The sequence below is a fragment of the Astatotilapia calliptera genome, chromosome 8 (genome assembly GCF_964374335.1).
Source record: "Astatotilapia calliptera chromosome 8, fAstCal68.1, whole genome shotgun sequence".
NCBI classification, from domain to species: Eukaryota; Metazoa; Chordata; class Actinopteri; order Cichliformes; family Cichlidae; genus Astatotilapia; species Astatotilapia calliptera.
Window position 1 is genome coordinate 22,871,247 of NC_137429.1, and position 72,089 is coordinate 22,943,335.

Below are 72,089 nucleotides of genomic sequence, written 5' to 3' on the forward strand. Positions count from 1 at the left end.
TCAAATCAATGTGCAGCTGCTGACATAAGGATCCCTTACTTCATTGATGTACTTTTTGCTTTCGTAGAGCAGGTACTTTCTGATAACCATGTGCATATGAATACAAATGGACTTCTAATTTCACCCTGAATTTTACTGTTTATTGTGTATCCAAGATAGGTTTCAAACATAGACTCCATCCATACAAATGATAGATGTGGCATTGGTAATCTCATCCACTGGCTCGTGGACTACTGTGGCTTGTTTAGGAAGATGGATCCATAATTTATTGTCATAGTAAACGGTATGCAAATTATAAACATTGTACTTACTAGAGAAACTAAACAGCCAACTTGAGTGTCGTTTTTTAGGACATCCATTCCACTGCATATTAAAATCCACAGTAGAAAGTGGCTGCTGTTCAGTGATTTGCCTTAAGTGAATACTGAGTGGATGGAGCTGATGGTGTTTCGTCACTCACCTCTTTTCATTCTCTATGTATTCATACACCACTCTGCATTTAATTATAAGTCATTATTAAGCACTGGCTCTCTTCCACAGTGCCTTTTTTCCTGTCACCCACCCCTGCAGCTCATGGCTGCCCCTCCCTGAGCCTGGTTCTGCTGGAGGCATCTTCCTGTTAAAAGAGCATTTTTCCTTCCCACTATTGCCAGGTGCTTGCTCATAGGGGTCATCTGATTTTGGGGATTTATTTGTCCTTTTCTTATAGTAAAGCCTATTTTGTCTATAAAATGCTGGTATACTGCTAATAAAATGATAGTTGTTTCTTAAAGGATTCAGGACAGGTCGAACTCGCTTTATGGCACCAGAAGCTTTCCACTCAGGAGCAGAATCAGAATCTTTACTGGGTTAGAGTGGGATGATATGATCACTGGTCCAACTATGTGAATGACAAAAAGTCAGATTTGTTTAATCAGTTCGTTTTATCAGATTATTAAAAGCCAGATGATATTCCCTGAATCTAAAGTCCCGCTGGTCAGTGTAAAATGAAAACCTGTTCTCTCAAACTAACTTCAGAATGTTTTTTCAGAAACTCCAAAAATGCTGCTGTGCTGAATTAATGCAAAGTCAACAGAAGAGAATAAATGTGTTTTCTCGGCTGTGTGAAGTACCATCACTGTTTGCCTCCCCCGAGGCTTCATGGACCTCATTCTGTATACCATAAAAATGTTATTATGTCTTCAGGCATTAGAGAATGGACTTTTAATATTAGACCACGTGCACCATCTCTACTATAAAATGCTACAGGAAACCTAAAGTAACCTGTAGAAAATTAACATATTTATCTCCTCCAAGTTATTTAGAATTAATTAATATTTAAATGGGTGAGGGACCAGACAAAGAGCGATTCATAAGACCCTTATGAAAAGCACACCGAGGGAACAGTTTACCCTGCCCGGGATAGGGTTACCGGGGCCCCGCCCTGGAGCCAGGCCCGGGGAGGGTGCCCGAAGGCGAGCGTCTGGTGGCCGGGCCTTAGTTCATGGGGCCCGGCCGGGCACAGCCCGAAGAGGAGACATGGGCCCATCCTCCCGCAGGCCCACCACCCGCAGGAGGCGCCATAGGGGTCGGGTGCATTGTGTGCCGGGTGGCGGCCAGGAGCGGAGGCCCTGGAGGACTGACCCCCGGCTGCCAAGACTAGCAATAGGGACATGGAATGTCACCTCTCTGGTGGGGAAGGAGCCTGAGTTAGTGCGTGAGGTTGAGAGGTACCGGCTAGATATAGTCGGGCTCACCTCTACACATGGCTTGGGCTCTGGAACCAGTCTCCTGGAGAGGGGCTGGACTCTGTCTCAGTCTGGAGTTGCCCCTGGTGAGAGGCGGCGGGCTGGGGTGGGTATCCTAATATCCCCTCGGCTTGCTGCCGGTACGTTGGGGTTTTTCCCGGTGGACGAGAGGGTTTGTTCCCTTCGCCTTAGGGTCGGGGAACGGGTCCTGACTGTCATCTGCGCTTATGCGCCAAGTGGCAGTTCAGAGTACCCAGCCTTCTTAGAGTCCCTGAGGGGGGGGGGTGCTGGAGGGTGCTCCACCTGGCTGAGCTGTCAACTGATCACCACCTGGTGGTGAGTTGGATCAGGTGGCGGGGGAAGACGCTGGACAGACCTGGTGCACCTAAACGCGTAGTGAGGGTGTGCTGGGAACGTCTAGCAGAGGCCCCAGTCCGCGAGATCTTCAACGCACACCTCCGGCAGAGCTTCAACAGCATTCCGAGGGAGACTGGGGACATTGAGTCCGAATGGACCATGTTCAGCGTCTCCATTGCCGAAGCTGGTGCATTGAGCTGCGGCCGCAAGGTGGTTGGTGCCTGACGTGGTGGTAATCCCCGAACCAAATGGTGGACACCAGAGGTGAAGGGAGCCACCAGGCTGAAGAGTCCTATCGGGCTTGGTTAGCCTGTGGGACTCCGGAGGCAGCCGACAGGTATCGACAGGCCAAGCGGAATGCGGCTCGGGCAGTGGCTGAAGCAAAAACTCGGGTGTGGGAGGAGTTCGGAGAGGCCATGGAAAAAGACTTTCGGACTGCCTCGAAGAGATTCTGGCAAACCGTCAGACGTCTCAGGAGGGGAAAGCGGTGCTCTACCTGCACTGTGTATAGTGCTGGCGGAGCGCTGCTGACGTCGACTGAGAAAATTGTCAGGCGGTGGAAGGAATACTTCGAGGACCTCCTTAATCCCACTGACACGTCTTCCGAGGAGGAAGCAGAGTCTGGGGATGAGGGGAATGACCCGCCAATTTCCGGGGGCGAGGTCACTGAGGCAGTTAAACAACTCCTTGGTGGCAGAGCCCCTGGTGTTGATGAGGTCCGCCCCGAGTTCCTGAAGGCTCTGGACGTTGTAGGGCTGTCCTGGTTGACATGCCTCTGCAATGTTGCGTGGAGATCAGGGGCAGTACCTGTGGACTGGCAGACCGGGGTGGTGGTCCCCATCTTTAAGAAAGGGGACCGGAGGGTGTGTTCCAACTACAGGGGGATCACACTCCTCAGCCTCCCTGGGAAAGTCTATGCCAGGGTGCTGGAAAGGAGAGTTCGTCCGTTAGTCGAACCTCGGATACAGGAGGAACAATGCGGTTTTCGTCCTGGTCGCGGAACACTGGACCAGCTCTTTATCCTCTCCAGTATACTTGAGGGTGCATGGGAGTTTGCCCAACCAGTCTACATGTGTTTTGTGGACTTGGAGAAGGCATTCGACCGTGTCCCTCGGGGTGTCCTGTGGGAGGTGTTGCGGGAATATGGGGTGTCTGGCCCATTGCTACGGGCCATTCGATCCCTATACAACCGTTGCAAGAGCTTGGTTCGCATTGCCGGCAATAAGTCGGACTCGTTCCTGGTGGGTGATGGGCTCCGCCAGGGCTGCCCTTTGTCTCCGGTTCTGTTCATAATTTTTATGGACAGGATTTCTAGGCGCAGCCAAGTGGCGGAGGGCTTTCGCTTTGGTGGCCTCAGAATCTCATCTCTGATTTTTGCAGATGATGTGGTTCTGTTGGCTTCATCGGGTGAGGGCCTCCAGCTCGCACTGGAACGGTTCGCAGCCGAGTGTGAAGCAGCGGGAATGAGGATCAGCACCTCCAAATCTGAGGCCATGGTTCTCAGCCGGAAAAGGGTGGAGTGCCCACTCCGGGTCGGGGATGAGTTCCTGCTCCAAGTGGAGGAGTTCAAGTATCTCGGGGTCTTGTTCGCGAGTGATGGGAGAAGGGAGCCGGAGATCGACAGACGGATTGGGGCTGCAGCTGTTAGCCCGACGTCCTGGGGCTAATGATTTTTTTCAGACGGGCTACCCTGCCCGTCGGGCTATTGTAGGAAGGAAAAATCTATGTCAATGCTTTTGCATTCTTTCGGAAATGTAGCTGGGTAATTATGTCATTGGCATCGGTGAGCCACTGTCAATATGTGACATATTGAAATTGCGTTTGAATTTGCGCTTGTTTTTTTGCTTTCACTTTGCAATCGCGCGAACTGTGTATAGAGAGCGACAGCCCTGATTGGTGAGTGATGATAATTTGTGCACCAATTCCTCTGACGTTGTCTTATCAATCGTTAGCTTACTATGCAAACATGACAAGTGAAATCTCCCGCAGCAAGCTTAAACATGTGAGAGGTTGATCGTGCAGAGAATCGCTGAGCATTATGTGAGTGCGTGTGTAAAAGCAGCAGGATATATATTGTAGCGGATCAGGGCTGTTCGGGGTTCTGTTTGTACAGTTATGTTTTGTTTATGTTGCCATAGTGACGGGTGACGCCCTCTCGCTGCGACGGTGTGTCCTTCCGGGGTCAGAGGGCGCCCTGTGTGTTGTTGTTGTTGCTGTGCTGTTGCCGCGCTGAGCAGTTAGCTAGCGGCAGTGTTCTTCTGCAGATGTCAATAAACGGCTGTGCTCCCTGGCTAGCTCACGGGAAGCAAGACCAAACGATACTTCCGTCTCCTCCTTGTCTGAGCTCGCCACATTGGTGTCAGAAGTGGGATGATGGTGGCACCCCATGTTCTGACCCGAGTGACTTTCTGGGCGATCGTGGCTCAAGAGTTGGGAGTTCGCCTTGTAATCGGAAGGTTGCCGGTTCGAGCCCCGGCTTGGACAGTCTCGGTTGTTGTGTCCTTGGGCAAGACACTTCACCCGTTTCCTACTGGTGGTGGTCAGAGGGCCCGGTGGCGCCAGTGTCCGGCAGCCTCGCCTCTGTCAGTGCGCCCCAGGGTGGCTGTGGCTACAATGTAGCTTGCCATCACCAGTGTGTGAATGTGTGTGTGAATGGGTGGATGACTGGATATGTAAAGCGCTTTGGGGTCCTTAGGGACTAGTAAAGCGCTATATAAATACAGGCCATTTACCACTTACTTTTACCCCGCCGGTCGTGACCGGCCGGTGCGCCAAAAGAAGGCACCTGGACATTTGCAGGACTTTGTGTGGGGTAATGGGGTCGTCGGGGACGACTGACCCCTTAGGTGGGGGCTATGTAGCGGGTCAGGGCTGTTCGGGGTTCTGTTTGTACAGTTATGTTTTGTTTATGTTGCCATAGTGACGGGTGACGCCCTCTCGCTGCGACGGTGTGTCCTTCCGGGGTCAGAGGGCGCCCTGTGTGGTGGTGTTGTTGTTGTTGTTGTGCTGTTGCCGCGCTGAGCAGTTAGCTAGCGGCAGTGTTCTTCTGCAGATGTCAATAAACGGCTGTGCTCCCTGGCTGGCTCACGGGAAGCAAGACCAAACGATACCTCCGTCTCCTCCTTGTCTGAGCTCGCCACAATATTTTAGTTCTGCTGAGCCAAATAAGACAGGTCAGGGTGAAGAAGTGACAGCCAAAGAAAAACTTACCACAAAACGGAAAAGTTATGACAAATCAGACTATAAGGCAAAAAGAAAGTGCAGCTTTATGGTTTCATGGACAAAAGAATTTCTGTGGCTGCAATATGACAAGCGAAATAACCAGGGCTGCACATAAGTGTATATATATATATATATATATATATATATATATATATATATATATATATATATATATATATATATATATATATTAGGGGTGCAACGATACACAAAATTCACGGTTCGGTTCGGTTCGATACTTTGGTGTCACGGTTCGATATTTTTTCGATACAAAAAAAAATGTTCATGCCTTTTTAATTTGTCATTTATTAAAATTGTAAATATATATTTTAACACAAAAGTACAGTTTTTAAATTTAACCCTAACCCTTGTGCGTGTTGTTTTTTAGCTCGTCATATTGCAGCCACAGAAATTCTTTTGTCCATGAAACCATAAAGCTGCACTTTCTTTTTGCCTTATAGTCTGATTTGTCATAACTTCTCCGTTTTGTGGTAAGCTTTTCTTTGGCTGTCACTTCTTCACCCTGACCTGTCTTATTTGGCGCAGCAGAACTAAAATATATATCTGTCTGTGAAGGTTCTCAATCATCCAGGTCATCGTAGTGAAATATATATCCTGCCGCACTCACATAAGCTCAGCGATTCTCTGCGCGATCAACCTCTCACATGTTTAAGCTGCGGGAGATTTCACTTGTCATGTTTGCATAGTAAGCTAACAATTAATAAGACGATGTCAGAGGAATTGGTGCACAAATTATCATCACTCACAGATCAGTGCTGTCGCTCTCTATACACAGTTCGCGCGATTGCAAAGTGAAAGCAAAAAAACAAGCACAAATTCAAACACGATTTCAATATGTCACATATTGACAGTGGCTCACCCAATGACATAATTACCCAGCTACATTTCTGAAAGAATGCAAAAGCATTGACATATATTTTTCCTTCCTACAATAGCCCGACAGGCAGGGCAGAGATAGCCCCGGGACATCGGGCTAGCGATATTGCGAGCCCTGTATCTGATTGAGGAATCACTCATCTTTGGAAAAGAGAGTTTATTACAGAGAAATGTCTCTTCCCAAAATAAAAGCTATACTATCCGCTTCTTCTGGGCTATATTCTCAGCAGCATATTAAACATATCAGGTCTCCATAAGGAGAATCCTGTGCTAACAGCTGTCTAAATGACTCGGCTAAAGTTTGTAGCATGCATGCTTGTTGTTTTTGTCTTTGCACTAGGATGATGTCGGTGTAAATGTGCAGTCATATTCGTTGTGTTCCCACTAGTGCTTTCAGGTTAATCTCGTTGAAATAACCTTAACGCCACAACACGGCAAATCTCCGTTAACGAGCTACCCTATACAGAGGGGCTAGACGGCCAACACGTTAACGAGCTAACTGCGCTAACACACTAGCTCCCACCCATGTAATTGAGCATTGCATGGCACATCCAACATACTGTTTTACTTTAGTCCATGACTCACTTACCTTCAGGGTCATACGTCACATGAAAACCAAAATAATTCCAAACGCCAGATCTGAATGAGGGTGGGGAGGTCCACTTCTGTCTCGCTAGCTTGCCCTGCGCTCTTCCTTCTGACCATGCTGTCTGTGTTGAGTGCTCAGTGAATCTGCGTTCGACTACTCAAATGCAGTCAAATGCAGATTCACTGAGCGCTCAACACAGACAGCATCGTCAGAAGGAAAGTTGATAAAATCAATTACAAATTTTGTATTGTTCTTTTTTTTTTCTCCCCTTTGGTTTTCTTTCTTTCTCTCCCCCTCTTTCTTTCCCCCTGTCCTATCCCACAGTCATGTCTGTCCCGTTTGCAACTGAAAATAAAATAAATTCATAATTATAATAAAGGTCAATCAAATGGACCAATATGATGATCCACTTAAAATAAATCCTCTTGGCGTCTTTCTTGGCTTCAAGACAACAATTCTGATGGCTATAGATCCAAACGGGACACAAAAAAAAAAAATTGAAAAAAAAAAAAATTGAAAAAAATTGTATTGTTCGATACATATGCGTACCGAACCGAAAGCACTGTATCGAACGGTTCAATATCGATACGAATATCGTTGCACCCCTAATATATATGTATATATATATATATATATATATATATATATATATATATATATATATATATACATATATATATATATATACACAGTATATATATGTATATGATGTGATTTTATTTTATTTTATTAATTTGACTCTGTATTTTCCCTTTGTGCCTCAGAACACCTCTAGCCTGTGTAATACATACCAGAACATATAAGTTGTCTCCAGGAATCTAAAAATGCTGTCTGGATCCTTTAAATTGTAATTTTTATTAACATTATGCTCTGTTAAAGCCTCCTAAACACACACAAAGAAATCCTTTTTTCCCAGCAACTAAGGATGATCCACAACTGTCACCATAAGCAGATAAGCACCAAAAGCATAATCCAAAAGCACAAAACTGTCACCCCGATTCTATTTTTTTTTTTTTTTTTTTTCTAAATGACATCAGAAACAGCAGTATGCGACATTACGTGATGGCAGAGCTTCAGTTCATCCTTTGTCATTTTTTTTTTTTTTTTTTTTAAATAAATAGGACAGGGGGAATGAATGAGAGAGAGAGGGGGAGAGAAAGAAAGAAAACCAAAGGGGAGAAGAGACGGTGAGAAGGGGGGGGAAGAGAGAGAAAAAAAAAACTCCTGGGTCACCTGTATGGAGAAAAAAAAACAAAAACAAACAAACAAAAACAAACAGAGGAGACAGCAAACAACAAAGAGCAACATAATAATAGAGAAAACAAAGCACCATCACAATAAACTAGCTAGTCATAGATATCAGTATTTACTAAGTAATAAACGATATTGTGCAGCACGCAAGATAGACAGCGCACAGTGTGCTTTGAGGCAGCAGCCAAGAAAGCTTTAGTCCGCGTCTGTGAATACCCATGTGTGCATACCTGTGTGGATCAGCATGCTTGCATTCCAAAGGTTTCTCCATGTAATGATCTGCTAGGGAGTGTGGGGGGGCCACAGCCCCGTCCTCCAGGGTGTGAAGCGGGTATGGAGGAGATCAAAACTCCAGACATCCAGAGGCCCCCAGAACACAAGAGACCATGGAAGACCAACAGAGGGGCAGCCGCGCCACTGTCCCAGTAAGAGCTGAGGAGAGTCCCAGATGAGGGCTCGCCCAGCAGCCGCGGAGCAGAAGTCAGGGGGAGTTGCAGTGACGCGCCCGTGAGCTCCGCCGGCCCCCAGCTGCGCCTGAGTGACCGAGCCCTAGGCCGAGAGGCCGGGGGCACCCCACCTCCAAAGGGGCCCGAGCGAGCCCCAGGCCCCGACAAGCGGCCGCCAAGGAGTGAGCCGGTGTGTACCCGGACGCCCACCCCCAGACACAAAGAACCACCAACACATCGACACCTGAGGGAGTCCGCCACCGGCAGGGGAAGTGGTGGTGGGTGGAGATAGGCCTCCAAACCTTGGAGGGCCCCGATTCTATTTTAAATGTAAACAAATAATTCAAGAGACATCTAGACAAGTGCCAGAAGGCCCAGGGAGCTCTTTTAAACAAAGTAAAGTTATAACCAAAGGTAACTCATTGTTGTACATCATCCCCAGCAGGAAGACAGGTGGTGCTCTGGGGATATTCATCTGCAGAACGATCTGAAAGGCTCAGGAATGTACAAGGGGAGCATAAATGTCCCTCGCTGCTATCTGCTACTGCCACTTGATACAAGATTTGTCTTTTAGCAAGATGACAACCCAGAACATAAAACTACAGCTGCATGAACATTACTACTCTGTTAGTATGCATACTTATAAATCTGTCTTGGTGTCCCATTATGTAATAAAACCCTTGTGTTTTCAGTCATGTTTAATGCCCTTCTTTTTTATGTCATAATTCTTCTGCAGATCACAAACATCTGAATCAAATTTTATGTCCATCCAATGGTTCCTGAAATAAAATGTAGAAATATTCTACTTAGATCAAAGGTCTGGATCCTTAAAGCTGTTTTCACCAGCACAACTCAAAAGGCTGAAACACATTCAGGGTGCATCATCATTTCAAAACCCTGCAAATATTCCAGAAAAGGTTTTCATTTTATTTCTCAGAGAAAAGAAAGCAGTGTGCAGAACACACTGGAATTTTTACCTCATTTGAAGGATTCGGCTATAAGGATGCAGATATACTGTAATCAGTCTGGTTGAACTGAAAGGCCAGAGACTCGGCAGACAGGCCTGGATTTATGGATTTAGAAAGCATTGTGTTTGAAACAACTGGCAAGTTGTATAGAGTGTTGCAAGAGTATAACACAGGGATCAGTTTAAAAGTTTATTAGCAAAACTTGGAATGTGCAGAGGTGATCCAAGAGATGAGGTAAGGCTGGGGAGTCAGGTGAGCAATGAGCTGAGGCAAAGAGGAGCTAAGCTGTGTGGTGCATGATACAGTACAGGGAAATACAAAATTAGGAGCTCAGAAGCACAACTGGTAAACTAGACAGACCCCGAGCATTTCTACTGCACTGACCGACAGAGGAAAATGGAGGAGCTTGGGCAGGAGAACCCCACCTTGAGTAGTGCAGCTTGATGGTTAATTGATAAACCAGCACCTTTACGAGTTTCTTTAGGATTATTAAAAACAACTCCAAAAGAGTTTACCGTAGCAGTGCAGCCATTGCTAAAAATGACAGCCTCAACATGGCATTTAATCTGTTATTAGACTCAATTGGCTTCTCTCAAAATGTAAAAGAACCCACCCACCACTTTAATCACACTCTAGATCTTGTTTTAACATATGGCATAGAAACTGAACATTTAACAGTGTTTCCTGAAAACCTTCTCCTGTCTGATCATTTCCTGATAACATTTAGATTTACAATAATTGATTACACAGCAGTGGAGAGTAGATTTTATCACAGTAGATGTCTTTCTGAAAGCGCTGTAACTAAGTTTAAGAATCCAATCCACCCACTGTTATCATCTTCAATGGCCTGTACCAACATAGAGCAGAGCAGCTACCTGAACGCTACCCCAACAGAGGTCGATTATCTTGTTAATAATTTCACCTCCTCACTATGTACGACACTGGATACTGTAGCTCCGGTGAAAACTAAAAACTCAAATCAGAAGTACCTGACTCCGTGAAATAATTCTCAAACACGTAGCCTAAAGCAGATGACTCGTAAGCTGGAGAGGAAATGGCGTGTCACAAATTTAGAGGATCATCATTTAGCCTGGAGAAATAGTTTGTTGCTTTATAAGAAAGCCCTCCGCAAAGCCAGAACATCTTACTATTCATCACTGATTGAAGAAAATAAGAACAACACCAGGTTTCTCTTCAGCACTGTAGCCAGGCTGGCAAAAGGTCAGAGCTCTTTTGAGCCAACCATCCCTTTAACGTTAACTAGTAATGACTTCATGAACTTCTTCACAAATAAAATTTTAATCATTAGTGAAAAAATTACCTATAATTATCTCACAGATGTAATATTATCTACAGCTACTTTTAGTACCATTGAAATTCATTTGGACTCTTTTTCTCCAGTTGATCTTTCTGAGTTAACTTCAATAATTACTTCCTCCAAACCATCAACGTGTCTTTTAGACCCCATTCCTACAAAACTGCTCAAAGAAGTCCTGCCATTAATTAATTCTTCGATCTTAAATATGATCAACCTATCTCTAATAATCGGCTATGTACCACAGGCCTTCAAGCTGGCTGTAGTTAAACCTTTACTCAAAAAGCATCTCTAAACCCAGCAGTCTTAGCTAATTATAGGCCAATCTCCAACCTTCCTTTCATATCAAAAATCCTTGAAAGAGTAGTTGTCAAACAGCTAACAGATCATCTGCAGAGGAATGGTTTATTTGAAGAGTTTCAGTCAGGTTTCAGAGCTCATCACAGCACAGAAACAGCTTTAGTGAAGGTTACAAATGATCTTCTTATGGCCTCTGACAGTGGACTCATCTCTGTGCTTGTCCTGCTAGACCTCAGTGCAGCATTCGATACTGTTGACCATAATATCCTATTAGAGCGATTAGAACATGCTGTAGGTATTACAGGTACTGCACTGCAGTGGTTTGTATCATATCTATCTAATAGACTCCGATTTGTGCATGTAAATGGAGAGTCCTCTTCACACACTGAGGTCTAATAGACTCCGATTTGTGCATGTAAATGGAGAGTCCTCTTCACACACTGAGGTTAATTATGGAGTTCCACAGGGTTCAGTGCTAGGACCAATTCTGTTTACATTATATATGCTTCCCTTAGGCAGCATCATTAGAAGACATAGCATACATTTTCACTGCTATGCAGATGACACCCAGCTCTATCTGTCCATGAAGCCAGATAACACACACCAATTAGCTAAATTGCAGGAATGTCTTAGAGACATAAAGACCTGGATGTCCGCTAAATTCTTAATTCAGATAAAGCTGAGGTTATTGTACTCGGCCCTGAAAATCTTAGAAATATGGTATCTAACCAGATTCTTACTCTGGATGGCATTACCTTGGCCTCCAGTAACACTGTGAGGAACCTTGGAGTCATTTTTGACCAGGATATGTCCTTCAACGCACATATTAAACAAATATGTAAGACTGCGTTCTTCCATTTGCGCAACATCTCTAAAATTAGAAATATCCCGTCTCAGAGTGACGCTGAAAAACTAGTTCATGCATTTATTACTTCCAGGCTGGACTACTGTAATTCATTATTATCAGAATGTCCAAAAAACTCGCTGAAAAGCCTTCAGCTGATCCACAATGCTACAGCAAGAGTGCTGACAGGGACTAGAAAGAGAGAGCATATTTCTCATGTTTTGGCTTCCCCTCATTGGCTACCTGTTAAATCCAGAATTGAATTCAAAATCCTGCTCCTCACATACAAGGTCTTAAATAATCAGGCCCCATCTTATCTTAACGACCTTGTAGTACCATATCACCCTATTAGAGCACTTTGCTCTCGCACTGCAGGCCTACTTGTTGTTCCTAGAGTATTTAAAAGTAGAATGGGAGGGAGAGCCTTCAGTTTTCAGGCCCCTCTTCTGTGGAACCAGCTTCCAGTTTGGATTCGGGAGACAGACACTATCTCTACTTTCAAGATTAGGCTTTAAACTTTCCTTTTTGCGAAAGCACATAGTTAGGGCTGGACCAGGTGACCCTGAATCCTCCCTTAGTTATGCTGCAATAGACGTAGGCTGCCGGGGGATTCCCATGATGCATTGAGTTTTTCCTTTCCAGTCACCTTTCTCACTCACTATGTGTTAATAGACCTCTCTGCATTGAATCATATCTGTTATTAACCTCTGTCTCTCTTCCACAGCATGTCTTTTATCCTGTCTTCCTTCTCTCACCCCAACCTTTCCAGTCACCTTTCTCACTCAATATTAGTGATGGGATTTCCGGCTCTTTTTAAAGAACCGGCTCTTTCGGCTCGGCTCACTAAAAAGAGCCGGCTCTTTCGGCTCCAAACCGGCTCTTCAGGTTGTTTTGTTGCTTTAATTAATTTATTATTAACAATAATGTAAAATTATGCACAAAGGAATTACTAATGTAAAAAAAACAGTGGTTTTATTTATATATGTTTATATATAAATATATGCGGTGGCCCCTAGAGACAAAACACGTACAAACTCCAAAAAGCACATTTCTAGCATGAACTGAACTTCCAAAACAGAGCTACCTAGATCACTTAAATTACACAATTGAAAGCATGAAAGCATATGTGTATTGTTTGTGTATTTATACACAAGCATTCATATATAGTCAAATAATTAAAAAAAAAAAAAGCTCATTTACCTGTTACTACCACACACCAAATCCGGTCGTTGGTACTTCCTGGCTTGTGTAGGCACTACGTAACAAAAGCTCAACACTGCACCCAGCATCCTGGAGCACTTCTGTTGTCTTTTGTACGTGTTTTGAGTTTTTATGTGCTTCTGAGTTTGTACGTGTTTTGGAGTTTGTACGTGCTTCGGAGTTTGTACGTGTTTTTACGTGTTTTGGAGTTTTTACGTGTTTTGGAGTTCAAGGTTCAAGGTTCTTTATTTGTCACATGCATAGTTATACAAGTATAACACACAGTGGAATGTAGCCTGACACGCTCCTCGACATGTGCAAAAATTGGGGGGTGTAGAGGAAGAACATTACATATATATACACATATAGTATATACACTGGGTGAATGTGCAGTAGTAGCAGCAAGCAGGTGAATTCTGTACATTAATATGAATAGACATTTGACTATTTTACAGGATAGACAATATAAACATATTTAAAATTAAAGGAATTTGAAATGTACATTGTGCCTTGGTTTAGAGTGTCTGGAAGAGAGTCCTGTCTCAGTCAATTATAGATGATGTGAGAGGGCGGGTGTGTGTGTTTAGGGCACGGATGGCTTGGGGATAGAAGCTCCTCTTGAGTCTCTCTGTCCTTGCCCAGAAGATGCGGAACCTTCTACCAGATTGCAGAAGTTGGAACAGTTTGTTGCCAGTTTGTACGTGCTTCAGAGTTCGTACGTGATTTGAAGTTTGTATGTGCTTTGTCTGTAGGGGCCACCGTAAATATACCTTTATTTATTCACTCCACATAAAATGTAATAAATAAATCAGTTAATACAATAATCAGCTATTCAAATTTCAACTTTTAACTATTCAAATTTTCAGCTTTTTCCTTTTACAAATTTAAAGTGAAACAACACAAAACACTGCAAACCACAACACAATTAAATATAAATTAAAATATGAAAACAAACAGAAGATGCACATTCTCTGTCATATGGGCCTGCATGAATAAACTTTCTGAATCCTTTATCATCTGCAACCGAAAATAGTTGTGGATGATTACTATACCTTTCTAATGGGACCTTGTTGTCCCTGGCTCTCTTTCTCTCTCTCTCTCTCCCGCTCTGTTCCTGTGCTACTGCGAGTGTAACTACCGCCCCTCCCCCCTCATCCCAGCTTAAAGCACAAGGCTGGCATGCTGAGTGAAGCCGAAAAAAAGAACGAGAGAGAGAGAAAAAAAAACAACGCTTCGTTCACGTCAAAGACCAGGCTCTAAGAACCATTTCGTTCGCGACCGACCCATCACTACTCACTATGTGTTAATAGACCTCTCTGCATTGAATCATCATATCTGTTATTAACCTCTGTCTCTCTTCCACAGTATGTCTTTATCCTGTTTCCTTCTCTCACCCCAACCGGTCGCAGCAGATGGCCTCGCCCCTCCCTGAGCCTGGTTCTGCCGGAGGTTTCTTCCTGTTAAAAGGGAGTTTTTCCTTCCCACTGTCGCCAAAGTGCTTGTTCATAGGGGGTCATATGATTGTTGGGTTTTTCTCTGTATCTATTATTGTACGATCTACTGTACAATATAAAAAGCCTTGAAACGACTGTTGATATGATTTGGCTATATAAATAAAATTGAATTGAACTGAATTAAATGGACTGTTTTTCTAAAAAGCGCTCTACACAACTTGTCTCATTCACCCATACTCACACAAGCATTTTGTGCTGTGTTCTTTCTAGCTACCATTCAAAGACATTCATACTCCAATGGACGCATTGCAGAGCAACTTGGGGTTTGTATCTTACCCAAGGATATTTGCCAGGAATCAAATCACCAGCCTTCAAATTAGCAGATGACCTGCTCTACCTGAGCTCCATTCACCCCAGAGACAATCCCTAAAATGTAAGCCGTGCAGAGATCATATTAAACTTTAAAGCAGAAACTCTGATTAGGCACATTCAACTTTGTGGTGCTTGGCTCGACAGTTTAAGCTTAGTATCTTAAACTGTAAGTTTGAAATAGGTACTTTTCTATTGCTACTTTCTGCTCCTCCCTTATTCACAAGTGGTTGCCAAGTGAAGTCCAAGTGAAGGAGTCAAGGCAGGGTCATAACATCACAAGTAAGGGTTAATGGGTACATGTGGTTTGGAGCCCCATTGTGAACAGGGTGAGGAGCTCAAACTGCTCTTGACACATTCAAAGAAGCAAAGTTCTAAGTACCAGTGTTTACTATGAAAGTACTGTAGCGGACCAATTTCAGCACTGCAGCAGCGCGTGTGTGGGCAGCAAATAGAAACAAATTGCACAGGTCTATTTTTACATCACCTCTCCGTGTTTCCATTCATCATCATAGACTCGTTTAAAAAAACTGCAGGTAGGGACTTAATGACTGATGACTTGTTTGTAGTTTGCAGATTTCTGCTGCTTTTAGAGATGTGATGACTCACTAGCTGAAATGCTAAATTCTGGATGTTGACCACTCGGCCAATTTGCAGAGCTGTTCCTGATCAGCTTTTTTAGTCGTAGTCAGTTTGGTAATTTAGCAGTTGCAGTTATGTCCCCGTGTGCTTTTAAAGATTAAATAGGAGATCTTTTTTTAAAGATACAGTTTGGGTTGTCTCTGAGAAAACTGCTGAAAAAAGTCACATAAACTAAAGCTCAGAATATGATTATTAAGCGGGTGTGAGACGTGTATTCAAGTCTCAAGTTGCTTGAGCTCATCATTATCAGTAAGAGTAAGAATGCTGTTAGCGTTATTTTCAATGGAGCTGCTTTGGACATCTCATTCATGCTACTGTTTCATCATGCTTAATTTGCCATCCCTGAAGCTCTAAACAAAACTCCACGACTCTGTGCTCCTCCTAGAGGCCCTCTGTCTAAGAATAAGTATAGCGATAGAAAACGGGGAATAAAACAGCAATAAGCATTTTCTAGAGAATTTTCTATATAACTCAACAACAGTAACACAGTAACAAAATTACATGCCAGAAAAGAGTAGAATAAAATATGAACAACTTTGACTTGTCTGCCATGTTATGAATCCATTCCTCACAATATCATACAGTTAGCTTTGGCTTTACAGTTTAAACACAGAGACATGGCTGTGTTATTATAGCTTCAGTAATAGAACGTGCTGTATGAATAAGCTTTCTCGTACATTAGGGTGTGTTTCAAAATAATGAAATACATTTTACAGAATGGTTTTCTATGAAACCTGAGTGTTTTCTGCTCTATGAAGGGGACCAATTCAATTCAACTTTATTTATAAAGTGCCAAATCACAACAATGAAACAACAACAGTTGTAAAGACCCTATAATAAAGAGAAAACCCCAACAATCCAATGATCCCTTATGAGCAAGCACTTGGCAACAGTGGGAAGGCAAAACTCCTTGTTAACAGGAAGAATCCTCTAGCAGAAGGAGGTTCAGGGAGGGGCAGCCATTTGCCACAACTGGTTGGGAGGAGGGAGGGTGACAGAAGAAAAGACTATGGGAAAGACTCTGCCATTAAAAATGGATCGTTAATAAAAATGTGTTCAGCCACAATAATCATTAGTGTTTACTAAATTGTCATTAAGATGTTTTCAAAGCATCTATCACCATTATCTGGGTGGTCTGCAGTTGTAGCTGATTATTTAGGAAAGTTCATTAAAGAGTATTTGGTGTGTCCAAATGTCTCACCAAAGGTGTTTTTGATCATTTATCTTTGAATATATTACCAGATATGTACATAACCTGCTTCCTGTACCATTTGGTAAATGGACTGATTCTTATATAGCGCTTTTCTACTCTCAAAGAGCTCTATACAACCTGCCTCATTCACCCAATCACACCCATTCTCACAAGCACTTTATCTACACTTTCTAACGACATTCATACTCCGATGGATGCATCGGAGAGCAAGTTGGGGTTAGTATCTTGCCCAAGGATACTTGACATGTAGACTGGAGGAGCCAGGGATCGAACCACCGACCTTCCGATCAGTAGGTGACCTGCTCTACCTCCTGAGCTACAGCCACCCTTGACCCTTGACCCACCCATTTGGAGTCTGTCCGACAATCTGAGAAGACCCGCTCAACTTCAGCATGCTTCTAGTTTTTTCATCCACAGCACCGTCGACCACGATGATGAAGTAAACCACCTCAAGGTTTTTCAGTGCATCGATCACCGCTAACAGCAGATGCTGACACACCCCTTGCTGTTGCTCAGTCTTTTATTTCAGAGCAGCCTCTAAATTCATGTTTTTGGCTTTTGTCTGGGTCTCAAAAGAAGTCAGTTTTCTGTTATGCAGCAAAGGAGGCATTTTTAGATGAAATTTAGGGCTTGTTTTTTTGTCATGCCTTACCATGAGACACAAAATCGTTAAGATGGAGGACCTAACTTTCTCTAAAAGCGTCTTGTCTGTACTTTACCAGCGTCTGGGTTGGAAAAAATACACATGTACACTTTTAGGCTTCAGTGCTTTCACCTTTCATGCACTTTGACATCAGGAGTTGCCAAACTGACTTGTGGAGCCAGCTCACGCTAAAAAGTAAAGAAAAGTTTAACTTTTCAAAAAACACCTTTTTTCTCCAAATTTTGCATAAATGCCTCGAACCAATCAAATCGCGTGAGTGAGAGTGAGGCGGTCGCGTCTCTACTTTGGCATCAGATTAAAGGAGAAGCTGTTCACTGATGAGTATTGACCCATCTGTATACGAATAAAGCTAGTAACACATCGCTAGCTTGGATCGTGCTAACTGTTAAGCTCAGTGAGATTGCCCTTTCCTGTGAGGGACTGGTTGGTGTCACTATGACGATGGAGCAAAGCAAGATGGTTCCTCAAATGCAAATACAGGCTTTAAAAAAATCGAAGCAAAGCAAAAGCTGAATCTTTTTACTATACTCTACTTACTCTAAGTCTGCTGAATACTTGATTAAATACGTACACCTGTTTACCCCTGCCTACACTGTATAAAATCATCCATCTATCTTCATCTGTTTATCCATTTCAGGTTGCGGTGGGGGGCTGGAGCCTATCCCAGCAGCAACATGACAACCTGGACAGGTCACCAGTCTGCAGCAGGGCTAAATGTAGAACATTCAAAACTGAACTTTTCCTTGATTATATGTGCATATAGGGAGAAGATTATCACAAAATATTAAAGGCATCTAGTCCAATTTTTAATTACAGTGGGGCAAAAAAGTATTTAGTCAGCCACCGATTGTGCAAGTTCCCCCACCTAAAATGATGACAGAGGTCAGTAATTTGCACCAGAGGTACACTTCAACTGTGAGAGACAGAATGTGAAAAAAAAATCCATGAATCCACATGGTAGGATTTGTAAAGAATTTATTCGTAAATCAGGGTGGAAAATAAGTATTTGGTCAATAACAAAAATACAACTCAATACTTTGTAACATAACCTTTGTTGGCAATAACAGAGGTCAAACGTTTACTATAGGTCTTTACCAGGTTTGCACACACAGTAGCTGGTATTTTGGCCCATTCCTCCATGCAGATCTTCTCGAGAGCAGTGATGTTTTGGGGCTGTCGCCGAGCAACACGGACTTTCAACTCCCGCCACAGATTTTCTATGGGGTTGAGGTCTGGAGACTGGCTAGGCCACTCCAGGACTTTCAAATGCTTCTTACGGAGCCACTCCTTTGTTGCCCGGGCGGTGTGTTTTGGATCATTGTCATGTTGGAAGACTCAGCCTCGTTTCATCTTCAAAGTTCTCACTGATGGAAGGAGGTTTTGGCTCAAAATCTCACGATACATGGCCCCATTCATTCTGTCCTTAACACGGATCAGTCGTCCTGTCCCCTTGGCAGAAAAACAGCCCCATAGCATGATGTTTCCACCCCCATGCTTCACAGTAGGTATGGTGTTCTTGGGATGCAACTCAGTATTCTTCTTCCTCCAAACACGACGAGTTGAGTTTATACCAAAAAGTTCTACTTTGGTTTCATCTGACCACATGACATTCTCCCAATCCTCTGCTGTATCATCCATGTGCTCTCTGGCAAACTTCAGACGGGCCTGGACATGCACTGGCTTCAGCAGCGGAACACGTCTGGCACTGCGGGATTTGATTCCCTGCCGTTGTAGTGTGTTACTGATGGTGACCTTTGTTACTTTGGTCCCAGCTCTCTGCAGGTCATTCACCAGGTCCCCCCGTGTGGTTCTGGGATCTTTGCTCACCGTTCTCATGATCATTTTGACCCCACGGGATGAGATCTTGCGTGGAGCCCCAGATCGAGGGAGGTTATCAGTGGTCTTGTATGTCTTCCATTTTCTGATGATTGCTCCCACAGTTGATTTTTTCACACCAAGCTGCTTGCCTATTGTAGATTCACTCTAGGGAGACCTGGGTGGGGGTCTCAGTGTTTGTAATATGTTAACTCTGTTTTCTCTGTTGTGTAGAGGAATTTGGTGTAGCTTAGGTGAGGAGATTACTTTTATGACCGGGAGGAAGTCACGTACACAGAGACACACACACAGTGCTTTGACTGATGCACCCACACCTACATGCACAGTCACTCACGTGCACTCACACATACACACAGGTACGTGCACACACAGGCACTCATGTGCTCGTGCATACACACACAGACACAGAGTTTGCAGCACATCATGGGGGTTTTATGATGGGGTCGCTTCTACAAAACTGTGTTTCACAGACAAAGGAGTGGAAGATTTGCAGAGGGACACCGGCCTTGCACATCTCCCCTTCTAGAAGATGCATGCTTAAATGAAGATGAATAAAGATGAATAAAGGTTTTTGTGAAAATGACTACTGAGTCCGGTGCCGTCTCTGGATGCCCGAGGAATAAAAAGAACCGGGGTGAAATTGATTTTGCAACAACTGCGAGCGTCAGACAATTATTTTTGGGCCAAGAGCTTTTTCAGGGTGAAACAATGAATCCTCTTCAGGTCTTTCTTCAGAAACAGTGAGACTGGAAGTCTACAGACTGCCTCTTTTCCCCCCCTCAGAACGCTTGAAGCTGCGTTTGACTGAGTACGCCAGTGAACCTGTCATCCCATTTGACAGAGTCAGACACCCCTTAGGTCAGTGAGTAACAGGAAGGATTATTCCTCGATGTAAAGCCTAAAGAGTTTTTTGTGCTGACAACTGACACTGAACTCAACTGATGTGACAACTAAACTTCCTCTGTGATTATTGTGAATCCACAAAACAAAACAGTTAAGAGCTGAAAAACAAGACTGTCACTCCTGTATGAGTCACAGTAATATTTAATACAAAGAATTTCAATGTTCCATATAACTCAGTTCATAACATTTCCATTTCAGGAAATCTCTTTTTTTTTTACATAACAGATTTTCTCTGAAATAGCTGCTCAATACTTCCCAGGAATTTGGTTGTTTTTAAGTGTTAAAATTTGTATTTGTTTTATAATCTACCCCGATGTCTTTATTATTCTTCGCATGAATAAAATTTGTAGGTCATTAGCAGGACTTGACTGCATGGCGAGGTGGCAACCCCAAACCCGACTCATGTAAGTTTAAATAAAAGTGTATGTTTAAAAAAAGTACTTCCAGAACTACTTTTATTGCACCATGTTCATTCACTCTTGAGCTGTTGTAACATGAATCAGATGGCTGAAGTGCTACCTCAGCATACAGTCAAGTTCTATAGAGTCTTGCCAATGACATACTAAATGTATTCAGGTGTGTTAAAGCAGGGACACATATAAAAGTTTCAGTCCTCGAAGACTGGAGTTCAACACCCCTGGTCTACAGGAACTATATCTATTGCTAGAGTTAATGTGGCTAATGTAGCCGCATTAGCTTAGCAAAAAACAAGTTAGTGGATGGAAAAGTTAAAGCTACATCAAATCCTAGAAGCCTGATAATGTCTCTGACTACACCTACCATTTTGTATTGTTACATTAGCTTAAATAGTCATGTTGCAGAAAGTACACTCCCTCAGTTTGAAGGTTTTACATAAACACAAACTGGTCCTTAGCAGACCAAGTGCAGTCTCTGATAAATCGCAAAACATGACATTGTGTCATCATTTATTTAACAAAAAATAATCCAAAATGCAAAAGCAGTGTGTGAAAAACTAAGTGCACTCCACAGACATTAAGTAGCAGCCAGGTGCTGCTAATTAAACAGACTTGAGTACTTGGTCATCAGTGGTTCACGTAGCCTCAGTGTGCTGGTACATCTATCATCTACCTCCTGCCTTTGTGTCATCCTCATTAACCTGCTCTCTCCACTGAATTATCCTCAGTGCTGATTGGAAGGCTCACTGGCATGCATACTGTATCCAGCCAGGTAAGGCGGGGCATGCAGGTTTGTTGTTGTCATCTCCATCAGCACGGATGTCATCCTCTTCTCCCTTCGCAGTTTTTTGTTCATTATGACCACTGCCAAGGAGCTCATGTAATGTTTGCACATGTATTCTTCTTTGGCTATCAAAGGTCAAAGTGACAGTAATGCTATATATAGCTCTTTAAAATAACAATATGGGATATTTTTTTGGATATAGCTAATTACTGTATTATGACTTTTATTGTGTACATTACAGTTAAAGGTTATAACCATTTAAATACATAAAAGGTTTGAATACATACACAGTGTTCCTGTTCTTTAGTTGTTTGTTTTTTGGGAAACAAAATAAAAAATTGTTTCATGTACATTAAAATGTGTTTCAACAAGGCAAATAACAAGAGTCTGCACTTCGCACTTGTTTTATTGCTCTACAAAGATCTTCATGTACTTTTAAAAAGAACAAAAAAACTAAGCCAAATCAAACAAAGAACTTTTAAAAACTATTTCCTTAAAAGTAAATACTACCCAGAGAGGGAGCTGCCTTGATGAAGGTTTGTGCTCTCGTGGTGCCTCCTGTTTTTATTATGAGCTGATCTGGGGGCCACCGTCAGTCCTATTTTCACTTTAGGTTCTTTTACTTTAGCTTACCAATATTAGTTCAGGGGAAAAGCCAGAATCCGATAGCTCATTATGTGGTGGGTTCGTGGTCTTCTTTCTCTTTTGTCTGTTTTTGCTTGGGCACCCAGCTCCCTTATTCGTGTTTGTTCTTTGTATGTCGCTATATTTTCATTATTAGAAATTTGTTGAACTGGAGTAACATTGTGGCATATATATCTTATACTCCGAGATTCCTGGATTTAGGGAGCATAATAAACAGCAAGCGTGAGCACCTCTGTAAAAGCAGACATTAATTCCTATTTTCAGATGACATGATGGACTTTGAGATTATGTAATTGCTCACAACTCACATCACAGCCAATCACAACACATCAAATGAGTCTCCCTATCTATAGCCTGAATATCGTAAAAACTTTATGCAATAAAAAGCCTTTTTTATGCTTGAGTAGGAATTCCAGGCTGAATGCTTTTCATTCATGCTGTAATGTGATCAGATAAAAGACACTGACCGCACACTTACCCTGTAATTAGAGCGTCACGGATGACAGAAATGTGGAAAAATTGTGCTCTTGCAATGAGGCATTAGTGATGCATTTACTTATGCAGACAGCTAATTAGCTAGTCAGACAGAGATACAGATGGTTAGATATAATGAAAAGGGCATGAACATGTGACGAGCAGTTTGCAGGTGTGGCCCCACAGGGACCAAACACGCACAGCGGTGCCTTGTCTGTACTCTGTCTCTGTGATGCAATCAAAGCCAGGCTAAAGGCTTTACTGTTTGGATGGAAACAGTAAAGCTTGCTCAGAGGCTGAGCAGTTAAATGATCAGCTGCTGACTTCTTTGTACATGTAGTTTGTGGAAGGGCTTTGTGATGAGATGTTGGGCCCATTACTCATTTCCTCTGAGTTTGTTTTTCATGCAGTTAAAGTAAAAATCCCATTTATTTCAACCTAGCTTTTTTCCCCATTAGTGTGCTATTTGCAGCTATAAGTGTAATCCTAACCTTGAACCCTTCATTTCAGTTGTAGAATTCAGGGTTAATGAGGAGACACCAAATCTACAACAACATAATCTCCAGAATATCCATCCGCTTACACTGGTTTGTTTATGTGACCAATGCTGTTCAAGGTCAAACTTTCTAACTGCTTGCCCAGTTCACTTCACACTGATTAAAATGATCTAGTAACTTAAAGTTTAGAATTCATTCTGAACTCCATTTGAATTTTTAATGATCTGCTTAGACCTGTCCTTTTTGAGCAGAACACACTCCAACCCTCCATGCAACTGTCATTCATAGTGTAGTCCCACAATGTTGTGACTTGAGGCAAGTCCAGATGTGCCATGCCATGTGACAACCTGTCATTACCACTATTACTACTGCAGCTGCTCAAAAACTAATGAAAGTTATTAGTATGTCCTGAAGTCGGAGATTATCACGACTTATATGAAATGTAAAGTAGTTAAGTTCAACGGTGGATAACGAAGGTTTATGAGCAGGAACCCAATATGACAAAGGACAGAGGGAAGACTGAAACTAAAACTGACCACACATGATGCAATCAATAAATCACACACACAACTTTTCATTTATTTAATTAAATAAATGAAAAGTTTTACAGGTGAGCTCACTTAGGGTAAACACAAGTTGGAAGTAAATCTAATCTAAGGGATGAAGGAAAACCAGGCAACTAAGCAAAGACACATGAACTCGCACTGAAACATGACGAAGGACAAAGGAACACAGAGGATTTAATAGAAACAAGAAGGACAAATTTGTCTTACCAAACTAAAATGCCTTAGAACTATACAATTTCAATTCAGTTGTATTTATATAACAGCAAATCACAACTGTCACTTCAAAGGTGTTTTATTTTGTAATGTAAAGATCTGACATTAACAGAGCGAAAACCCCAACAAACAAATGACCCCTGATGAGCAGATGCTTGGCGACAGTGGGATGGAAAAACTCCCTTTTCCCTCCAGCAGAATGAGCCTCAGGGAAAGGTGGCCCTGTACAGCAACCTAAATAAGAAACAGAACTCAGTTCAACCACTGATGCTATGAATTACTAGAAAGACACCAAAATAAACTCAATCAATCAAAAAATACTAACAGATAACCAAGAATCAAGACTCAAACAATACACTAAATATGCAAAAAGCCATGGGGTAATTTCTAATAATAATCATAATGATAACCAAAACAAAGGAAACTGAGTAACTCGAAAACTATGGGCCCAAGACCCAGGACCACTTTTAACATACAGTAATAGAGTAACAAAAGCTATAGCAAGGATCTAACAGGATTGCCTGCTATGTAGATATGGAACATAGATGATCTCTTGGCTTTACATTAATCAAACACAGAACATTTTCCCAATGCATGTTTTACACTTAAAATATTTAAATGCATTTTAAAATATGGGAGAAATTCAGGGGGAAAAAGTGTGACAAAAAGTGTGTAGTTGACAACAAGAATTCCCTGAAAGAGAAATTAGCCTAACAATGACTACAAATGGCAACATAATGCAATACACTGAAATAAATGAACATATAAGTGCATAATCCTGCACCTCTTCTCTCATTATAATCAAGTGCACAATGACAAATGATATGGGACTTTTGTAAAGCTGTCAGTGTACTGTCACCAGGCTTCACACTGGATAAATATGCATTCATCAGTGTTGACCTACATGGGCGGTAATTAGTCATCCAAATCATATTAGCAGAGATATTTGGTGTAGTTATCAACTATGAATTCTTTTCTTCAGTGAGACTGATATTGGCAGCTTTCTTTCTGTCCAGAGCATTAATTATTGAGCCAAGTGTGCAATTTATGTCATGGTCCTGCGACCATGACTCAGTGACTTTGTGTTTGTGTTCTTTATTGTTATTATTCTCTTTATTATTCATGGGCTGTTTTGGGATGGTTTGTGTTTTGGGATTTTAGACACTGGGTTCTGGGTTTGTGCTCCCTCTATTGGTCCCTGGTGTTAGTGTTCCCCTGTCTCGTCAGGTTAATCAGGTCCAGCTGTTTCCCCCACCTGTGTGTGATTTCCCAGTGTCTCTCTGTGTACTTATAGTGTGTGATTTCCTCTGCTCCTCGTCGCGTCGTCTGTGTTCATATCCTCTGCGTGCTCTCCCTGCTGTTCTCCCTTCATGTTCAGGTTTGCCACTCCTTTGTGTAGTTTCTCCCAGTTTAGTTCATCCTTAGTTCAGTTTTGCCATCTCCACTTTATGTTTGGTATTGTCAATAAATCACCCTTCACGTCTGAAATAGTGCTGCGTTTGAGTCCTCCTTCCACTCTTCACACGGCCGCTGACCCGGACCGTGACAGTACGACGCGACCACAAGATGGACCCAGCAGCGCTTAATCCATCCAGGGAGCTACGGGAGACGCTCATCGATGCCACACAGGAGCTGATCGACCTGTGGCTGGAAAGCCCGGGTGGCACGTCCCAGCGCGCTATAGAGAGGCGGCTACAGCGTCTGGTGACTGGTCTCCCGTGGCTTCTGGACTCGCTCTGTTCGTGGGAGCGGGAGTTTCTCCTTTTGGACCTTGGACTTCACCCCCCGTCTGCATTTACTTTCGAGCAGCCCGAGGCGGTGAGTGAGCGGGATGCATTGGCTTCCCCAGATTCCGGGACTTTGTTTTCTGGGGCTATTCAGAGCGGGATGGGAGACTGTACGGGTCGCTTACCTACCTTCGTGGTAACAGATCCTTCGCAAGTGGGCGTGTACAAACCCTCTGGAAAACCGACAGACTCTGTCTCTGCCGCTCCCTCTGAGCCAGGACTGTATCGCCATTCTCCGGCTCAGTTCTGTGTCCAGCCACAAGCTTCCAGGTCTGCAGCTCAACCGTTAGCCTCCCTAAGGGCACAATTACCTGTTCTGCCGCCACTCCAGTTAGCCACTCAGCCACCACCACCGCTAGCGTCGCTACAACCCATAGTTCAGTTAATGGCTGAGTCACAACATTCATACTGTTTTTCCACCGCTGTTTCTAAGCAGGGAGATAAACTGTTTCACTACGGACCTGTTCCTCAAAAGCTGGCAACATTAGAGACTATTGCTCACTCCGGGGCTTCCCCAGAGGCTGGGTTACTGCCCTCAGCTTACTCTGGACCCCTGGAGGCCAAGATGCCAGCTGTGAACTGCACCGGGCTGTCACTGCCTGAGCAGGGTCAGTGCTCTGCGCAGCTGCAGCCCTCCTTATGTGTGCCAGAGGCCCACGTGCCTACTGGTTTTGTTTCATGTGTGCCAGAGGCCCACGTGCCTACTGGTTTTGTTTCATGTGTGCCAGAGGCCCACGTGCCTACTGGTTTTGTTTCATGTGTGCCGGGGGCCCCGGTGCCCACTGGTTCTGCGGCTGTTTTCGCTGGGGGGCCCGAGGAGCCCGTCCGGCCTCCTGTTTCGCCTGCTGGGGGGCCCGAGGAGCCCGTCCAGCCTCCTGCTTCGCTAGCTGGGGGGCCCGAGGAGCCCGTCCAGCCTCGTGCCACACTGGCTGCCACGTCGGCTGGGGGGCCTGAGGAGCCCGTCCAGCCTCCTGCTTCTTCGGCTGGGGGGCCCGAGGAGCCCGTCCAGCCTCATGCCACACCGGCTGCCACGTCAGCTGGGGGGCCCGAGGATCCCGTCTGGCCACCTGTGGCTGCTTCTCCACCTGTGGCTGCTTCTCCACCTGTGGCTGCAGCGCCGCCTCCTGCAGTACCATCACCTGCAGCGCTACCACCTGCTACTGCCACGCCTCAGCCTGAAGCTTCATCCTCGCCTGGCCCGGCTTCATTCTCGCCTGGTCCTGGTCCAGCTTCAGCCTCAGCCTCGCCTGGTCCTGGTCCAGCTTCAGCCTCGCCTGGTCCAGCTTCAGCCTCGCCTGGCCCGGCTTCATCCTTGCCTGGTCCTGGTCCTGGTCCAGCTTCAGCTTCAGCTTCAGCCTCGCCTGGTCCTGGTCCAGCTTCAGCCTCGCCTGGTCTTGGTCCAGCTTCAGCCTCGCCTGGTCCGGCTTCATCCTCACCTGGTCCAGCTTCAGCTTCATCCTCGCCTGGTCCAGCTACATCCTCGCCTGGTCCAGCTACATCTTCACCTGGTCCAGCTTCATCCTCGCCTGGTCCAGCTTCAGCTTCATCCTCGCCTGGTCCAGCCTTCGTGTCTGCATCCTCGTCTGGTCGGGCCTTCGTGTCTGCATCTTCGTCTGGTCCGGCCTTCGTGTCTGCATCTTCGTCTGGTCCGGCCTTCGTGTCTGCACCGTCGCCTGCAGCAGCGTCTTCAGCATCTTCGCCCGCTGCGGCCCCGGCTTCCGTGCCTTCAGCCTCGCCTGGCCCGGCCTCGTTTGGGTCTGGAGCTAAACGGCCGTTTTCTAGACCGCTGGCTAGGCTGCTGGCCGGGCGCCGTCGCCTGACTGGCCGCCGTTGCCTTCTGCATGGCCGGCCCCCGGACCGCCATTGCCTGAGCGGCCGCCGTTGCCTTCCGCACAGCCGGCCGCCCGGATCTGGTGGTGTGTTTCTGTGGCTGTCGGGGGCCAGCCCTTGAGGGTGGGGTACTGTCATGGTCCTGCGACCATGACTCAGTGACTTTGTGTTTGTGTTCTTTATTGTTATTATTCTCTTTATTATTCATGGGCTGTTTTGGGATGGTTTGTGTTTTGGGATTGACGCATTTTCACCATATCGTTAACATTTTAACCCTTTAAGACCTACCATAGAAGTCCGCCAGAGCTTATATTATATTTTTACATGCTGTAGTGCCATTTTTGGGAGCATTTCAAGTAGCTATACATCAATACAACTGTTATAGCCCATATTTTAATGATATGTATGCATTAAGTCCATAGTAACTACATTTATTGCAATTTTTTGCAATTAAACTACAAAAAAATTGAAAATCGTTTTTGTTTTTGTTTTTTACATATATTTCTACTTGGAGAAATTTAAGAGGCTTATCCCTCAAAACTTTAAATACAAAAAGTTGCAAAAATAGTTTACAACAACAGGAAATTTATTTTGAGTGTCTTCATAGTTTTATTTCTGAGAAACAGCAATTTTTATATACTGCAGAATAAACGAAAAACAATCCTATGATGCAAATTTGCAAAGAAAACAGCATATGCATCAAAATAAACTATTTCCAGCAGTGCAATTCGAGTTCTAAGCATCCCAGCAACTATTCAGAAATGTACAGAGTCAAACATGACTTATAAAAACACCAGTAAAGGCTTTTAAGGCCTACAAGTAAAAAACTAAATTTTCCGCGAAAATGAGGCCACTTCCGGTTTGGGCAGGAAATGGCGGACTAGCGATCGTTCGCGCTGATGTCTTTTTTAATGTGGTGAGTGTTATGAACAGCTGATTGGATCGGCAAAGCGTGTTTCTGGAATATTATGTTTTTGTTCCTGCAAGCGCTTTTTATGCAGTTTTTGCAAAGCTTTATGTGGAAGGAAACCGTGACCTAGGACAAACTGATGGCATAAGATGTAAGTACAACTCCTCCGGTTTCATATGCAAAAAAAATTATTGCGCTAGCTTACACGGTTCTGGTTCTACAGGGATCTAAAAATAGTTATGCAAAACGGAGCGTGCCCCCTCTGACCGGCTTTAAAGGGTTAAAGTTACAGTTTAGGATCAATCAGATGTAAAAAGAAACAAGATATACATTCAAGTTCTGACTTTTATCCATCCATCCATCCATTTTCTTCCGCTTATCCAGGGCCGGGTCACGGGGGCAGCAGCCCAAGCAGAGAAGCCCAGACCTCCCTCTCCCCAGCCACCTCCTCCAGCTTATCCGGGTGAACACCAAGGCGTTCCCAGGCCAGCCGACAGATATAATCTCTCCAGCGTGTCCTGGGTCTGCCCCGGGGCCTCCTCCCGGTGGGACATGCCCAGAAAATCTCACCCAGGAGGTGCACAGGAGTGCACAGCACTAACCCTAACCCTTGTCAGATGCCCGAACCACCTCAACTGGCTCCTTTCGATGTGGAGGAGCAGCGGCTCAACTCTGAGCCCCTCCCAAATGGCCGAACTTCTCACCCTATCTCTAAGGGAGAGACCAGCCACCCTTCAGAGGAAGCTCATTTCCGCCGCTTGTATCCGCGATCTCATTCTTTCGGTCACTACCCACAGCTTGTGACCATAGGGTGAGGGTAGGGGCGTAGATCGACCCGGAGTGGGCACTCCACCCTGACTCCTAGTCCCCCTTTATTCTCCCTGGGCCTGGTAGCCCTTGGTGCAGTCTTACCCTGCTGCAGGTGAACAACAATAAAGTTTTGAATTGTCAGCAAGACTAAGAAAGCACTAAACAAATGCCAGTATATTTGTCAGTGTATGGATGCAGAGCATTAATCTCTGCTGAATTTACTGCCTTTTCTAATGTCCATTTTTGTTTCACTACATTAAGGTACAGAATTATCACCACAGTTTCCACACTTGTCATCAGGGCCTTGTGCGAGCCATTGGTACTGTCTTTCTAGGCGCCCATGTCTGAACCTCAGAGCCATTTCCAAAACAACAAGCACAGAAATTCAACACATTTTCAATAAAAACACAATAGAATCAACCTTGAAGGATAAAAGTTTCTTCAATAAACATGTTCTTTTGTGTTATGCCGCTTTTCCCAGGCAGTCAGTCCAACAGTCATTTCAGTCTCTAATCAAGCGCAACTCTGAGGTACTTGCACTTGATTAGAGACTGGATCATTTCCCCATAAACGAAGGTGGGTTGGCTTGATGTTTTCCTTGGTCTTTGCTGAGGACAACACTGCCTCAAACCATTTAATCAAAACATTTGCCCATGCTCTTGGACTTCATTGTGTAAGAGGCTCACTAAATCTGTATCAGTTTAATAAAACGTCTGTTTGGAAAAGAGATAACATAAACAACAACAGAGCTAAAACACAACCTTGAGGGGAAGTGGTCTACTTGACAGAAAGCAGAGTTCTTACTCTGACCTGCTGCTTGAAAAATTGATAATATATAAACTCAAACAAGGTGGAAAAAAGTTCTTGTTCAAATTTATCTGTTAAAATACTCAGTAAGATTATGTTAAAAGCAGGTAAAAAAGTCATCTCCTGTGGCGAGAGGACTCCTATATGCAGGTGCAAAATAGACAGGACCCACCAAGAAATGAGCCGGAGTTTTTGTTCACAATGAAGATCCTATCCACGTACACACTCATTAAGCAGAGAAGCCTCTGCAGGCACAGCCATGTGCATTTTATAGAGGATGGTAGAAATACCCCAAATACCTTCTTTATTCAGAGGCTGCTCCAGGGCCACCAGGGTGTTGACGAAGACATACATTAACAGGATGAGAAAGCAACCAACAACTTTACAGTCACAACAAGCTCCGCTTCAGCAACAGAGTGGACAACCAATTGTGCTGATGCACCGGTTCTTCAGGACTGCAGGATTCCTACTAATGAGCAAGAAGTCAATGAAGTTCGTAAAGGTGTTTTAAATGTGAATCGACTTTCTTTCGGCATAAAAAAGTTTAAAAAATGACATCCATGAAAATGATAACAATGATAAAAGAAAAAAGAAAAGCTTTGTGTCTCCTTTAAGTCGATGTGCTGTTATCTGTTATCTATCACTCTCCATTCTTTTATTGCAAATATCCTAATTAACATACTCCTTGTGTTTCCACTTCCTCTTTTTGCAGTGTAGGGGTCTGGTTTAAAAAGGTAGCTGCTCCAGTGCACTTCCATTGATTTAAATACTCACTTCAGCTGACCTCCCTTTCAGAGAGGTCTCTGGTGGATAATTTGTGAAAGTAGACGAGCAAATGAGATGCAGACAAAATGCTTGCTGCTGCACGGATTTGCGTCATAGTGGGCTTGTGATGATGACTTTGTTTTGAGGCCGCAAAAGAGGTGAGCATGTTTGTTTCTGTCAGCAGAAAATGAAATTATAATTGTGTCTACTTCTGTATGAACAACCTGCTATGCATTAGGACTTGAGTCACAAACATTATTCAAATATATTCCACAACAAACCATGCTAAAGGTTCAGGTAAGATAATCAAAAATTAACTCTTGGGTTTTTCGTAAATATCAGAAAATATCAAGTGATATGGACAAGGACATATCTAAATGGGAAATCAATTGGAGAGAAAAGGTTGTAGTCAACGATGGTTGTGCTATAACAGTTAAAACTGTTATTTGCACATGACTCTCAAGAGGTATTTACAACATTGGACATGATAAAACTGCCTGTTTGTGGAGAACATTCCCACTGTTTGGCAGTGGCTCCTGAAAGTTACTGGCTGTCAGAAATCAGCTGAAACCAAAAACCTCCAGTTGATTGCTTTGGTAGTTTTTCATGTTTGTCTGCAAATACTTGCTAACTACTAGTTTAGTGGCCATAGTACAATGCAAACCAGCAATGGAGATTAGTTTCCCCTAGTGCTAAAACCTTTTTTCAAAAGGTAGCTGGCCAGCGTTTGTCGGCAAGTCTGTTACTGACATGCAAACTATGGACAACTACTGCTATGAACCTCCTCAACCATTCAGAAGGTGGACAAGTTAACGTCACATAGTTAGTCGTCACATGTGTACAAAACCTCAATAACAGAGTTTAACCTTCTGTTACAAAGTGTTTTTTATTGCAGTAAATGAACTGAACACGTCTCTTTATTATTATATTTTGTTGGCATCTGATTTTGTTCCAAAGTATTTGTGAAGAGCCACATAATATCCACTCCACATACACAGACTACTGTTATTAGCCATTTTAAAAGATAAATCTAATGCATACCTTTATATGATAGATCTATCTGTACTTGTAAATTCTGTGTCATTGTTCCATGGTCAACTTGTCTGGTTTAACACAACTATTAGCACTCTGCTAGCTCAGTTAGCTCAAACAGAAAGACAGCAAACACATAGTTGCATCATGATCTAATTTCACGAGTTTCACACTAATCGCACATGAAAGAATCTTTTTCTTGTTTCACTTTTTTCCCCCATCTGATAAAATAATGCAAACTCTCTCTTACTTAAAAGATCAAAAAAAGGATCCGATCTTTCAGGGGTTCATATGAGGCTAACATATTGTTGTACAGTTGCTGGACTATTTTGTGACTTGTCACATAGTGATGCAGTAATAAAGATACACATGCAAATGCTGTTATCTGCCATGATGTGAGCATAGTATAAACAGTCACTCATACAACTTTGTCAGTTGTGATCTTTAAATCCTTGATGACCCCTACAAGCCAACTTGTTAAGAGGTTCATTAGGAACTGTGGCCTATGCATTTGACAGAGTATTAATCCTCCACCCTTCTCCACCACCCCAAAGTCTTACAGCTGAAGAGATGCCTTAACTTATGACTGTAAGTACCCTGTAGGTAACCTCTAATGCAAGACTCCCTAATGCAGACCTGTTTTAGTCCAGCAAATCCATAGCATAACATTTCATTGTGAACGCTGGTTTTCTAGAAACAAAAGAAAATGAAAGAGAATTGATGTGAAAGATGAAAAAGTAAAATGTACATCTCACACGTGCACGGTCCTGTTTCTGTCCCATCTCTTATCTCCTGCTGTCTGATCTTGTAAAGTCTCTTTTGATGTAAGTAATCATAGCTGCCTGAGTAAATCCTTCTCCTGCACCAAATATCATTTGATCTTCTAAAAGTGCCTCAGACTCAATTAAAAAAAAAAAAGAAACAGCAACTAAATTCTCAGTAGACATTGTCAAAATCTTTATGCTTAAATATCAAGGGTCAGGTCAGAATGCAAAATTAGCTCATTCTTCTGATCTTTTTGTTAGAAAAATCTCACAATATCCAAGTTTCCTTAATTATAATTGGCTCTCCCTGCAGTTACTCTATTTTTAAGTGAATGCAGTTGAAGGGAATCTCAAGGCTCCAAGACAACAATCATACAATTATTAGTGCCTTAATAAAAATAACCATGGTTAGTCCTTTTCAGTGAGTGGTGGTGCTCGTGTCATGTTATAAACAGAGGCCTTTTTTTGATACAGTAGAAAATCTACTGCTGTTGATATAAATGCTCTACATTTACCTTTTCAAGCCTTTTCACTGGTTACCCTAATTACAGATAATAGGCTTTGTTCAATGCATATTGTGTGGCTGGGAACATGATGTTACCTGCTACAGTATTAAAGCATCGCACCAACTGCATTAACAGCTCTTACTCTCCCTTGTGAAGGTAAGAACTGATTCCTACGTCACTCTACATAGTAGGAATTCAAACGATGCTACTTAAGGTTTGTATCATGGTTTAAGGGCGTTGTCACATCTGCTGTGTTTAGTCTTCTTAAGGCAAGGCAAGTTTATTTATATAGCACAATTCAACAACAAGGTGATTCAAAGTGCTTTACAGAGACATGAAAAAAAACAGTAGATAAAATCAGAACAGTAGATAAAATCAGTAGTTAAAATGTAAGTTTTGAGCTTAAAAGTGTGGATTTGGTGTTTTATTCAAATGCAGCTGAGAATAGGTGAGTCTTCAACCTGGATCTAAATAAACTGTGTTTCAGCTGATCTGAAGCTTTCTGGGAGTTTGTTCCAGATATATGGAGCATAAAAGCTGAATTCAGCTTCTCCGTGTCTGGTTCTGACTCTGGGAACTGATAAAATCCAGATGACCTGAGGGATCTGGAAGGTTCATACTGGGTCAGGAGGTCACTGATGTATTTTAAATCAAACTCTGGTTCATTTTCCAGTTTTGTGCACTCGATGCAACTGGAAACAACCACACAAAGACCCTTTGGAGGAAGTGTACTAGATGCGCTTCCAGATGAACTCCAGAGTGAATGGGATCCTATCTCGACCTAAACCCACTACCAGGTGTACGGAGTAAGTTTAAGCTTCCAGGGGAAACAGATGCTTTGTATTGGGGGATGTGGAAACGTATTATAGATGTGCAAATGTCTTTACAGGCTATCATAAAAAAATACACAAGTCTTTATGTCAACTGTACTTTAATTTAACACCTTATAACAACACAGAAATTTTTCATATTTTCTTAAAATACAATATAAATTTTTTTTTTTAGATCAAAGGGAAACTGTGTTATACAGCACACCACAAACGTACAACATATTGAGTTTCCCGAGAACAGTACCCCAAACCCAAACCCTACAAGTCCCTGTCCCTTGTGGCTAAATAATCATGGTAAGTTATGATATACATGCAACCGAATTTGGAGGAGGTTATGCTTGGAGCTTCCAAAGTCCCAAGATCCAAATTGAGCATCTGCACATCTGTCAGAAAAAGACCAACTCTGTTTCAATCACAGAATAATTAGTTGGCATGGGCAGGGTTCAAGGTCCCTTGTCAAGTTAACATTATTCTCCAATTATTCCTTTGTCGCCTTATTAGCAGCACCAGTGTCTGCTTTAGCTGAAGGCCTAGCAGACAGCTATCGGCTACAGCTGCCTCTGTTCAGACACCTGCCACTCAAAGCAGCCATGTTGCTAACCCCAGTATCCAGATGAATGAGTTATAAAATACACGCCCTGTATTGGTATTTAATGGTCACAAATTAAATACTAGTTGTCAATGGAAAATTGTATTTAGTAGTCAGTATAATCTTTTAGTGATATAAGTTTGCATATGGTAGAATACTGCATGTAGTTATTTGTATTAGGAAATATTCAACCATGTATACTTAGAGGCATATAATTAATTGTGTGTGATCTCTAACAGGCTGCAGGCTTGGGGTGCATCCCAGGAATGCACCCCCACGTCTGGGAGCATGAGAGCTCATACCTTGTTTTATTGTTTTACGGCAGGATTAACGTAGCTATGTCTGTTTTAGTTTAAGTGCTTCTTTACATATAGATGAACTGCTGGACTTCCTCACCATGTTATCTAGGGTGGGGGAGACTACCCCCTTTCCTGATCAAGGATGTACCTTTTGTGCTCTCATGACCCTTTGATCAGCAGGACACACACACACACACACACACACACACACACACACACACACACACACACACACACACACACACACACACACACCTACTGAAGTATAAATAAAGATTGGGGCAGTTTCTTAGTGCGAGTCTCAGTCTGGAGGCTGCCCTTGCTAGCAAGAAGTTCTGTGTGTTTCTCTTCTCTGAGTCTTTACTGAAGAAGTGTTTTAGAATATTTTCCCTAACATTATTTGGTCCTCCGAGCCGGAGCAGAAAATATCAGAATTGTTATCTGTGACTCTGTTCCAAGATCCAGCACTGATTCCTGACGCCGTGGGGAGCCAGCACCGAAGCCTGTGCACAGCCCTCTTGGACGAGGAGAGAGCCCCAGGACGTTAAATTCGGGTCTGGGCCGGTGTTATAATCTGGTCCACGGCGGTGGGATTCAGTCCAATGATCTGAATCACCAGTGGGACGTCAGGGGTGAGAAACACTATTTCGGTATATAAGACGGCCGCAAAAGTTTAAAGAAATGTGATAAAAAAAAAAAAGGGGGGGTTTAAGTTCACCAAAAGACCTGTGTTTTGACCAGTTTTAGAGGTAGCTGAAATTATCTCGTGACAAATTAGGTTTAAGTTCGCCAAAAGGAACTGTGTTTTGACCAGTTTTAGAGGTAGCTGAAATTATCTCGTGACAAATTAGCGCGCAAATGTTTATGTGTGTGTATGTGTCTGGAAGTAAGTTGATTTTACAGCACAATACGCTGCTGAACTACTTCCATTTTTTGTTTTCTTTGCTGAGGCTCACGTGCTGGTGACAAAGGAGAACGGTTGAGTTTCATCTCATAAAACTGATACCGCTTCACCGTTAGGGTGAAGTCGAAGGCCGTATCAGTAAACCACTCTGAAGTCAAGCGTGCCAGCGACGGCCCAGCAAAATCTTTGAAAATGGGTGATAAACAAGTAAAATTAACACCTGATGAGAAATGTCTAGAAAAACAGCAAGCCGGAGCAGGATTAATCCAAAAGAAAGAGAGAGGAATGCATCGTGGAAGAGCAAGAGGTAGAAGAAACAAAGTAGACAGTAACTCAGAATAGGATAGCAGCTCAGGTGAAGAGAGCAGTTCAGACTAGGAAGAACATAATAATCCCTCACCCAGCGAAAATTAGAGATCACAGTAGTTTGAAGTAGTTTAAAAAAGGGTTGGAAACAGACCCGACTGAATAGATATAAATGCAAGAGGAATAAAGTAAAATAAACAAAAAGCTAAATTACAACTTAATTTTAATGCATTCAAACTAATAATAAAAAGGATAACAACCTATAAACTGGTATTAATAATGAAAGCAGATAATTCACACAAACAGAACTGTGATAACTGTGATAACTGGAGTGTGCAGCGTTTCCGTGAGCAGTTTTCCTGCATCTTGACTTGTGTGTAGAGTGTTCATAACATCAGCATTATGTTTTTGTTTATTTGTTTTGTTGGGTTGAAAAATAGTTAAATAAACTGGTGATCATATTTATGGATCACCATGGCACATATTATCAGCCATGTGATTTATTTATGCAGATGACAAAGTGAGTGTGAATGTGTTTGACGTCACAGTGTTTGTGTGCGCTGTGTAAGAGTGATTGCCTTTGATTGTGAGAGCGGTGATTCTGCAGGTCACCAGCTATTTTAAAATATATATATATATATATATTAAAAAAAAGAGTGAAAAAGAGACAAAATTTACATTGTAGATGAAAAATAATTATAGGAAAAAGGTTTTGTGTTGATCAGCCAAGAACAACTACAATCTTATTTTCTGCTTTTAAGAAAGGACTGTTCACAAAAACACAGAGAGAGAGAGAGAGATGTGTGTTGATTAAGCAGTGATGATAATAATGAACATGTCTTAGTTTGTCACTTTCAGGTGAAAAGCAGACCTGAATCAATTTTTCACATGCAGCGGTCGGAAGAAAGTCATAGTTTAACATCATTGGAAACATGCAGGCCAAGTTTCTGGCTGACTTATTTACAGTGCCATGTGTTTCTCAACCTCACAAGCGAGCTCACTCCTCCCTGAAGATAAGGAATGCAGCTCCGAAGCAATAACATGATAAAGAGACAGCAGCAAGTCTTGAGCACAAAAAGTCCCAGCAAAGCAGCAGCAATGTGGATAAACAGCAGCAGCAGAAGAAAGCAAACCCATCTTCCTGTCTGATTGGATGAATTCCACGGAGGGGCGAGCAAGATGGCGGTGGCAGCATGTTGAAATGCTCAGAAAGGACTGAGTGACTCGGGCAAGCCACATGCGGCTAGCATGCTGGCTAGCGACATGAAAGAAATGGACCCTTCATGATGCGTTCAACGTGCCAGCGCTGTGGTGGGAAAGGCTCCATCATAAACACGCCCTGCGCCCTGTGCAGAGGTTCAGGCCAAGAAGAAGAAGACGATGACTTCCAAGCCCAAGAAGGTCGGCCTCAGCGTGGGCGAGCTGATTGTGAAAGCCGTGGCCGCTTCCAAGGAGCGCAACGGCCTGTCCGTGGCCGCTCTCAAGCAGGCTCTGGCTGCCGGAGGCTACGATGTGGACAAGAACAAGGCCCGTGTCAAGACTGCCATCAAGAGCCTGGTGGCGAAGGGCACTCTGGTGCAGACCAAGGGCACCGGGGCCTCCGGATCCTTTAAGATGAACAAGGTTACTGAGAGCAAAGCCAAGAAGCCCACCGCGGCCAAAGCCAAGAAACCGGCAGCAGCTGCTAAGAAGTCGCCCAAGAAGGCAGCAGCAGCACTTCAGCCACTAGCACAAAGTCAACCGCATCAGAGGAGGCACAGGACAAAGCTGAAGGAGAAACTGCCTGCTATTGGACTATTGAAGTGGGAGAGGACAATAGAGTGAGAGTGGTGAGAACACAAATTTTGTTATTTAATGTGGGAAATTAAAATTTGGGGTAAAAACACCTGGGAAAAGAAAACTGACTGCTTAAGTTGGAAAATTGTGAAGGGGTCTGAAACATTGCGAAAATAGAAACATACAAAATCACACACACAAGCAGAACATGCATTAACCCTACTAACACTTCCAAACACAAGAGAGCTTATGAAGATTAGACAACATCTTAAGCGTGAGTCTGTTTATCATCTTGTCCAAGTCACCCCGTGTGATGCAAAGACCAGTGGACTCACAGCACATTAGTTAAGAAATGATTAAATAATAGTAGAGAAGTGTGTAGGAAAGGCAGCTTTAAGAACATGCTCTGCTGGATATGCAGCTCCACAGACATGCATTAAACCTGCCTAATAACACAAACACCCATGTAATGAAAATTAGCTTGTTATCTTTCATCAGTGTTAAAATAGTGTCAATTTAGCAGACACTTGTTATCAAATACTGAATTTATCCAATGCAAAAAATTGACTCTCTAGGTTGCAGGACAACAATTTAAACTTTTGTGGGGAAAAAGATCCTGGTTTGACCAACCAGTGATCAGACAATAAATTTAGTTGTTAATATAGTAAATTGGGACAAGCTTCCTGCTTGATTGATGCAGCAAGTAATTTACTGTATGAGGGAAATTCTCTTTTAGTGATAACATTTTGAACATGCATTTCTGTCGTCCTGTCATCCTAGTGGGTTAATAGCTGATATGCAAATTAGTTGATCGGTTTTAGATTAATGAAAGGTGACTGAATTCTAGCACGAGTGAATGGGATGTTTGTTGTGTGTTGAGAGGAGACTCTAAAACACTGAGTTTCCTGTTTTGATGTGCGAGTGAATTCTGTATCTAGATACACAACTCTGAATACGTCAGAACAAACTTCTTTTGTGAAGTGCATGACAGCATGTCACATGTTTTATGATGAAGGGAAAAAGGAAAATTGAATAAAATAGATCTGTGGCCTAAATGAGTGAAGAGCACAGACCTGGTGATTAAACTCATAAGTTAAAGAAGACATTAGGGTTATGTTGTGAGTTGTGCAGCTGATGGTTGGTTTGGAGTGAATCTAGCTGATGATTCTTCTCCTGTTGTGAAGTTGATGAGGAGTTTGTGTCATGACTTAACAAGGCCTTTTTATTTTGATACTTTTACAGTGCACTGAAAGTTTGGTTTGATAATCTCTGTTATTTTTCATTTTTCATTTTTGAACAGGCACTGATTTTGTTTGTCTATTTCTTTTCTTTAAGCAGATCTGCACGTTGGGAATTGAAAGTGCTATACGACCTGTTGGGAAAGCCGTTACAAGTGAGTTTTCTCCACATTAAAATGGGCTCTGGAGAAAGCTACTTATTTGGGACAATATTAAATGAAAGTCCCGGCCTAAAAGGGATTCAGCGATGTAATCCGATCTAAAGTTCTTTTTTTTTTTTTTGAAATGACGTCATTTTGCTGGAAGTGGAAACTAAATGCGACGACAGGTTCCACTATCAGCAAAGAATGAATGAATGAATGAATGAATGAATGGAAATAAAAAACAAACTGACTGACTGGTAAAAGCTGACAGGACTTGACCACGACTCAAGGTTAACCTCCACCTAGACAGGACAAAAGGGTGGATGATTTTATGTGTTTTTGTTACAGGAGCAGAAAGATGACAGCAACATTCGAGGTTGCATGACGATTTAATCTTTTAAATGCCATTTTCTCTGTCTGTGAATTTACTATGTGTGTGTCATTCACTAACTTGTGTTGCTCACAGACATTACTGTGAGAAAGTGTATACGCCTGCGCAGCGCTAACATTTGCATTTCTTTTCTACAGCATTGCAGTTTTTCATGTGTTTGATCATGTGATTTATAAGAGGATTAGTTAATGTTTTCCTACTACAGGATTTCTGGGTTTATATGTGAATGACATTCTTTCCACAGCTAGGGTTGGATAACTTTATGGTGTTTTTATGGCACCTCTGGAATGTGGATGGCCAACGCCTGCCCACCAGGATAAACAATGTGTGTTGCTAATGTTTGTTTTTTGAGACTGCATGTACAAGATTCAGCAGAAGCGGACAAGTGACATGAGACAAACAAATAAGAGATGCGGTGTTATGGAATAGTTAATATGGGCTCATTTGCTGGCCACTCTTGAGCCCATAAATAATATATGAGTGGAGTGACTTTGCTTACGAGAAGTCACTGATTACATTACTGTTGACTGAGTACATGGGATGATCCATGTCTGAGGCAAATTATGGTATTAATTGTAGTTTACTGATTTGAGAAAACCTGCACATGACACTTGTCTTGCTAGTGCTGAATGCTTATTACTTTTATGATATAATTGTTTATAGGTGTGAAGTTTGATTTCACTTCCAGATTTTGTTTTCCAGGCCATGATGGTGTGTATGCAGGCTCCTGGCAGAGCCAGGTGTTATGCAAAACACACTAACATTCTTATTGCAGGATTATAGGTCCAGGGTGGTGCTGCTCCAGGGGAGGAGATGCCCTGATGTTGCCTGGGATATGATCTAGCTAATCTTTTTCTTTAAGACAGGAATCTGATTTTGATGAGTTGACTCATGGGAGTGTCCATGTGTCAAGATGGGGGATCCAGGATTAATATGAAACAATGAATTAACATTAAATTTTAGAATTAACATTAAATTTTGTTTTATATAGTTTTTGCAGCGATTTGTGTGATTAACAGTTTATTTACAGGTATTAAACCTATGCAAGTGATGCATCCATGTTCAGATGAGGCTTTGATGGCCTATAAGTGAAGTTCACTGAACTAAAGAATGTGGTTTGATGATTGTTGACATGCTCTCCAAATAGAAGTTTTTCCTCTTAGCAAGGAAATACAGGTGCAGCAGTAATCTCCTGAGAAATCTTCAGACGCCCAGTGAGAAGCGTGAACCATTCCAGGCATAGCCGACAGCCAGGCAGTGGTTGAGGTCAAAGGTCAAGCTGGTTGGGGCCCATCATGAGATCAGACTTTGGAGCCACAGCAAGGACCATGAAACTGCGTTGGAATGAGAGCTGTGCCAAAAGGGCTTTCCAGAGGCCAACAGAGGAGATTGTGGACAGCAGATGGGCACCTGAAGGATGAGGGGAGCGTGCCAAGCTCCATCGACAGCGCAGAGGGAGTCTAAGGATGACATCATGATTCTGTGAAAGCACAGGAACCAGAAGCTATGGTGGTGATGACAGCAGTTACCTATGAACATCACCTAAAGCTGTGTCACTATACTGTGCATACGCGGGCACATTGAAGACTGCTGGGATCATAACGCCAGTAAGATAACTGGACCCAGCACCCTTTTCACAAAGGGGTTGATAGAGGCCAATTCAAGTGCTTCTGACCTTTTCAACTGCCTGCAAAATAACGGAGAGATCCTCCTGGATTTATCAGAGCCACTGCAAAGAGGTCAAGGTCCCAAGAAACCCCGGAACCCTCAAGACAGCACAATAGAGAAATCTCACACTTGGTTGTTTCAGTGGTGAGGGGGGAGTGCTGATTGAGCCCCCGTAGGGTAAGCTCGCACTTCAACCTCCAGCCTCTGATCAACTCTAGGGCAACCAAGTGCGAGGCGTGACGGACCTGTGTGCAACCAAGGTGGACCCTCTTGGTTACCTTGACTACGACGCTCACTTTTACAGGACCCCAGCTGGTGCCGGAAACAGCTGAACCAGGAGGAAGGCAGAGAAGATAGACACACGACAACTCTCACCTAAGGGATATGACGCAAGACCACATTCCTCCGTGGATGAACAATGCCTGGTACCGTTATATCCACGACAGAACAAAAGCAGAATCGGCAAATACAGACTATTATGTCTGTTCCCATCTACCCAGCACGGCAACATACCCCACACTATATATGTTCCTGGACCAACTCCCAGGGAAGAATTACTCTATGATACTAGCAGAGAAAGGGGACTTTGTGTCCTCTTCAACAACACATTCTGCATTTGCATAAAGAAGACGCACATTCATCAAATATGACTGACGCCCTGAATGTTTGGAGACAGATCCAGCAGGCCCAAAATCAGGACTATGTAAGTGATACAAGTGACTGGTTTTCTTGGCTATACACTGGCTCCTGGTTACAGGTGCTAAAAAGACTACTCATCGGAGACTACCCCCTTTCCTGACCAAGGATGTACCTTTTGTGCTCTCATGACCCTTTGATCAGCAGGACACACACACACACACACACACACGCACGCACGCACGCACGCACGCACGCACGCACACACACACACACACACACACACACACACACACCTACTGAAGTATAAATAAAGATTGGGGCAGTTTCTTAGTGCGAGTCTCAGTCTGGAGGCTGCCCTTGCTAGCAAGAAGTTCTGTGTGTTTCTCTTCTCTGAGTCTTTACTGAAGAAGTGTTTTAGAATATTTTCCCTAACACTAGTCATCCCATATTTTGGATAAAAGCTGATACGATTAACTGGAAATAGTTTCTTTCTTATTTTTGTAACAACACATTCAGTCTTGTTTATTTGGGAATTTTAACATTGGAATTATCTTATTTTTGAAGTTAACCTCAAGCAGAGGAATGAAAGTTTTTGCACTTTCACATCCATTGGAATTTTTATCCCTGCTGCTGCTAGTCTAGAGCCATGTTACGGTGTTTTAGAAATATCACCTTCTTACAGTCCTCGGCTGTTGTCTGATATAGGACGTCAAGGACAAGGGTTCCCTGGAGAAGTTTACATTGTACTGAAGATAATTAATTTGTGACAAACTCCATGCAAACTATATCAAGGCTGCAAGTTTGGGCATTCTTACATGATGAGCTGGACTAAATAATCGAGCCCCTTCACATGCCACTCTTATTCAGTTTCTGTCTTTAACATATATTTATGTAGCAAACATTTAAAATGTTGTCAATCTCTGCCAAGTTGTTCAGGAAATAAACCATATGCAAACATCGCTTGAAGTGTGGAGAATGTGTGCTACGTATGTTATGCTGCATATGCATACTCATCTTTAGATGATTGCTGGTTGGTCGTCAAGGTGAATCACTGGGTTTGACATAAAGTAGGCGAAGGCTGTCTAATTGGTTGGGGGACCAATTAACCGCCTACTGACGGTCTCTCATTGAAGGATGTGACCTTCTGAGCTCTGACAACATCAGACCTTGTCTGCTGCACCACAGCAGCCCAAGATGAATAGCTGTCATTATCCACCAAGGATGCTTATGATCCCCGTGCACCTGCAGAGTGACTGAAGAGCTTTACCCGTCTGATGTAAGGAAAACGCTCCTAATAAGACTCATCTAAAACTATGTTTGCAACCAGAACCACATTAGTTGCATTTAAAGTGAATGTAATTGTAACTTTTTTGTATTAGAGTAATCTGAGATGGTTTAAAACACTAATTTTGCAGTTCCAAAGTTACGAGTTAATCATCCCTCTGTTTATCTTTAATATCATCTGCTTTGTCTGTTTCCTAACACTTTGTCTGTTTGTCTTTTTCTTGTTTTTTCATGCCAGAAACATTGGCTCATGAACTTTCGATTGTCATTTTCTTTTTTCGTGTGTGTGTGTGTCTAAACACTAAATTAACTTTTGTATTGGAGGTTTCTCAAAAAATTACCCAATGGGAATATCAGAAGAAATGAAATTACCAAATAAAACTAAGACTCTTCTAGTTCAGATTTAAGCACTAATGCTACAAATGGTACGTACAGGATAATGTTATTGTTGTTTTTTGCCTTATTGTCATAAAAGCTCTGTTATTTCTAGTCATGCATAATTTAAAAAACACCATGGGCAAGGTGTATCTACAGATTGAGTCCAATCAGATCTGAGAGAATGGAGGTAGAGTGCAAAAGTAAAATTCAAAATCCCCTCTCTTAATTTCTCTCCATCTGCAGTGGACACGGTGTCACGGCATTACAAATAGGAAACTAATGTTTTTTGTGTGGTCAATAAAAGCGCCACCATTTTCTTTCAGTTCTCTATCAATTTCCTGTTCCAGAGTGCGTCTGCTGAGCGGGCGATGAAGCAGGTAATTGGCAGTCAAAGTATGTTATGGTGAAATTGGGTTTTCTGGAGGAATCAATTCTGACAGCCGGAAATGAGATACGGAAAGAACAGCAATGTCACTAACTTTGTGTCAGTGTGATTATTTTCAGACAGCTGCTGATGATACACACCGTTAAAGGTTGTGCAATACGCTGTTGAATTATCAATAAAACTCTTTATATGTTTAGTTAAGCTTGTCCCAATCAATTTTGATAATACAGTGTTAGCGTTTTTCCCCACACCATCCTGTGTGGCAGTTTGCTGCTGTTGTGTTTTCATTTATTTATTAGAAAAATAAAGGAATTATTTCATTGTCTGGGTGGTACAGTAGTGCAACAGTTAGGCTATTGCCACACAGCATATTTGTTCTTGGTTTGAATGGAGCGGCAGAATATGAGAGCTGGAACTATTTCTGCTATTATCACGTGGGATGTGCATGTGTCCTTGAACAAGAAGAAGCAAAAGCTTGGTGAACCGATTCAGACTCAGAGAGAAAACAGTGAGACGATACGTTTCATGGATACGTGCCTGCACTTGCACATCACCACTCTACCTGGTTTTAACTGCTACAGTCATACGAAAAAAAGTTTTCACAGGAATCTATGTAGAAAAACTAAGTAAACGTTAGTGTTTCCATAGTAATTAAAAGGATAAGTAGCAGCAAGGTGGTACCAACAGTAAGTATAAAAGCAGAATTTTTGGCAGTTTGTTGTTCTGGAGCTTGAAGGTGCATGTAAGCACAATGCCAAGGGTAAATTCCTTCCCAGAAGAGGATGTCCCAGTGAATCTGTAAAAATCCAAGCCATTTAACCAGCAGAAACAGGGTTACCAGCCTCTTCTCTTCTCTCTGTAATGAATTTAGCATACGTTTGAAAAGCTGTATCTGAACAAACCTCTGAAAACGTCTTTTTGTACAGATGAGGCTAACGTGGTTGCTTGGCCATAATGCACATTTGGAGAAAATCAAACACACATCAGCAAAAAAGCCTCATACCAACTGTCACAGATGGTGGTGGAGGGCTGATGATGTGGCCTTGTTTTGCAGCCCCTCCCTGGGCGTCTTGCAGCCAGTGAGTTCCCCATGAACTCTTCTATAGTAAAATATTCTGGAGTGGCAATTACACTGACTGAAAGAAATGAACAAATGTAAAATCGAATGTCCCAGTTTTATCTTGATCATGATTTTACATGTTTTTTTGTTTGTTTGTTTGTTTGTTTTTTAGCTGTAACTAAAGGGTAACTTGGTGGTGGTTCACATTGTCAACTCATATCAAGAAACTCCCGGATTCAAATCTATTGGTTGACTGAAGCATTTCTTTGCTAAAGTTGTACATTCTCTCGCTGTGCTTATGTGGGTTCTTTCTGCTTCCTTCCTCAGTCCAAATAAATTTATTTTATGTTAAATGGTGATTCATGATTGGTGTGAATGAATTATCTGTATATGCTAGCCTAGCACTATATATACATGTATACACAAATAGGTTTTAGAGCTAGGAAAAAAGCTCAGCACACCTTTTTAAGAACAGAACCACCCCAGGTGTGGATGTGGAGCAGATTTACATAGAATTACATGGATGTGGCAATTATAGATCAAAGAAGAGCTTGGTGACCTCTCCTCTGTAGAGCTAATACCAGATAATACTACATCAAGACAGCAGATTACGCTAACTGCTAATGTAGTCTGGACATGAATAATCTGTCAAAGCAAAATTAATGGAGTTATAAAAAAATCAAAACAGAAAACACTGTCCGAGATTGCTTGTGGCCCATGCGAACGATTCCAATTTTCGATTAGTTTTAAAAACTTCATCGACATTCACTTCATTATGACTAATGATGTGTCCTTTTTCCACAGGTTTCTTCTTAAACACAGCCGTGACTCACTAAATTCCACTTTGACATATGAAACTCACTCTTTCACTAGAGAAGCTGTCAGGTTGACCAATAATGCAAATCTTGTAATTATCAGACTTTTGACACCTATAATTGCATTTTAAATAATCATGACCTTGGCAAGCACCATCACCCCATTAGTTTTTCCATTTGAATTAGTGTTTGCATAAAGTTAATTAAAACTACATTACATGGCAATTAAAGCAAATCCTTCATGAATTGGGTGTGAATAAATGTGGATCACAGGGATAAACGAACAAATTATGCTGCAGTCACTTTTTTTAAATTTTGTTGAGCAAATCTAATCTGATGGACATGCCAACTACAAATAACTGCAGACCCGTGGCCACAAGTGTTAGATGGACCCCCAGAAAAATCTGGGACCCCCAGATAAATAAAGGTAATATACTACACACACACACACACACACACACACACACACACACACACACACACACACACACACACACACACACACACACACACACACACACACACACACCAAGGTAGATTTCAGTCTTTGTGATAAAAATGAAAGGGTTGTGACTTAAAGCAGAGGTGTCTAACATCCAAATGGATGATTTTAAAAAATGTGAAGGAGGGCATAAATCTTGGACTTTTAACTGTATTTTGATGAGTTTTACAGCTTTTCCTGCTGATAAAGAACTCCCCCACTGCCATTCATGCTACAAGGAAGTAATTAAGTAATAGATGAACAATTAGATGACAGAGGAGGGTGATTTTTCACCATCTACTATTTAAATTTATTGCCAATTTGAGATTATTCTACTTATGGTTATATTAACATACCTAAGTGACTAAATGTATAGCTAAACATCTGACAATTATGCGTCCTGCAGCTATAGATGTTTCCTGGAGTGTTGGATATCTGCGTTGTGTGATTGTGCAGTTCAAGCCGAGTATATATCTGCCTCGGTACCACAGTATGACTGAAGCTCGGCAATTATTGATACATAACAACTATGCAATCCTAAATTGATCGCTAAAGTCAGTTTATCTACCTAATGTCGGCCTGTGATTGCTGGTGTTATTATTTTTTCTCCGTCCCCATGGCATTGTTATTTTGTCCTTGATTAATGGCTCTAAACCATGATTGCTCTGACAGATCTATGCTTTCATTAAGGTGATACCCTGCCATGTCCGCAGAGGTTCTCCCTCACTGCTCATCCTGCTGGCTCGCGCTCCAGTGGAAGGAAAAATGGTGCACCTTGTGTTTTCTCCTCCGGCACTGACTATATTCTGGGATAAGATGGAAAAAACAGCAACAACAAAACCCCCAAAACACTCTTCTGAATGCTGAAGAGGTCACCAAATATAAAGCTTATATATGTAAAAACAGTCCAGCATATAGGTGTATCTGTTATGTCTTTTGTAACTGTACCTACTGTAGTACTGATTACATGCATGGAAATGCACAGACAATATAATCAGGTAGTTTAATAATACCCTGACTTTTCCAGCAGCCTTGACTAATAATTGCCTTTACCTTTTCTCATAATTACAAGTTCTGCAACTCATAACTGCAAGATCTTTTCTCACAATTCTGATCTTGCTGTAATTATGAGATAAGGTCTGTCCTTCTTTAAGTGAAGTGGCTTCTATACTATTTACAGTCCTTTATTAAAAATAATTTCACACACCACTGGAACTGTCTTTTTCTTCCCTGTTTTTTCTTCTTCTTCCTCCTGTTTCTCTGTCTGTCAGATGTACTGACTGGTATTTGAAGATAAGAATTCTTTTTTTCACCTACTGTTTTTTTCACCTACTGTCCTCTATGGACTGCCTGCCTGCACAGCCCTATACAACTCTTTACAGGTATCACACAGTTGCACAGTAACTCACATGTGCATTTGCAGAACTGTGAAGTTCAAAGAAAGGCTACAGTTCCTCACAAAGGTTTTTCTGTATTTTCCTGCTGAATGTGAGTAGAATGAATAGGTTTGCTCAGTCTCTGGTAACACACTCTGTTTATGTGATTTATTTTCACAGCAAAATTAAAAATGAGGAGACATTCAAAAGGAGCACACCCACAGCAATGCTGCACAATTTTGGCCCATTGACTGGCTTTGCAAACTTTATTTTCAGGAGTTTTACAGTTTTTCCTTCTGCTAAAGCCCTCCCCCACAGCCAAGTCAATTCAATTCAAGCAGCCTTAAGAAACACTAACACAGCTGAAATAATGCCGTGAATATACATTTATTGTAATTCAATTCAGTTTTATTTATACAGCGCCAAATCACAACAACAGTCGCCTCAAGGCGCTTTGTATTGGAAGGTAGACCCTACAATAATAGATACAGAGAAAAAGCCAGCAATCATATGACCCCCTATAAGCAAGCACTTTGGCGATGGTGGGAAGGAAAAACTCCAATTTAACAGGAAGAAACCTCCGGCAGAACCAGGCTCAGGGAGCCTGCTGCAACGGGTTGGGGTAAGAGACACGCTGTGGAAGAGAGCCAGAGATTAATAGTTGTAACATGACTATATTCTATATATAATATCTCATTCAATGCTTTTTCTTTATTTTTACTACTTTCTGCATTGTAGTTACATACTGAAGACATCAAATATATTAAGCAAGATATATGGAAATATGTAGCAAAGAAAAAACTGATAAATACATTCTATATTTTAGATTCTTCAAAGTAGCCACATTTTACTTGTTTACAGCGCTGCAAACCCTTGGCCTTCTCTCACCGAGCTCACTGTAGTCACCTGAAATGGTTTATTATGTGTTTTCACAGTATGGTAGTTACTACAGTCTGTTAATAAAATACTCTGGCAAAGAACACTCACTGTGGCAAGATGGCTGACGTCACGTTACTTCATTTGAGGAGTCATCCAGCTGTAGTTTCAACCTAACAATCACAATCTATTCAGAAAAAAGGCAGCATAGAGCTTTTCAAAGGTAGGCTCACTGCAATTACATCGGGGGGCTGGATGTCTGTCAGGTGACATTTTAAGCTGCAGGGATGAAAGGAAATGGGAGGACATTTGCACAAAGAAAGAGAAAATTTTCACTGATTGACAGTTTTAACTTGACACAGAATTGCAGGAGAGTGCTCCACAAACTGAAGGAGTGTTTTATTTTGGTTTTTTAAAATTTATCTGATGTGTTTAAGTTGTTTTGTCATCTTCAGCTCCCATTCAGACTTCCAGTTTGCATACAGGCACGCTTCCATTTCTAACGTAAGAGTTACAGTTCAGCAGTCAGTTTCAAGATTCATAATGATCCATCCTTGAGCAATGTACGCTTTTATTCAGTGAATACTTTTTTCTCAGAAGTAGTATCAACTGCTATCTATGTGGGGTTTTTTTCAGTTTTTTATTACCAAGAAGACTGCATCTTAGGCATGCATACGCTCTGATATGCCTATAGGAAGAAAAACTGAAAGAACGGCATACACGAACTGTAGAATTTGGAGGCACAAAATGTTATGTGGGTACACAAACAAAAAGATATAATTCATCTTCTTCTGCATTGTTGCCTGTTTTTTGCCGAGTGCAGTCTGTGTACAGAACTACTCACCCCGTGGCACTGCATGTTTTGAGCTTCAAGGACAACACCTCTCACCTCGTTGAGGCTTTAGAATAAATATTAGTTTGACTTACACAAAAACCATGAGTGGGCGCAAAAACAAAAACATACACAAACAAACAAAAAGACATATTACAGATAGAGTGCAATGCAAATTTCGGGTCATTCAAGGTTAACTTCACATCACGCAGCTAACAATCTGTTGACTGGTCGAAAAACTTGCTCACAGCCGGTACAGACAGAGAAAAGTCAACACTTGGAAGTAGATTAAAAAGCACGAAAGTTTTCTCAATATTGTGAATTTCACTGTTGTTATTTAACAAGCTTCACCTTTTCTGTCCTGTCAAAAAGTTTATCTACACTTACTATGAGGTACACCTGTACAACTGCTTGTTAATCCAACTGTTAATCAGCTAATCACATGGCAGCAACTCAATACATTTAGACATGTAGTCTAAGTATTACAGTGGAGAAGGAAGAGAACTTAATTTCCAGTTCATCTTAAGTTAACTCTGGACATGATTGTTGAGCCAGATGGGCTGGTCTGAGTATTTCTGACACTGCTGATTTACTGGGATTTTCCCACACAACCCTTTCTAGTGTTTATAGAGAGGAAAAGAAAATATCCAGTGGGCTGCAGTTCTCTGAGAGAAAATGTCTCGTTGATGCCAAAGGTCAGAGAAGGATGGCCAGACTGCATTGAACTGATCCGAAGTAACCAGTAAAATATTCCAAGGTATGTACAAGAACTTCTCTCAATGCACCAAACAGCAAAGAAGATGGTGTCATTTTCACTCCTGTCAGTCAAGAACAAGAAATCTTCAGATGGCTCCTTCCTTGTCATAAAACTCAACTAATCTCAAAGTGGTTTCTTGAACAAGACAAATGGCCACAGTCACCAAATTTCAATCCAACAGACCAGCTTGGGGATGTGTAGAATGGGAGATCATTGATGTGGACAAATCTTAAATGCCAAAGACTATAAGAGATTACTTACAAGGTGTGCCTAACAAGTGAAGTTAATTGTTGACTGGATCCTTCTAAACTGAATCAGGATAATGTTTACTCATTAAAAATGGTAAAAGGAATGGTTCTTATATAGTACTTTTCTACTCTACTGGAGAACTCAAAGGTGGTTGAAGTAGATTTATGGGACGGCAACTAAGTTCTACAACGACTGGTGCCAGTCTCTTAAAACAACAGGAGTGCCAATGTAGGTGTATTTGGCAAACCTGCATCATTCTGGAAGGTGCTGAGCTCACATACGACTGTTATAATATGTTAAAAGAACCATTTCTAGAGTTTTAAAATCCTCTCAGAACACTATAAAGCTCTTTTATGCATGTATCTGCTAGTAACCAAACTTCCTCCACTGTCATATTTCATTGTCTTTCAGGTTCTCGAAGTTCTGTTTTTATTTCCATGCAGTTTTGAGATCGACCCTACCACTGCGTAAAAAAATATATTTATATAGAAGGTTTATATAGGTTTATATAGAAGAATACATGTTATATATTAAATGGTTTGTCATATAGTTGCTTCTTTGTGTCACAGGTACCTGAAGATCATTGAGCTTGTGGGTTTGTTGCCGACTCCCTTTCCTAATGTCAGCGCTTCATTCTGCTCCCTCACTACTTTTGGCAGGACATCTCAAGTGCTGATGCTGGTAATAATAGCAATAGATGTAGGTGTAATGACTTTGGATCTGCTTTAGACTGCTTACAACAAAAGTCTGTTCTCAGACCTTCGCCACCCTACTTTTTGTATTTTGTACACAATTTTCCAATATTGAAAGATATAGATTTTTGCAAACATTACAGACATATTTACTCCCACATACAACACCAACAATTGTAATAGTTAGTAAAATAAAAGTGGGGCTGGGGTATCTACATCATCTTGACTGTGCACACAAAAGCTCTTTTTAAGACATGCAGCATATTGTCTTCCTGTATTTGCGTCTTCATGTCTATGCATACATTTTGTGTATCATTGTTTAGAGGAGCAATTGGCTTTGGGAAGCTGAAAAGACACGCTGGACTTTATAATTCAATACTATAGATTCCCACTCCAGAAGGAAAACTAATTCCCAATTTGGACTCAATTTTTGGCTCATTACACAAAGTAATCTACAATCTTGTACATCTGTTGCCAATCCCATCCAACTTCTACTTCAGATAAAGGAGAAGTCAGAACTAAATCATCAAGTGTATCAGGACAGGCAATTCTAGCAGAGATTTTTTTTCTTTGAACAAAAAATGTTCGTTCTCTGAAACAACAATGACCCTGGTAAATGCCGTGTAACTGCCATCTATTATCCAGGGAAGAGGATTTATTGACATACGACCAACTTTGTCCTGAGTACTTTGTGAATTGGAAATCAGTGTACTGTGTAGCTGTGGATTTGTGCTCAAATGCATGAAGCTTTTGGCTGTATGACTGTGGACAGAAAAAATAAAAGAGAAGGTGGTCAGGAGGTAGGATTAAGACCAGGCGGTTGGGCGGTTGAAAGGGGGGCTAAGTAAGAGGTAGAGAGATAATTGAAGGAAGGGGGAGGATGGGGTGTAGAGGGATGGGGGGAGGTGTAGAGAATGGATAGTGAAAGTACTGTTGCTCAGGAATGAGCTTAATCATCATTGTCCTTAGGGCTGTTCGATATAACGATATATATCGGATGACGATATAAAAACGTCTATCGTTTCATTTTACGCTATCGTTTGTTTCGTGGTGTCGCAAAATAAACTGTTTACGTCAATATTTTTTCATCGTTCTGATGGTCACTGTAGTGGCTATATTGATTTCTTAAAGTTCTCTCTTTCTCTTATATTTAATATAACCACACTAAGGACGGACAAGCGCCTGTTTTTATGCGTTGTGGTTAGCAACAACGACGGTAACAGCATCGCGTGTCCGCTTGTTTATGTTCCAAATAAACCTTTCACAATAAAGCTCAAGATCCTGTTGAGACTTTTCAAAATAAACTGAATCACGTGAAAGAGCAGATTATTTACGGATGAGAATTAAAAAAGAGCCGCCAGGTGCTAAAAAATAAACCTTACACTCAAACGTTAGAACAGGCTTTTCCCCGCAGCACCCTGTGTAATAAATACTCACAAAGAAAACGGCGGCCTTTACAACTTATGTCTAAAAATGTATCGTTTCATGCATTGGGTAAAACACTCGACTCCAGCTACATGACGCGCAGCTGGAAACACTTCCTGCAAGACGAGCTGCCCAGGATTCACAGAATTTACAGAAAATGTTACATTTTTGTGATTTATATCGTTATCAGACGATTAATTCTTATATCGGGATATGAGATTTTGGTCATATCGCACAGCCCTAATTGTCCTGAACCATTCTGCTGCTGGCACAGCTGAAGCAGCTCCAGATGCTACTTGTTGTCTCTGCTTTCTTCTCTTTTGTTTTTATTTTTCAGCTGCTTCTTCTCTGTGAAATCAGCCACTCTGCTGCTGTCGTCACTTTGTGTGACCACGGATTCTGATTACCAGAGTTAGGTGAAGTGAATCAAGCTAATGGAAAAGATACTGTGAATATGCTGAAATTTCTCTCTAGTATTGACCCCTTCTTCAGCAATCTCTCAACCTAGCCAGAAGTCACAGTCTAAAGCACGAGGTGTTTATCAGAGCTGGGTGGCTCGAATCCACAGACATCAAGAAACAAGACAGAAGAAAGAGAAGGGGGCTAAAACAGTTAAGGTAATTACATGTATTAGGATGTCTGGTGTGGCTTAGCAGACTCTGAAAACACATGTTCAGGAACTTCTCTTCCACTCCCACTTTTATTTGCCAACACTTCTAATCTGGATGAATTCATTACCACATGACCATAATTGACAAAATTTCAGCATTTTTGACAGAAGCCTTACATTTTCAACATTTACTCAGCTTTCATTACACACACATTACAATTTCCAAATCAGAGCAAAGAGCGTGTGTAAATAAATGCTGACATCACTCCAGCTGGTCTCTCTGGCAGGCTATTTTCTATGCGAGCACTTTGTTCAATATGTCTCAATCAATCAATATTTCATTTCTATATCACATTTAAAAAGGACAGTGTCCATCAAAGTGCTTCACACAAGGTAGCAAAGCAGATTACAACAAAGAGTTGGGAGTTCGCCTTGTAATCGGAAGGTTGCCGGTTCGAGCCCCGGCTCGGACAGTCTCGGTCGTTGTGTCCTTGGGCAAGACACTTCACCCGTTGCCTACTGGTGTTGGCCAGAAGGGCCGATGGCGCGATATGGCAGCCTCGCTTCTGTCAGTCTGCCCCAGGGCAGCTGTGGCAACAACTGTAGCTTGCCTCCACCAGTGTGTGAATGGGTGGATGACTGGATGTGTAAAGCGCTTTGGGGTCCCTAGGGGGACTAGTAAAAGCGCTATACAAATACAGGCCATTTACCAAAGGCAACAAAAGCAGTGATAAACAATTAAAAACTATTATAGTTACAGTTACTGTAACAGTTACAGTTACATAGCACAACTGCAGACCAGGTGGAAGTCCAAACTATAATTTGCTTCAAAAGCCAGATGGAACAGGTGAGTTTTTAAGCATGATTTAACGATTGAATGGAATCTGACATGCGGACATCGATAGGAAGATTATTCCAGAGTTTGGGTGCGGCAACTGCAAAAGCTCGGTCCCCTCTAGTCTTTCGTCTGGGCCTTTGTTGCACTAAGAGCAGTTGGTTAGAGGATCTGAGCGCTCTCTTGGGGCTATACATGTCGAGAAGGTCTGTTAGGTCTCTTACATACAAGTACTTTTTTTCTATGTCTATATCCTTTCTATCTAATATTCACACTCTGATTAATGCACAGATGACCTGCTCTACCTCCTGAGCCACACCCATCACAAAGTGATAAAAGGCTAAATACCAGCACAAGACTGCTAGTTGACAAGTACCATAATGGAAAGTTAAAAAGAACTTTAATGAAAGAGCTCCACAGGTGTCCTCCTTGAGCCTGGTTCTGATGTTTCTTCCTGTTATAAGGGAGTTTTTCCTTCCCACTGTCACCAAATGCTTCCTCACAGGGGGGTAATCTGATTGTTGGCAATTTCTCTGTATTATTGTGGGATCCTTGGCTTATTTGTAGCTAAATGAAATTAAAATTCAAAGGAAAGTTTAAGAAGTAGATATGGGTCTAGCTCACACATGTTTAAGGGTGGGGAAGGCCCCTGTTGAATCAGAATCAGAATACTTTATTGATCCCTAGGGGAAATTATGTTGGTTACAGTGCTCCAGTACATATAGTAACAAAAACAGACAATACAATAAGTAAGAAATAGCACAATATATACATATATATATATATAAGCCACTTACTAATAAATATCTGAATAAGAAAGAAGAGCATGTGCAAAAAGGATGTAGCTACAGTATAGCAGTATACAGTGTGTTAGGTGGATGAGTTGTACAGAGAGATGGCCACAGGCAGGAATGATTTCCTGTGTCGTTCAGTGGTGCTTTTTGGTAATCTCAGTCTCTCACTGAACGTGCTCCTGTGGCTAGACAGCGTGTCATGGAGTGGGTGGGAGGAATTATCCAACATTGTCTTTATCTTGGACAACATTCGCCTCTCCATCCTTGCGGATTGGTTTATTAAGTCTGTTAGCATCAGCAACCTTCAACCTGCTGCCCCAGCATGCAACAGCATAGAGGATAGCACTGGCCACAACAGACTCGTAGAACAAGAGTTCAGTGCTCCCTGAGTCAGATACTTATTGTGGAATGTAGCAACTCAGCTGGTTGAGCAGCATTGGAGCTGGGTACACTAACAGTCTGAATAAACTGATCAGGGAAGCTGGCTCTGTGATCAGCTACAAACTGGAAACTTTTGAAGTTGTGTTGGAAAGGAGGTCACTGAACAAACTGTTATCCACCACGGACAACCCTGACCACCCACAGTTTCTCTGTAAGTATTCCCCCTTTACAACTGGGTGCCATCTGGAAAGAGAACACGAAGCAGTGAGGGGTAAAGGAAATTGAAGATAAGATGCAGGAAAAAAATAAAAATAAAATAAAAAATGCTGTCACAATCTGCAACTGTACGCCGAGACAGTGAGGGAAAACATCACAACTACCACAGTAAGAAAACAGGGATAAAGGTAGAGTTAGAACATACCATGAGCATGACCAAAGTGGTTTCCTTGGTGCAAAAGCATGCGGACAAAATCCATTTTAAGCAGACAATCCTCATGATTAACAACCCCGCCCCCCCAAAACAAACAAATGTAGGTTCAGTTCCTAGGAGGGCCAGATTTTCCTTTTCATGAACAATAATAGGAAATAAATATTTCAGGGCAGAGGAGGTTTAAAAAAAATATTCAGGGTTGACAATTAAACAATTCTATTCTTCAGATATTTGAAGTTTACACAGCTACATTCTATATGTTAAATATGATAAACGTTTATTTTGTGACCCAGAAAGAGTAATAAGAGTAATATTAAAACTAAGTAGCTGCCGCCATTGTTGGAAACTGGAATTGGATGGCGTGCGCTATGAATTCTGGGATAGGTTGGGACACGAAGGACACGCATGACCCATCTTTCAAATTCGGGGAAATGAAGGATGCATTTGTCAGCCGCAATTGCAGCAGCCTTTGAATTAGGACAGCATTCGTTGCATGGCTGTGACATAATCGGTCTACAAATGCAGCCTCAGATTAGGATGCGGCCTAGGTTTTGGGACACAGCTTCTGTCTTTATGTCGGCATGTCTTTTATCCTGTCTCCTTATTATCATCCCCCTTCAGGAAGGCTGCCCCTCCCCTCTCTGAGCCTGGTTATGCCTAAGGTTTCCTCCTTATCACAATCATACCAGTTAACACATCCAAAAACTATAGTTAAATGGAAATGCAGAAGCTTTTTCTCTCTTGATCTAAGGTAACCCACAGCTGTCTGGTTACACACACACCTCAGTATTGAAAGAAAACTGCAAAAGCTTTTTTTTTAAAACATAACTGTCCTACCACAATTGTTGCCTCAGCAGTGGGAGTGAGGATGCTTCAACATGCCTCTGTTACTTCTTCAACAAACACCATCCTTTTATTAATTGGATTTTGTTCAGCTTTCAACACAGTCCAATACCATCAAGGAACTCCAACAACTCAGTTGCCCAACAACTTCTTGTCCCTTGGGTATATAACTTCCCCAGCAGCAGATAACAAACAGACTGGGCAGTGTCTGAAGCTCTTTCTCATTTTAACCTCTACATTAATGACTGTGTCAGCCACTTGCCACTCACTACATACTTCAAATACTTGCATGACACAACTACACATACTTCTGTAGCAATTCCACCTGCATCGGTAGGTTACCTGCTGGGATGGAGGAAGGTTTGAAATGCCTTCTAGTCTCCCTTCACACGAATAACATCACCAAATATTGCCAGGAGACCCTCTCAACAAACTCAAAGCACTCTCTGTTCACCACCTGTCAAACCAACAATGCAGATTTACTCAGGCATATTATTACCACTGACAGATGTGAATAACACTTCCACTTCCCAATAACGCTGATTATCCCTTCATCGTGGTACCTGTTAGTGGGTGGGATATATATTAAGGAGCAAGTGAACATTTTGTCCTCAAAGTTGTGTTAGAGCAGACACATGATGTTGAGATGGAAAAAAAAAGTATTTGTCTAGTTTGGAAAGAAAATTGACATTCTGGTGATTTTTAGATCTTTGTTTTTTAATGTGACACAATTTGTCCAGTGAGTGACCTGGAAGAAATTGAGAAATAAAATATTTTTTTGGATATGAATACAGTTAAACAACCGATAAAAATGTTTTTTTTTCCACGTGTTCCTCAACATGAATGTCCCAGTATTACTCATGTCTCTGAACATGACTTTTCATCAGTCTGCCGTCACATGTGCTGTTCATTCGGTCTGTAAAACCAAATCCACACGTGTCTCAACTTTGATGCCAAAGATCCAGGGTCAAGTAATACAACAGTACAGTTTTTCACATATCATTCGTGTGATTTCTGAATATGTCATTAAAGATAAATATGTTGCTTGGTTTGGGTTAGGTAGTAAAATCTACTTGTTTCAATTTAGATTTGTGTTCAAATAAATGGTCATATCTATAAAAACCTTGCTTTTCTGGTTGCCACTGGTGACACGGTCCTGCTTACAAAAAACAGTGCTTGACACCAAAAAATATTTGCTACTGTGTTACACCCATATTTTCTGAATCACTGTTATTATGCTGTTATGCAAGTTTTCGCTGGGCTTTTTTAATTTCCTGTTATAAATGCTGGTGAAGAAAGTTTTTACCTTGTTCCCGTTTAGCGCTCACAGCTTTGAATGGATTTCTGAAACAATTAGTGGATGTTGTCCAAGGAGCATTAAAAAAAAAAAAGCTTAGGTTTTATGTGGTTAAGCATGTGCTTGCATGATGTTGACTTGCACCTAATTAATCATTTGTTAAAGCTGTCAGTGACAATGGCAACAGCTGTCATTACTTCCTGACCTTTGTGCAGAGTGGTTATTTATAGCTCCTGCATCATTGCCTATGTCATCTCTAATCTGTGACTGCAGCAACACATCAATCATCAGCATTAAACATTGAGGGGATAATGGATAACTTGCAGCTCTGAGGTTAACAGATATGGGACAAGAACTCAGTAAAATAAAGTCTCAAGTTGAAGTTATTGTATAATTACAGACTGATATGCACTCTGTTCCTGAAAATATGTGCAACTGCATAAATCCAAGGCTGTAAAACCACGAGACTAAACAAAGCAGCCCCCATTCATCCTTTCAAAATATGTGGCTTTTTTTTATTTCTGTGCTGGAGTTCAGATTTCACTGCTTACCTAATATAACGTGAGGGGATGCAGTACCTCTCCTATGCACTGAAAAGCATGGTATTCAGTGCTTAAGAATAAGGATGCAAATTCCACAAAGTTGGAATCATCACAGGTATGAAAATCCTCCCATCCATGGTGTCTGATTATTAAAAGTTCTCAACCACATGGGAGATTTTGGACTACCGTGGGAAACAACACTCTCCACCAACAAAACTAAATGAAAAAAAATATCTCTTGGAAGAAAAATGTCAGCCACTTCAGCAGAGTTAATGCCGAACTACAATTAATCTGTTCACCCATATTTGATTCTCTGGGATGAAGGATGATGTCACTGGTCTGTTATGACACCTGTAGCGTGTAGTATCTCTTATCACATGTACAATGTGTAATATAATATAAATATAATTATTCTATTATAATTATTTTACATAACTAATGAAAAAGTAACAAAATAATACATCATGACTTTTGCACTTTTTTTTATTATTTCAAAAATATTTAAAATACTGAAAAACACAGTGAGGTTCTTCTTTTTAAGTAAAAAATATACAGCTGTTAACAGCTTTATCATATAATGATATATAACTTACTGTATGTGTCATACAGTGGGGCAAAAAAGTATTTAGTCAGCCACCGATTGTGCAAGTTCCCCCACCTAAAATGATGACAGAGGTCAGTAATTTGCACCAGAGGTACACTTCAACTGTGAGAGACAGAATGTGAAAAACAAATCCATGAATCCACATGGTAGGATTTGTAAAGAATTTATTGGTAAATCAGGGTGGAAAATAAGTATTTGGTCAATAACAAAAATACAACTCAATACTTTGTAACATAACCTTTGTTGGCAATAACAGAGGTCAAACGTTTACTATAGGTCTTTACCAGGTTTGCACACACAGTAGCTGGTATTTTGGCCCATTCCTCCATGCAGATCTTCTCGAGAGCAGTGATGTTTTGGGGCTGTCGCCGAGCAACACGGACTTTCAACTCCCGCCACAGATTTTCTATGGGGTTGAGGTCTGGAGACTGGCTAGGCCACTCCAGGACTTTCAAATGCTTCTTACGGAGCCACTCCTTTGTTGCCCGGGCGGTGTGTTTTGGATCATTGTCATGTTGGAAGACCCAGCCTCGTTTCATCTTCAAAGTTCTCACTGATGGAAGGAGGTTTTGGCTCAAAATCTCACGATACATGGCCCCATTCATTCTGTCCTTAACACGGATCAGTCGTCCTGTCCCCTTGGCAGAAAAACAGCCCCATAGCATGATGTTTCCACCCCCATGCTTCACAGTAGGTATGGTGTTCTTGGGATGCAACTCAGTATTCTTCTTCCTCCAAACACGACGAGTTGAGTTTATACCAAAAAGTTCTACTTTGGTTTCATCTGACCACATGACATTCTCCCAATCCTCTGCTGTATCATCCATGTGCTCTCTGGCAAACTTCAGACGGGCCTGGACATGCACTGGCTTCAGCAGCGCAACACGTCTGGCACTGCGGGATTTGATTCCCTGCCGTTGTAGTGTGTTACTGATGGTGACCTTTGTTACTTTGGTCCCAGCTCTCTGCAGGTCATTCACCAGGTCCCCCCGTGTGGTTCTGGGATCTTTGCTCACCGTTCTCATGATCATTTTGACCCCACGGGATGAGATCTTGCGTGGAGCCCCAGATCGTGGGAGATTATCAGTGGTCTTGTATGTCTTCCATTTTCTGATGATTGCTCCCACAGTTGATTTTTTTCACACCAAGCTGCTTGCCTATTGTAGATTCACTCTTCCCAGTCTGGTGCAGGTCTACAATACTTTTCCTGGTGTCCTTCGAAAGCTCTTTGGTCTTGGCCATGGCGGAGTTTGGAGTCTGACTGTTTGAGGCTGTGGACAGGTGTCTTTTATACAGATGATGAGTTCAAACAGGTGCCATTCATACAGGTAACGAGTGGGGGACAGAAAAGCTTCTTACAGAAGACGTTACAGGTCTGTGAGAGCCAGAGATTTTCCTTGTTTGAGGTGACCAAATACTTATTTTCCACCCTAATTTACGAATAACTTCTTTACAAATCCTACCATGTGAATTCATGGATTTTTTTTTCACATTCTGTCTCTCACAGTTGAAGTGTACCTCTGGTGCAAATTACTGACCTCTGTCATCATTTTAAGTGGGGGAACTTGCACAATCGGTGGCTGACTAAATACTTTTTTGCCCCACTGTATGTAGAAAGCAAGCCTACGAATAGGTAGGAGTGATCATATGTACCGATATCATGTTTCTTCAATATTGGCTTCTTTTCATTAGGTTGCTATATTGAATTTAACATCCCATCCTCATATACTTTCATACATAATCAGGTCCCATCATATTGTGAAGATGATACCATATAAAGCACTTTGCTGTCATTCTAGAGGGTTATTTATGTTTCCAAGAGTTTTGAAAAGTACAATGGGAGGCAGAGCGCTCAGATATCAGGTCCCTCTCCTGTGGACCAGCTCCCAAGTTTGGATTCTGGAGACACACACTGTCCCTACAATTAAATATCAGACACCAATGGCTGGATCAGGTGACCCTGAAGCATTGCTTAGTTATGTTGCTCCAGCCTCCTGCTGCTGGAATTCCCACAAAGCATTTAATCTTCACTTCAATGTATCAGTAAGTTTTGTGTTCTCTGTCTCTGTCCTCTCCTTTTATCTCGTCACTTTCCCCTGACACTGCAGGGATTTCTGGGATTTCTTCCTTCCCAATATTCCCAAGTGCTGCTCATATGAACTTGTCTGAATGTGGCAGTTTTTGCTGAAATACTGTTGCTTCTTATCTTGCAATAGTATGTGCGCTGACATGACTCTTGCAGTAAGTTGATTGTTGCTGTTTAAAACAGATGAAATGGAATTGCAGTAGGATAACATGAATATAAACAGTAGCAAAGGCTTGTTTTCTCCCTATAATGACACTGTACACCTTCTGCATTCACAATTGTTTGCATTCATTTTCCCCCCTGGAGACCTCACTGGTGCAGGACATGTGGTGATGTAGATGGTGAAGCACATCAGGGCTGGCTGACTCACCTCTGCTAATACTTTGACTGTTGTCTGAGGGTAATACTGTAAATGACTTTATTCAGACCAAATTTAATGGACGCAGAATGGGCAACAGTTAAAAACATTCAGTGTAATTGGAAATTTACAAATGCATGTGGGAAAGTGCTTAAAAGCTCTTCCTCTGAAGATAGTAAAACAAGTTTTTCTGGAGACGTTCCACACTCCTTTGCTGTTTAATTAGTGCATACAAAAAAAGTGCACACAGTATTTTTGTATGCCTCCCTCAGCTGCTGCTTTAAGAGAACACTTCCTGTGTGCCACTGGTTGACAGAGTGCTGATTCAAAGCTAAGCAGTTGAATAGACCACTGATGATATCTGCTGTGAGCAGTCAAACAAAAGGTGTCCCTGCAAATGAGACGTGACACTAGCAGCGGGGATCACTGTGGTACGTGACTGTGGCCATTCAGCAAATCTACTTCACTCACTATACATTGTGCCGAGGATAGAGATATCACAGCAGTGCATTATCAGAATGTGAGTGACAGATTACAATAAAGGGTTTTTTTCCCCACTGCCACACTCTTTTGCGAGTAAGATGTGGGAAACTCTGTGACAACAATGACTGAATGGAACAGTTGGTGAGATATGTGAATGAAGCTGCACAGCACGGGGCCTGAAGAAAATTACAAGTACATGTGCCATTCTTAATATATGAAAGTATATAAGGTAAGTTATGACTAATACTTTAAAGACAAGTGTGATTGGTTTTAACCTTTTATATTTGTCATAAATGTGGCCACTATGGGTCTTGCTAACAAGCCTTTGATTTAGGTTAGATATGGAAAATACTTACAAATATAACTAAGGTTTAGTGCTGTGTGCAGAAATGTAAAAAAAAGACTAATTACTGCAAATCTCAATATATCACAGTAAATATGCCTATAGAAATTAGTCCACTGCCAGTGTGTGTCCTGAACCCACACATAACCAAGTGTCTGTGGATCTCTTAAAGTCCCTTGAAGCTCCTTTGCAAAGATTAACTTAAAACAAATAAATACATAAAGTCTATAATGAGCGAGCAATTCAAAATGCATTATTTTCTCGTTTATGTGATCAATATATGTGATACATTTTAATTTGCTAAGTTTTTATATCAATCCATCCATCTGCGGCTTATCCAGAGTAGCAGTTTAATCAGAAATACCCAGACTTCCCTCTCCCTGCCCACGATTATGCCTCTTGGTTGGCATCCCAGCAGTCTGTATTGGATCTACCTTGGGGTCTTCTCCCTGCTGTTCAAAACACCTCACCAAGGAAGCGTCCAGGAGGCATCCGCATCAGATGCCTGAATCGTCTCAACTGATTTCTTTCCATGCAGAGCATTAGAGGCTGGGCTGTGGGCCCCTCCTGAATGACTGAACTCAGATGGCCGCCCCTCCCTGAGCCTGATTCTGCCGGAGGTTTCTTCCTGTTAAAAGGGAGTTTTTCCTTCCCACTGTCGCCAAAGTGCTTGCTCATAGGGGGTCATATGATTGTTGGGTTTTTCTCTGTACCTATGAAGCACCTTGAGGCGACTTTTGTTGTGATTTGGCGCTATATAAATAAAATTGAATTGAAAATTAATGAGTCCATCCTATCGCTAAAGGAGTATGGGCTCAAATTGTGGTCATAAATATTTTGTATTTGTAAATCAGTTTTGTATGTGTAAAAAGAATTCGTGTGTGTAAAAAAAGATTTGTGTGTGGACTTTGTCAAAAAATACGTGGGAAACTCTGCACTCAAGTTTCAAGTTACAAGTACGAATTTTGACCCTGTTTTTCGGTTTTTCTTCCTTTCATCTGATTGGTCAATGTCATGTCAATCACAAATTTAACTATCCAATCAGAGAACAGGTGGGTTTGGCTATTGGAGGGGTGCTTTATGGAGTTTATATCTTTCTTGATAAATATTTACCATTTCATTAAGCTTTCTTTCCACAGAAGTCCAGGTTTAACTGAATGCATAACTGAATGCGTTTTCTTGGCTGTGTTGCACAGAATACTTATTTGAACTTCCATTAAAATTTGACATGGTAGTGTATGTTTTTCCTTTATGACCTATGACCTCTTATTTCATTTCTTATTTGATTTTCAGTTTCACATCAGGGCCAATGTGCACATCAGAACCTGTAATATGCCCCATATTCAATCAGTCTCGAAAAAGTGTAAAGATCAAACCCCCGAAGTGGCGTGTCTCTGCCCCCGTCTGTCAATTTGTCCTTTGCATCACTCTGGCTCTGCATATTAGATGTGCAATGATCTGTGACAGCAGCAGACACAGCAGCTTTTCTTTTGGTATTTTCTCGAGTGTCTGTTGTGAGAAATTGTACAAGAGATCACATTAGCAGACATGTTTTGTCTGGGTCAGTGTTAGCATTATCGTGACTTTTTGGACCTAAGAGTAGCCTAATAAATGTTATATCCATGGCTCACAGTGATCAAAGCATATGGCAAATGAGCTCCGGTGTTTTGTGCTCAAATATAGGATCAAATATAGTGACATTCATAGTTGAATTTTCCATAAAAAGCGTTTGGTTCTGTTTTTTAAGTAGTTTACAGGATAAATAAAAATATATAAAGGAGCAAATAGGTCCACCTGCTTTCTCACACCAAACATGGAACGACTTTTTCTTGTACTCACATCACTGATTAAAAAACTGTATCTGACACCTCACTAACGCAAGCACTTCTCACTTTATCTTACTGAAACACCCTGTCACTAATCATCCTCTTAACCCCCGAGTGTGTCGCTCTGCTCAGATGCCCCCTCAGTTTTATCAGTTACTCAATCAGCGGAGTCACTCTGATCAATATCTTGCAGAAGCAGAAGTACTAAGCAGAAAGGCGTTGAAACACGAGAGGGTTCGACTGGAACCTTTGTATTAAAATAAATTAACATCACCTGAGCGGTGTGCTGTGAAGCAAGATTAATAAGTTGTGGAGTTAGGTGAACTATAAGATGGAGTTTTTGTAAACTTGGCCAGCTCACCATTTTACCTTACACCTTGAAGACACGGTGACCTGAAGTTCAAACAGAGCATCATAATAGGGAAGAAAGGAGATTCAGTGTCTGGAAGTTTCCTCCAGAACCATCTTTAGGGATTGCAGTAGTCCAATCTAGCTTTTTTCATTTGAGACAGCTAGCCAAGGTAAAACCCGTACCTTCCCTTCCAGCTAAGGTCTTTGAACGTCTTATTCATCTGTTCATTACTTGCAGACTGGACAACTGCAATTCTCGGTACTTTGGTTTGGACCAGGCCTTTCTTTATCGTCTCCAGTTGGTCCTAAATGCAGCTGCTCATCTGCTAACTGGCACAAAATGGAAGGAAGATATAACCCCAGTTATGGCTTCTCTACACTGGCTTCCTGTTCCTTCCAGTTTCCAATTTAAAATTTTACTTTTTGTTTTTAAATCACTTAATGGCGGAGCTCCTTCTTACCTGTCTGAGCTTCTATTTATTTATGCTCCAGAAAGAACCGTGAGGTCCAGGTCAAAACTAGCCGATGGGGGTCATGTAATGGTTTGGGGGATATTTTCTTAGCACATTTTGGGCTCCTGATCACTTCTTCCAGCTGGATAACATGTCATCTCTCAAAGCCCAAAGAACCTCAAGCTGGTTTCTTGAACATGAGAATGAATTCACTTAAATGGCCTCCACAGTCATCAAATCTCGATCCACTTAGGGCAGGGGTGTCCATCCCGTCCTCCAGGTTTTAGATGTGTCCTTGATCCAAAACAGCTGATTAAAATTGCTAAATGACCTCCTCAACATGTTTTGAAGTTCTGCAGAGGCCTGGTAATGAGCTAATCATTTGATTCAGGTGTGTTGATCCCGGTGAGATCTAAAACCTGCAGGACACCGGTCCTTGAGGCCTGGAGTTGGACACCCCTGACTTAGGGCACCTTTGACATGTGTTGGAACAGGAGACTTGCATCATGGGTGTGCAGCTGAAAAGTCTGCAGGACCTGTGCGATGCTATTATGTCAGTATGGACCAAAATCTCAGAGTAATGTTTTCAGGACCTTTTTCAATCTGTGTCATTAAGAATTAAGGCTAACCCGTTACTAGCCAGCTATAATATATTACTTGTTGCTTTTTAAAAAAAGTAATAAAAGTAATTTTCTTTTTAAATGACCTGACACGCATTGTCTCATAATTACCAGTAAACATAAACTCAAGGCTACAGTCTCACACATCAACACAAATGCTTTACAATTTTTCTTCTAGTTTATGCACATGAAAGCAAAACCAACATCACAAAGCGAAGATAAAAACCAGCCTGCACTGATTCTACTGTAGATACATGGACAAATAGAGGCTACAATGCTGACAGCCTGACTACTCATCACTGCCTTTGTTACCTGTTGAAGTTCAGGTCTAGTTGCTGGGCTGGGCTCAGCATGCACTCAGTGTTGTCGTAAGTTGGACTTCTTGGCTAACTTCTTGTTAGCATGCTATCTGTGCAGATGTTTGCAAGACCCGAATTTGTGTTAGCAGTATTATCCAGTTGTTTCTTTCCTGCATGCAGCACTTTACCACCGTTCTTTTGTCGTTACAGGCAGTAGAAATAAAATAATGCCCATATCGACACTCCTCAACTGCTGTAGCTCGCTCCACCATTATCCTCCTCCTGCACAACAACTGAAATCAGCTAACTGTAGCACAAGCGCACTAAGCATGTTTGTTTGATTTTCTTTCAATCTGTGGTGTTAAGACAGCTGGAGTACAATGACAGATTGATGACACATTAGTAAATTTATTGCTGAATTTAGTGCAAAAACCATTATATTACTGCATTACTTATTAATGTAATGTGATTGCAGTAACACGGAACTTTGGAACTCGTCACACCCAATTCTGTTTGGGATCTGTTTCATGTTGCCGGCGAATATTTCACCTGCTGTCACCAAATATTCGAGTCACTGAATGCCATCGACCTTCTGTGGTCTCTGGTCGTCATGCTAGCCACTTCCTGTGTGGACGGCCCTAAACAGTGGCCATAGTAAGGGGAACTGCATGAACAATTAGCAGATGTATGCCATAAATTCATTAATTTTCCAATGAAAATGTCACCAACTTGTGCTAGTAATACAATTAACATAATATTCAGTTTTCAAACCTACTGAAATATGTGTGGTTCTTTAAAAGGTGCCAAGCCAATGACGTCAACTATTGTTTCTTTCTTAAATATTGAAGTTCTGAGCAAATAATCTGTGGTCTAAGGTGTTGGATTTGCTCAATGTAAAGGTTAAGCGGTCAAATCCCACCACTGCTGACTTTTGCAGCATGAAACTGGTTATGCTTTATTAAAAACGAGACTGTGTGTGTAAAATCTCTAGGAAAGGGACAATTGCACCTGAGGCTAAGTCATTATAAGTGATGGGTTATCGGTTTGGGATCTGGCAAACCACATCTTAGTAATGAACCAGGCCCAGGGGAAGGGCAGCTGAGTAGTCTGAACACCTGCCTTTAGTCAATACAGAAGATTAGTTTCAAATCTCATTGTTAACATATCTGAGAATTACTAGTTTTGTTCCGAGCAGGGAAAAATGAGAAAATGTAATTTAAAACTCACACATGCTCTGAAGGTGCTGCCAAATGACAAAACACCAAACTCCCTAAAATAAAGATTAGAAAAAAAATCATCCTTTCATTATCTTTTATTTTTTCTTGTGTGCTCCAAGACAAACATGTTCTTGTACTTCTGTCTTCTACTGCATCACTCTGCAGCTGGTTTTATGCCCTTTTAAACACAGCTTCATGTAACCTTTTATATTCATTGATATGTTAATAATTTATTTGGCTTTGATAAGATGGTGATGGACGCATGTGTCTTGAAGCAATTATTTGACAGGTTCTTTTTTTTGGTCTTCAGTTTTATACTTTGCACATTTATACTATATGTTTGATTGATGGGAGCAATATTGGTTATTTTGACGCTATATTCTATATGTTCTCTGTGACCGATCTTTCCAACCTAGAGGGTGTTATCCTCTAAAGACCCTAAAACAGGGCAAGAATGGAGAGGTAGGTCTCCAGGACAAAGTATGGCTTTAATCATTTTGAGGTTGCAGGACAAGATCGTAAAAGACGGAAAGAGAAAACGTGTTAGATTTATTAAAGCAGAACTTTTCTGTATTGCTGCTGAGCTTTAATTTGCAATCCACCAGTCACTTTTTGTATTTGCCAGCTGCTTAATGCTCGTTTTATTAGATTCATGTGGTTTGCCAAAAAAGTTATACAGGCCCTAAATCAATAGTCTTTGTTTAGAAGTTGTCACCATAACTCTGCTGTTCTATATTGTTATATTTGGTTCACCAGTAAAAAAAAAGAAGCTTGGGTGTGTGAGCAAAGAACCTTTAAAAATTTCAGATGTCTATCAGGTGCTATGGGACAACTTAACTTGAGATTTTAATCACAGTCTGATGTTATTTCAGTGTGTTCACCAATTATACTAACTGGCATTTCAAGTGATTAAAAAGAGCCAATTAAACTGTCAAATCAGCTCCTCTGAAGGTTTCACTTCAGCTGCTTTAATCACTCTGCAACTGACTGTGGCTAATGTTAACATACATTTATACAACTAATGTCCTCGTTTTATTTAGCAGCTGGAAAGCCAACAACAAGATTAAAGCATTCTTATTTCTGCAGTCAAACCTGGCTGTGGTACAGTAGCAAAAACAGATGTCAGCAAGAAATATTGATCATAATCAATCAATATTGCAATAAAGAAAGCAATTATGTGTGTTCTTCTTTTACTACAACAACGTTTTGACTTTTAATGGCTTCCTAAACGTGCTTTTCTCACCAGTTTACAGTGGTTCCCCAGAATACAGGTCTGTCCTGTATCCATTTATCACCTCCCTGTTGTATTTAAGGACCAGCCCCTCCACCCATTTCCTGGCTCATCATTTATTCCTCAGTGTGGTAATATTGTTCGAGAGAAGTAATCTTTCCAAGTTGCTAACTTAGTACATTGTTATGCTCCAGATTTCCACCTCACGTGCCAGCCTTTTCACCCAACTCCTCAGCTCCTCGTTGCTCAGACTGTCTGATTTCCAGGGTCTATAAACTTTTTGAAGTTAGAGACTAAATTTTAAATAAGTGAACCTAAAATGCTGCACTAGATTGGTTGGAAAGCACTCAAACTCTATATAAGGGGAGTAGAAGTTGGCTATATCGGCTGAGGTCTTAGGACATTACTGAGGAGCTTTTCTGACACAGTAATGGTTTCTGCTATCTTTCATATTGTTGTCTGCTGGGAAGCTGGCAGCATGGAGAGGGACAGGACATTTCTTAATAGTCTGGTGAAGAGAGCCAGCTTTGCCCTGGCCAATTCTCAAAATTCCACAGAGGAGGTGAGTGAGAGGAGGATGTTAGCCAAGCTAATGTCCTCTCAGCCCCTCCATGAGGCTGCGAAGGCTCTGAGCAGCTCCTTCAGCAGTAGACTGCTACAGCCACAGTGCAGGGCGGAGCGCTATCAGAGGTCCTTCATCCCAGCAGCAGTCAGACTGTACAATATACACATTGGATAAATATCTGCTACAAATACACATGTACACATTACACTTTGATTTTTTAAAAATATAACAGTTATCAATGTACATAGTACAATTTGTAGAAATCATTTGATTGGTTTCTGCATTTTTAGCATTTTTTGTACCTTTTTCTTCTCATTTATTTTTCTAATTTTATTGTTTTTTAATATTTCTTGGACTTGCTTTTTCTTTTTCCATATAGTCACACTCTGTATATTCCTCAGAACTGGCTGTAAACACTACTTGAAAGTGAAGACAATCAAACAAATGCTGCTGGTAAGATGCCAGCGAGATGCTTGGGAAATAGGGACCTCCGACTTGGAACGGGGTGAAAGACAGAGACTTGATGCCATCTAAGTCTGTTTTTGGACACGTCTGACAGACATGAGTTTCCCTTGCTCTGAAAAGACTGCAGACTTTGCCTTAAATAAGATTAAATTCCTAATTAAACTGTGACAAATTGGGAGAGGATGAGCCAGAAACAAAGATGAAAAAGAAAATACAACTGCAGGTCTAATTTTGATATATTTCCTGTAAATTCTCACGCAGACGCTCACATAAGGATGTTCCTTTTGTCGACTCTGCTGAAGCACAAACACTTATCACATATGCCTAAGGTGAGATGAATCTCCAACCTCCTCCTGTAGATAAATATGCAGTGTTTATTTTAATATGTTTCTAGATGTTTGGGGCTTTTGAACAGGCACTACAGACTTGAGATAGTTTTTTGAAATGTGTGGACTGTGTGGGTGTTCAGGGGAAACAGAATGACACTGCAGTGGAAACTTTTGCGAAGTGCAAAGATAAAAGTGAAGAGTTTCAAGACCCACTTGACTGACCCCGAAGTTCTTCCTAGCACTCTTGACAGGATGAGAAGAAATAAAGAGGAAGCTGTCAAAAGCACATATAATGGAGTCCACCTCTGCATCTTCTGAAGGATCTTTTTTTTATATTCTGTGAGTGATAGAAGTGAGCGGTTGCACTCAGTGGACCCTAAGAAGGCACATGTTATTTGCATTGTTACATGAAATGGAAGCAATGAAAGGCGCCTGCACATAATGTGTAATTACACCTCCTGGGTTTTAATCCTGTTTTCTAGCAGTGTCAAAAGTACTGTATGAGTTATTTTACATGCAAATGCTCTGATTTGAAAGGGGAACAAGCTAGTGTACCAGTGCAGTTCTGGTCCTAAGCCTGGTGGATAAATGGGAGGCGTGTATCTATGCCAAATCAAACATGTGGATCCATCTGCTGTGGTGACCTCTTGGGAAATAAAGGAAGAAAAAAATGAAACAAGACTGATTTCATCATTATATGTATATATTTTTTAACCATAATCCGTTCAATAACTTTTTCATAATATAAGTTTTCAGCTTATGCAGTAAGCTAATAATTGTCATGGCATTTTTTAATTTTTTTTTTTTTTACATTTAAATGTAAAAATATTCTCTGCCCAACCGGATAAGTCACATTTGGGAGGTGGGAGCTCTATAATACATTCACAGCACTGCAAGTCAGGGCGGTTGTTAAATATGCATCACTTCATTAGCATGTTGAGACTAATCTGGACTGTTGCTCAGTGTATTGTACTAATATGACTCCGTCATGGAAACTGATTTCATAAAGGAAACGAAGGGTGCCAAGAAATCTAACCTGGGTTGAGCTGCCGCGTGTCCTAATTTGCACATCAATTTGCTGCAGCTCCTGGTGCTAGCAGAGACGGAGAGCTATATTGAGCCTGAGATCATCAGACACCTGTATGGATTTGTCACCAAACGCTGTCATCGTCCTCTGGACTAAAATAGTTTAAAAAAAAAGAGTCTAAATTTACATAATCTTCTAAGCTGCCCTTAAAACGTAAACATTTAATTTTGAGAATACAATTTCTGGTTTGGCAGAAGACTCTGCCGCTTGTACTATCAACAACAGAAGTCATTTTACAACTTTTTAGCACACTGTTTTTGGTTTAGGGCCACTAGTAGCTGTGACTACAAAGATTTATCCTATAGTAGGACAGTCCAACAAAAACACAAGACCTTTTAGGGACCTTTGGCTCATGCCAATTAAAACCATGGAGGGTTTGCTTGACTGTATTGCCAGATATGAAGCATTAAGCTTTCATTGATGCTAACATTTTTCAGTTTCATTGCCGTCATAAAGCCTGTTTTTTCAGTTCCACGTGTAGATTTTTGGCCCTGCCTCAAAGAAGACATTAGCAAATAAAGGTTAGCCACTAGTCATTTAGCATTCAAAGAGTTAAACACTTCCTTCAATGGTTAGTACGAAACAAACAGATGGTAACTCTGTAGGGTTAGTTGAACAGAAAAGTCACTTCAAATTAAATACATCCTGAATGCTCCAATTATGCGTGCTTTTATGTTCTGAGTGTCATGTAGATTCTCTCCTGGGGAAATATGACTTATGTTTGGACTGAAACGACTGAATGAAGGACAAACTGTGTGCGATATTGTCACTGGAACGTGCGTGCATTTATTTGGTCTAATTATTCTATGTATTTATAAATGTTGTTATACTTGACTTTAAACTGCTGCTAAGAATCTTTTTACAGCTACTAGACCACAGCACACAAACCAAGAATACCTCTTCAATCAATAAAATTAATTTCACTTTGTTTCAGGGCTCTATTGTGCTGCCGTTACCTTAGAAATAAAGTGGGAGCGCACGCAACAATAAACTCATTAACGTGAATTGAGGTGTTTATTTTCCAGCTCTCACCAGATTAATGAGTTTCTGAAGCAATAATTTCTCATTTTATTTGCAACAGTGTTGCATTTTACTTTTATCTTTTGATGTTCTGTATAGATTTTTATCACCATTTTATCACCATCCATCCATTCGCTTCCGCTTATCTTTTTCAGGGTCGCGGGGGGCGCTGGAGCCTATCCCAGCTGTCATAGGGGGAGCGAGAGGCGGGGTACACCCTGGACAGGTCGGCAGTCTGTCGCAGGGCCAACACACATGGACAGACAACCATTCGCACTCACATTCACTCGCACATTCACACCTAGTGGCAATTTGGATTATCCAATTAACCTATTCCCACAATCATTTTATCACCATCATCTGATATTGTCTCTGAGTGAAGTAGGTGGCACTCCTGGGGATCATTTTGAAGAAGCACAGTACATGATGTATTAAATGCTCTTTTTTTCATGTAAGTGCACAAATAGTTTAAAGCAGAAAGCCTGGATCAAGGGATAACCAGCATCTTGATACGTGTTACTTCTACCTGGGGTTTTAGATTTTGTCCAGTATGCTAACGCAAAAGAAGGCCTGACCGCGCACAGGTTTATTCATAATATAGGTCAGGTCAAGTCCCACTGAATGC

At 41.7% G+C, this 72,089-nt stretch overlaps 1 pseudogene across 1 annotated transcript; it reads left to right on the forward strand.

Annotated features, from left to right (window-relative positions):
* Positions 1-36,627: 36,627 nt before the first annotated feature.
* Positions 36,628-42,745, forward strand: LOC145430450 (histone H1 pseudogene; annotated as a pseudogene). Its single transcript, XR_013911024.1, has one exon. The product of XR_013911024.1 is annotated as a histone H1 pseudogene (transcript).
* Positions 42,746-72,089: the final 29,344 nt, after the last annotated feature.